This window comes from Macaca nemestrina, chromosome 6 (assembly GCF_043159975.1).
Source record: "Macaca nemestrina isolate mMacNem1 chromosome 6, mMacNem.hap1, whole genome shotgun sequence".
NCBI classification, from domain to species: Eukaryota; Metazoa; Chordata; class Mammalia; order Primates; family Cercopithecidae; genus Macaca; species Macaca nemestrina.
In genome coordinates, this window is record NC_092130.1 from 107,088,696 (window position 1) to 107,139,953 (window position 51,258).

Below are 51,258 nucleotides of genomic sequence, written 5' to 3' on the forward strand. Positions count from 1 at the left end.
TTTAAAAAATAATTAAGGGCCAAATATATATAAAGGGATTGTATTAGCCTGTTTTCACACTACTACAAAGATAATACCAGAGACTGGGTAATTTACAAAGGAAAGAGGTTTAATTGACTCACAGTTCCACATGGCTAGGGAGGCCTCACCTCAGGAAACTTACAATCATGGTAGAAGGTGAAGGAGAAGCAAGGCACATCTTTGAAAGGCAGCAGGAGAGAGAGAGAGAGCATAAATGAAGGGGAAGTGCCACACTTTTAAACCATCAGATCTAGTGAGAACTCTCTCATTATCATGAGAATAGCATAAGAGAAACTGCCTCCATGAACCCATCCCCTCCCACCAGGTCCCTTTCTCAACATTTGGGGATTACAATTTGAGATGAGATTTGGGTGGGGGACACAGAGCCAAACCACATTAGGGACATTGTTTTGTATTCTCTGGATACCCAATAAATACTTGCTGAATTAAAAAAGAAAACACAGTGAGATATGACCACATACCCATTAGAATGGCTAAAATTATGAAGGTTGGTAATACCAAGTGTTGGCAAGGATATGGAACAGGTGCAACTCTATAACTCTGGTGATGGCAATCAATGTAAAATGATATAATCAAGAAAACAGTTTGGCTGTTTATTTAAAAGTTAAACATATATCCACTGTAAGATCCAGTGATTCCACTTCTGTGTATTTGCCCAAGAAAAATAACAACATGTGTCCATACAAAATTTTGTGGATGAATATTCATGGGAATTTTATTTTTAGTAGCCCCAGATTGTAAATAACCCAAATGTCCATTAACAAGTGAAAGAATAAACAAATTATGGTACTCCCATACAATGAAATACTACTTGTCAAAAAAACAAAACAAAAGAAAACACCAAACTTTTCTTTTTTCTTTTTTTTTTTTTGCGGAGCTAGCAGAGGTTTTATTTTGGACAAAAAAAAAAAAAAAAAAGAATTAAATGGTTGTGTTGCTGGAGGCATGGGCAAGGGGGGTGCCCCAGGGAGTAAACTCCCCTAGTGGACTGAGGAATAGGGCTGAGCCTCAGGTGGGTCTCCTGTTCCCTGTGCTCCCCTGCACAGGGGCCTTTCTCATGGGCTCTGGGGCAGCAGCAGGATGGATAGGCTGGGAGGGGCTGCTGTGGCTGTTCACTTGAGCAGGACATCAGAGGACTTGGACACCAGCTTCCCATCACAGGTCTCGATCTTCTTCACAACCACAGCCCTGAAAACCCAAAACTATTGATACACACAACATGGATGAATATCAAAATTATGATGTTAATACCAAGAAACAAGACAAGAAAAACAGTATACATACAACTTGGTTTTCTTTTTTATAAAATTCTAGAAAATCCAAACTAATCTGCAGCAGAAAGCATGCCAGTGTTTTCTGCTGCTTTGCTGGGATGAGGCAGGAGTGAAAAGATGGTTGAGTTATAAAGGGCACACAGAGACCTTTGGGGGTGAAGGCTGTAGTTTCCTGAGTATAGGCATATGTCAAAACTCATTAAATTGTGCACTTCAAATATGTGTAGTTTATTGTGTATCAATTATATCTCAATGAAGTCATAAGAAAAATAGAAAAGTAAAAGGATTTTCTTCTTCGTGGTGTTCTAATTTCATCAAGTCAGAAAATTATTAGGAAATACTGATTTTGTTAAGTACAATGAGAATTTTCTAATATCTGCCAGAAAGTTGTCATAAGAAATACTTAAATCTACAAGGTTTGTCTTGTGACTGATGCTCCCTTTCATACGATGCTCTTGTCCAGTGCACAGCCTGTACCTCAGTGCATAGCAGCCTGAAATCATGTTCACAGAACCCCCTTCCCAATATTAGGAAAACCTGGAAGCAGAATTATTCATTGATAAGTTGTTTTTAATGAGCATAGATTCAGAGTAAATGATGGTGGAGAGTCTTGAGGGATATTTCATCTTGGCTTTGTAAAACCCTATTGAAGTGTCCCAGTCACCCCATTAAGTTCATCTTCCTAGTGAGCAGAATGTTTCATTCCCCCATCCCAGGAACCTTCTCCCCTGGACTGCCTGATAAACATGAACTAACTCTTACTATCTGGCTTCCTTTTGTGTAAGTTCTACACAGCCGTTCCATTAGATTACAACTATATTACAGCACTTACAGTACACTTAGCATCCAGCTTCTTCAGTTAACATCATATTCTAGTCCCACCTCTTAGAGACTAAAACTTAATCACTACATTCAGATTTGGGAGATAACCAGATTTTCTCCACCATTTAAAGAGTCTGTCAGACTGATTCATCATGTGTTCATTGTTGTATTGATTTCTTTCTTTTTCAGAAGGTCACTTTTTCCAAAGTTTTGGACCTACCTTTCTCCAACAAAAGCCCACTCTCTTAGATCCATAAGGAATGTGTTAATTGAACTAAAGATGCAATTCTGAAACATTCCACTATGCTTATCTGAAAATGAGCTTGCGTTTGAAAAGTGACAAGAAGCGTAAACATGATGAAGAGCAAGCTAATAAATTATATTTCTTGGAGATTCGACTAATAGAAAATTTAGCCTGTGGTTGATTATATTCCACACCCAAGCCTTGAGCACTGGCACACATTATCAGGGTGCTGTTACAGCTGTCTGGGTAAAAGGATTTGCCTGAGTGTGTTCATGTTGGCACTGCCGGCGTAAAAATTAAGGGCAAAGTCACACCGATAGATAATGAGCCCTTTATCAAGGAAACTGTGTTGGACAATCTCGCTGCTCAGAAAGAATTTTTCAAAAGAAACCTCAGCCTTTGTTCCCTCCACTGGAGGGGACCCAGAGCTGTCAGTGCTGCCGACAGAACCTGGCCCCTAGCATTCAGACAAGCTCACAGAATAAAGGAGACACATTCCCATTGGCCTCCCCAGTCTAGCTCCTATCGTATAGACTTTTCTCTGAATCCTGCTAAGCTCTGTGCAAAGAAAACACTTTAGATCAGGCAAGGCTGTATTCTGATAATACTGATTTTTTTTAAAAAGTGTTAGATTTTTTTCATTTAAACACTTAAACTTGTTGTTGGTAGATGCATCACAATGTTAACAAGGATTTCCTTTCTGTTATAAATAGAAAGCAACAACTTTCTATTTGGAAGAATGACTTTGGACAGAGTGACTATGGATAATTTAGGATGTTTTAGAAGTTATTAGATTATTTAACCACTAACGTGTTTGAAAAAGGTAGCTTATGTTTTCTGTTTTAAGAAGGGAACCATGTTTACGATGGTTTTTATATTAAATTTTAATGTTTAAAGGGGCTTTTACAGGTTGGTTGCAGTGGCTCATGCCTATAATCCCAGCACTTTGGGAGGCTGAGGTGGGCATATTGCTTAAGCTCAGGAGTTCGAGACCAGTCTGGAAACATGGTGAAACCCCATCTCTACCAAAACTACAAAAAATTAGCTGGGCATGGTGGCATGCGCCTGTGGTTCCAGCTACGTGGGAGGCTGAGGTGGGAGCATCGCTTGAGCGTAGGAGGCAGAGGTTGCATTAAGCCAAGATTTCACCTCTTCACTCCAGCCTGGATGACAGAGTGAAACCCCATCTCAAAAAAAAAAAAAAAAAAAAAAAGAAAGAAAGAAAGAAAGAGGGCTTTTACATAAATTGTTTTATTTGACGCACCAGCCCTGGGTGATAAGCAGAGCATGTATCATGATTTTCATTCTATAGATGAAGAAAAAGACTTGGGAAAACTCCATGATTTGGCCTAGGTCCCACAGGTGGGAAGCAACAGAGCCAAATCTCCCCTTGGGTCTTCTGACTCTTAGAGCAGCCTGTGCTGCCTCACTGTCTGATGATTCTTCCATTTGGGTTAATGTGCTCCTTATTCTAAATCCGTGTTGTGTCACTTCCAGGCAACTTTCAGTCCAACTTCTGTAATTATTAACTGATCTAACATTACCACAAACCTAGGAGAAATTTTGAAAGGGCCCAAAAAGGCTTTGGGATAATTAACACAGAGTTTCAGACCTCTGGGATCACCTAATCTGTCTACTTCAGGAATATTGAACTATAGAATTGGCAAGTGCTGCATACATCTAGTTTAACTGTTTTTCAGATAAGAAAACCAAGACCCAGGGAAGCTAGATAATTATCCCTATAATACAAAGTTAGTTAATGCTTCAAGTCACACAACTAGTTAGTGACAGAACGATGACAAGAACCTAAGTCTAAATCCAGGTCCATGGTATACACCTGTAGTCCCAGCTACTTGGGAGGCTGAGGCAGGAGGATGGCTTGAGGTAGGAGTTCAAGGCTGCAGTGAGCTATGATTGTATCACTGCACTCTAGCCTGACAGAGTGGGACCCTGTCTCTGAAAATATATATATACACATATATATATATAGTTAAATAAAAAATAAATCCAGGGCCTGGCGCAGTGGCTCATGCCTGTAATCCCAGCACTTTGGAAGGCCGAGGCAGGCAATCACAAGGTCAGGAGTTCGAGACCAGCCTGGCCAATATGGTGAAACTCCATCTCTACTAAAAATACAAGAAAATTAGCCAGGCATGGTGACACATGCCTATAATTGCAGCTACTCGGGAGGCTGAGGCAGGAGAATTGCTTGAACCCAGGAGGCAGAGGTTGCAGTGAGCTGAGATTGCGTCACTGCACTCCAGCCTGGGCGACAGAGCGAGACTCTGTCTTGAAAAAAATAATAATAAATAAATCCAGGCCTCATTGTTCTAGCCCATGGCCTCACTGTTATCACTCCAGTTTAGCTAATGCCTGGGAAATACTTGCCAAATATGACAGGCACCATTGACTTATTGAAGGAAAGATTTATGACTTGTATACATGATTACAGGACTGTCAACAATACCCTTGTAAAAGATTAATAATCTTGTACAAAATTTGGGCACCGCGCCACATGAAAAACAGGAGGAACCAGGCAGGTTAATGTTGCAATCTAAGGCAAAACTCACTTAAACCTGAAATGCTATAAAATACTCTATCACATAATTTTACCACACAACTGTGGCAGAGGAGTTGGCAATTACTGCTCTTTTTTCAGTCACTGAATTTGGAAGGAAAAGAGAATACACATCTGTTCCTAAGCCCTTTACCTGTCCTGGAATGTTTGCACACACCCTCATTTCTACCACTATCACCACCTCCTTTATCCAATCCACACTGAGTCCCATTAAAATGATATCTTAATATTTTTCTAATTCCCTTACCAATTTCCATGTAATACTATAAACCTAGTATTACTACATACTAAGTAGCCAAAACCAGCCGGTCACAGTGGCTCACACCTATAATCCTAGCACTTTGGGAGGCCGAGGTGGGTGGATCACCTGAGGTCAGGAGTTTGAGACCAGCCTGGCCAACCTGGCGAAACCCTGTCTCTACTAAAAATACAAAAATTAGCCAGGCATGGTGGTGGGTGCCTATAATCCCAGCTACTCGGGAGGCTGAGGCAGGAGAATCGCTTGAAACTGGTGGGTGCGGAGGTTGCAGTGAGCCGAGATCGCACCATTTCACTCCAGCCTGGGTGAAAGAGTGAAACTCCATCTCAAAAAATGATAATAACAATAATAATAATAAATAAGTAAATATCCAAAACGTAGTGTTCTCCCTAACACGAGGCTCAGTACTTTGGCAGAGGTGACTTCTCCAAGTTTTTCTTTTTCATACTTTCTTCAGAAACATCTTGGCTTGTCAACAAGTTACCTTGCAGAAGGCTGCAAGATCATTTGGCTTTAGAGTCAAAGTAACACCATGCATGTGGCCACTAGAGTCAATAGTTTGAGGCGGTCCAAGTTTGTGTGTTTTTGCTCTGGTAAAAAGGTTTGACAATATCTATGATCACAGGTAGAAAGTTCACGAATAGAGAAGTGCTTTAACATAGTAATTCATTTAGTCGCCCAAACAACCTGTGAAGTAGGTGTTTTACAGATGAGAAAATTGTGGCACAAAGAGATTAGTAAGCAGGCAGAACTAAGCTTTGAACTCAAGCAAATTGGCTCTAGATAGCATCCTCTAAACCTGGGGTCTGTAAACTACACCCTGCAGGCCACCTCTGGCCCTGTCTTTTAAATGACTTTTGAAGTTGTCTGTGGCTGCTTTCCTGCTACCATGGCAGAACTGAGTAATTGCAACAAAAGCTGTATGACCCACAAAGCCTAAAATATTTACTAACTGGTTCTTTACAGAAAAAGTTTGCTGACTCTTGCAGTAAATTATACTGGAGAATAATAGGGACTGTCCTTCTCCCACTTTAAAAAATACAAATGCAGAGCAGGTGTGGTGGCTCATGCCTGTAACCCCAGCACGTTGGGAGGCTGAGGCGGGTGGATCACCTGAGCTCAGGAGTTCAAGACCAGCCTGGACAACATGGCAAAACCCCATCTCTACTAAAAATACAAAAATTCGCTAGGTACAGTGATCGATTACAGTGAATGAGAGGAGCAGGCCAGGAATAGGACTCGATTCTCCAACCCACAGATCTGTTATGTTTCATTTTCAAGTTTCAATTAGTACCATGGCAGGGATTTGTTGAAAATGAGTTATGAGCAAAACTGGAAAAAATGATAGGTACCATCCAGCAGATGAAGAATGAAGTTAAAGTTAAGTACACAGGGGGCCAAAAGGAAGGAAACAGAGACTGTGCTGATAACTGGGGCACAACCTCCCCCAAGACAAACTATATCTGCTTCACAGCTTCGTCAAGGGCCAGCCCTGGCAGGGCCACTCAAACCTGCTTGGTCTCCTAGTCTCTGACTTCTGTTTACACTAATGTGCATTGCTTACTGGACACTTAAGAATGGATTATTTTATAAATGTCATTAGCCATATATATGTTCAGTCCTAACTAGATTATAAATGCCTTGAGGGAAAATCTGTAAGTCATGACCACCTGGGGTAGAGAGTCTGTCTCTCTTTCCTGCAGGAGAAGGCTGTACACTGGGAAGTCAGAAGGGAAGTGTTGGCCTGATTATTTCCTTACATTTTTCAATGCCCTTCCATAAGAAGGCTCATAAGAGATCTTTATTTGTGATCATTTTCATCACCAGTAATGTGCATAGCCCTCATTTCATCTTAGAGCTTCAAAAGAATACATGTTGAGACCAGCTTCTTTATGACTTGTCATCTCACATATTCTCCTTTATTTCTAAAGGAACAAAGTACATATTTTCCCAAACGCAATTGAAATTTCAACTCCTGCTATTTCTTTTAGAGCTTTGGAGAGTCTTAGTGTTAATCAAATGAAAATGAAAAGAACTAGAATTTGTTACATAATTTTCCATCTACAGAAATGCAAATGATATTTAAAATTAGGATAATTTCAGAACTAGTTCATTGCTTTGTTGAAAGAATCAGTTCAAACATCATAGTTCAAATCATAGACAAATGCAAATCTCTTGGCATACATCATTATGAAATATAAAATTTTCAAAATTTTGGAAATTTCAGGTGCCTTAATAATCATAAAAAAAAAAACACTAGTTCAGGGAGATGACATATTTTGCATAACTATCAGCCTTTTTAGGATTGTCTTCAGTTAGGTCTTGAGGATCACATATGTAAATTTATTTAGTTGGGATGTAATGGCAAACTTGCATGTTTTTGCTCAGCCCCTGCTTTTTTGGGGCTTGCAAATCAAATCCTAAAGGAATCCCCTCAGACTATCAAGAGGGGTATCCATTTTGGCCACAGTTCAGTAGCATATATGAATCAAAGTGAGATAGTCACAGCTTTTTCCCCAGCTCTGACTTCCTGCCTACAGTTGATGGTCTGGAGAAGGAAGGCTAGTCTACTTGAGTTTCTACCCCAGGATTTTAGATTTTGTACTGAAAGAGTTAAGATTGTTTCCCTCTGATGTCTGAGCTCTAGAGCTTAAACCTCAAGAGCTGTCACTTGTCATATTTTTGTTCATGTTAAGAAGAAAAGTGATAGGAGCTAGTTTCTGAGAACAGAGAAAGAAAAAGGAGATGCACAAGAGAAGAAGAGCTGGGGAGAGGGAACTGTGAAGTCATGAGTTCATGGATCTAGTTTTCCTGAACTCTAGCCACAGATTTATTCTTATATTCCATAAGATACCTTTATATTCTTATAATAATGTTCTTTTTATTTTAACTCATTGGAGTGCGGTTTCTGTTACTTGGCATTAAATATCTTAAGAAATACATAATAGACTGGGTGTGGTGGCTCATGCCTGTAATCCCAGCACTTTGTGAGGCTGAGATGGATGGATCACCTGAGGTCAGGCATTTAAGACCAGCCTGGCCAACAGGGTGAAACCCTGTCTCCACTAAAAATACAAAAAATTAGCCAGGGGTGGTGGTGAGTGCCTGTAATCCCAGCTACTCGGGAGGCTGAGGCAGGAGAATCGCTTGAACCGAGGAGATGGAGGTTGCATTGAGCTGAGATCACACCACTGCACTCCAGCCCAGGTGACAGAGTGAGTCGCTCTCTCAAAAAAAAAAAACAAAAAAACAAAAAACACAAACAAAAAAAAAACCCCATAGTATCAAAAATTTTAAAGAGAAGATGAAATAAATAGTTTTGCTAAGAAAGTAGTTATACTTTATGAGAAGTTTATTTTCTTATCAGTAAGCTTCTTCAAGTTACAACCAAGGGTTGATTAAGTAGGCCAATGACATGGACTTAACATGTTTAATAGTTCAAGATTGAGTGAGTTCAAAGGTATTTTTATTGCTGCTGTTGTGGTTACTGTTGCTGTTGTTTGTTTTAATGAATAATCAATAGCAAGGACTGGTAAATGAAGTATGGATGACCTACAGAAAAGAGAGGTAAAGAACATGCATGACAAAGTGAAAGCAAGCTTCACATGCCCAAATGAAAACCCACCCTCACTCTAAACATTTCTGGTTCTAGTCCTTGTCCCTGTCTCAACAAATTGCACAATTATCCATCTTATTGTGTGAGCAGAACCCTGGTAGTCATTCGCTCTCTTTTTTCCCTCTATAGAATCCATCATTTCATCATTCTGCCAGTCTCAGTGGTTTAACCAACTAGAAATCTTGTAAATATATGTATGTTTTTCATCTCCACTGATGCCACCCTAATCCACACCTGCACCATTTATCAATAGTAGTCACTGGCCAGGCACAGTGGCTCATGTCTACAATCCCAGCACTTTGGGAGGCTGAGGCAGGTGGATCAACTGAGGTCAGGAGTTCGAGACCAGCCTGGTCAACATGGCGAAACCCCATCTCTCCTAAAAGTGCGAAACTAGCTGGGCGTGGTGGCAGGTGCCTGTAATCCCAGCTACACGGGAGGCTGAGGCAGGAGAATCGCTTGGACTGAAGAGGCAGAGGTTGCAGTGAGCCGAGATCACGAGATTGCACTCCAAACTGGATGACAAGAGTGAGACTCCATCTCAAAAATAAATAAATAAATAAATAAATAGTTGTCACTGAAGTGGTCTCCTTTTTGAACTCTCAAGCATTGGTAACTCCATGGTTCTAGCCAGAGGATGATTTTGAAATGTAAATCTGGAGATGGCTTCCAACTCCCTCTAAACATTCATAGCATACATATTATCTTCAAACATTTTAGTGACTTACCATTGCTATAGGTCAATTATTCTCACCCTTGTTTTCACAATAAAATCACCTGGAACCTTTTTAAAAAAATACTTATGCCTGGTTCTCACTTTCAGAAATTTGGATTTGATGGTTCTGGAATGGGATTCTTTAATCAGTATTTTAAAATGCTTCCTAGGTGCTTTTGACATGTAGCCGCAGTTGAAAATAACTGCTTTAGGCATACAGGCCAGAATCCTGATCAGAGGCTTACACAATCTTGCCCCCCGCTTACTTCTCTTCGCTCGTCACATATCACACCCCCATCCTCTGTTCTCCAGCCATGCTGGTCTTCTTTCAGTTCCTCAAAATCACCACACTCCTTCCTGCTGCTGACTGGGCTTCTGAGCATGTTCTTCCTGTAGAGCACGTCCCTGCTTCTTCCGATCTCAGCTCTGCACCACTTCCTTAGGGAAGCCTTCCTTGACCTCCCTGACTCGGTCAATTCCTGGTCCTGGGGTCATCAAACTCTGCACCTTTCCCTTGTGGCATTTGTCACAGTATAGTTTTATATTTGTATGTAACTCTCTGAATAATGTTTGTCTTCCCCACTAGACTATAAACTTCGTGAGGGCAGGGACCATGTTGCCTTTGCTCTCCACTGTTATCTCTGCTCTCTAGTCTACATTAGGAATGAAGGAGACTCTATGTGTTGAGTGATCAAGTGAGTGGTTGGTGAGGGGGAGGGTAATAATTACTGAGTGTATTACCAAGGGTAGCCCAGCTGGTTGTGGAATTAAAATTCAGCACTGGCCAGGCATGGTAGCTCATGCCTGTAATCCCAGCACTTTGGGAAGCCAAGGCAGGTGGATCACCTGAGGTCAGGAGTTTGGGACCAGCCTGGTAAACATGGAGAAACCCTGTCTCTCCTAAAAATACAAGAATTAACCGAGCTTGGTGGCCTGCACCTGTAATCCCAGCTACTCAGGAGCCTGAGGCAGGAGAATCGTTTGAACGTGCAGGGAGCGGAGGTTGCAGTGAGCCGAGATTGCACCACTTTACTCCAGCCTGGACGAAAGAGTGAAATTTGGTTAAAAAAAAAAAAAAGAAAGAAAGAAATCAGCACCAAGATGTTTATTACAAAACTAACAAAAATGTTAAAGGGAAACCCAAGTCTTGAGTGGAACAGACAGTACAAAACTCTAAGGAACATGCGGTTGATGGTTAGGGGAAAGGGTAGAAAAAGACTCTGGAGAGCAGAAGATCTGAAGGAGAAGCCTCTGACCCAACTGGATCTGGTCTTCCATTTATCCCCCATAGTATTCTACCTGATGCTCAAGGGGTATGGCCTGAAAGCAGAAAAGAACCTTTGCCCAGTATTCCCATAGGACTTGGCAGTGGAAGGCAGCACCCCTGTGGAATCACTGAGCCAGGCTGTGTATTTGTTTGGGTGGCAGAGAGAGGACTCACCCAACAAAGAGACACCTAGTTTGGTGGTTAACCTTGGAACCACACTCCCTGCTTTCAAATCAAAGTGACCTTAGGACAAGTTACTTATGTTCTCTATGTTTCTGTTTTCAAATTCTAGCATGGAGATAATAACAGTACCTACCTCACTGCATATCTAAAGATTATATGGATATAGTCTTTGGTGTAGCAATTAAAAATTTAATGAATTCTATCTAAAACAAGCACAAAGATCCTTCTTCAACCATTGTTTTTATAGTTTTATTTCTACTCTAAGAACTCTGTTGTGTTTTCCCTTTTGCTTCTGTGTTGCTAGAGCTGCAGTTGGAGCCCGGGTAATTGCATGCTATTAACCTCAACAGCACACAGCCTCCACTGTGCAAGCCAAACTTGCTACCATCCATGAGTAAAGGCTACTGGTTTCTGAGTAAGACCAAAGCAAAGCACATTTATGATTCCTGAATTTCATATAAATCATAATTGTACAGATGATTTGCCTTCGAGCTGCAAATACCAAAATGTGATTGATGTCTGAGAATGTCTGTGAAGCTTTGCTGTAACTCCAAGCCCCGTAATACCTCTAATGACAAGTCTGTTAATTCGTAAGGTGAAGATGGAGAGTTCGCACCAGCATTCCTTCCTAGGATGGTCACAGAATCAATAATGTTACATAGAACATCCTCCCTTTGGTTTCATGTTATGAGTGTACATTGTATTCCCATACAGGGATAGGGATAAGGGAAAATGGGGCAGGGATAAGGGGGGCATCCCATTTATTTGCATGCCCCAAAATGAAATGGTCTGAGCAAAGAGTAAAACCTAAGGAGAACTGGATATACCATACATATTTGGTAAAACGGGGTTAACCAGAAAATCATTTCTATTACAAACACACAAATTGTATGAAATTTCAATTTGACTAGTGCTCAATGGAAAAGGAGTGTGATAGGTAACTTTATATGTTGACTTGACTGGTCCATGGGGTGCCCAGGTATTAGGCCAAAGATTATTCTGGGTATTTCTATGACGGTTCTTTTGGATGAGATTAACATTTGAATCAGTTGACTCAGTAAAGTAGATTGCCCTCCCTAATGTGGATGGGCCTCATCCAGTCGGTTGAGGGCTGAATACAGCAAAAAGGCTGGTGCTACCATGTGTAAGAGGGAATTTCCTTTTGGCTGACTACCTAGAGTTAGAACATTAGTTTTTTTTCCCCCACTGTATTCAGGCTCTAACAGAAACATTGACTCTTTCTGGGTCTTCAGACTGCCATCATTTAGAGTAGACACACCATCAGCTCTCCTGGTTCTCAGACTTTGGATTCAGACTGGAACTATACCATGAGGTATCCTGGATCTCCAGCTTGCTCACTGCAGCTCTTGTAATGTGCCAGCTTTCATAATCACGAGTCAATTCCTTAAAATAACTTTCTTGCCCCCTACACACACACACGCACACACACCACACACACACACCACACACACCACATACACACACACCACACACACACACCACACACACACCCCCCACACACACCACACACACACACACCCCACACACACCGCATACACACCACACACACCACACACACACACCCCACACACACCCCACACACACACACCCCCCACACACACCACACACACACCACACACACCACATACACACACACCACACACACCACACACACACACCACACACACCACACACACACACCACACACACACACCGCATACACACCACACACACCACACACACACCCCCCACACACACACCCCCCACACACACACCCCCCACACACACCACACACACACCACACACACCACATACACACACACCACACACACACACCACACACACACACACCACACACACCACACACACACACCACACACACACACACCACACACACACACCACACACACACACCACACACACACACCGCATACACACCACACACACCACACACACACACCCCACACACACCCCCCACACACACACCACACACACCACACACACACCACACACACCACACACACACACACACCACACACACCACACACATCACACACACACACACCCCACACACACCGCATACACACCACACACACACCCCCCACACACACACCCCACACACACACCACACACACACACACCACACACACCACACACACCACACACACACACACCACACACACACCACACACACACACACACACACACCACACACACACCACACACACACACACCACACCACACACACCACACACACACCACACACACACCACACACACACACCACACCACACACACACCACACACACCCACACACACCACACACACCACACACACACACACACACACCACACACACACCACACACACACACCACACCACACACACCCACACACACCACACACACACACCACACACCACACACACCACACACACACCACACACACCACACACCACACACACACCACACACACACACACACCACACCACACACACCACATACACACACAACCACACACACACACATCACACACACCACACACACACACCACACACACCACACACACCACACACACACACCACACACACCACACACACACCACACACACCCACACACACCACACACACCACACACACACACACACACACCACACACACACCACACACACACACACCACACCACACACACACCACACACACCCACACACACCACACACACACACCACACACACCACATACACACACAACCACACACACACACATCACACACACCACACACACACACCACACACACCACACACACCACACACACACACCACACACACCACACACACACCCCCCACACACACACACCACACACATCCTATTGGTTCTGTTTCTCTGGAGAATCCTAATACAAGGAGCTTAGAAAGTTTTTCTGCCTTAGTAAATACAGGAGGTTAAATGTTATTAAATTTTTTTTTTGTTTTTGTTTTTGGTAATGAAGACTCAGAGTCTTCTGGAGAAACACTGAACATCGTGAACCTGAGTCATTCCCCATACAATGGTGTTGGGAAAAGAAGTGGAATTAACATGTACTGAGGGCTCACTATAAGCCAGACATTCACACAAACATCAATTCAATGAATTGACTTAAAGAAATGTTGACTGACCTAAGAAATTAGTTTCATATACTGGCTGTATTATTCACCTTTCCTCATAAATATGAAATTTTCTAAATTGAAAAAGTCTTGAATATGGTCCTGATACGAGCTAAGGAAAGAGCCTTCTTTAGCTAGGGGAAGCCTGGCAAACTTCAAAGGAGAAGGTGTGATTTCTTTCCTTTTGTTAATCAACTGGGTGATCACTTTAAAAATACTATCCTTCCTGACAAAACTGCATCATTGTGGTGCAAAATAGATGACTTGGCATTTTGCATTCCTGACCCCAAAGGGTTGGACCGACGTCTCACATCACAGTATGATGGGCTGCCCCCTGGAAATACAATGGATCACTGTTACAGGTTGAGGCAGGCTCAGGGACATCTCCATTTCCTCATAGGCTTTTTGTAAATCACAGGAAGCCTTCTAGACTCAGCACTGCCCCAGACACAGAAACTACAAGATCTTATTGCAAGGCATGAAGAGGGTCAGGAAGTTAGTTTTTTTGACCTATATCTGAAGAGAGCAACTTGGAGTCCCATGGCCTCCTGGTGAGATCTTTCTGGGTCTTTTCTTTATCTGCCTGATGGAATAAATAGAAAGGTCAGGGAGGAAAAGAATTCTTGCTGAGATCAACAGGTTGGCAGAAGTATCACTTCCCTCACCCTCAATGTATAAAAATGACTTAACTCCCACAATGTCCCTGCAATTTTTGATAAAGTCATAACCCCAAATAGTGAGAAAACAGTATTTTGTTATGGACGAGAAACAATGCCTGGAATTGCTTTGGATAGCAAAAACTGCAAATACTTTGCACCAACATAATACAACTGGAGACCATACCTTTATCACTTGGTTAGGTCACTTAACTTCTCTGGGCTTCAGCTATGAAATGGGTGGGGTGAGTGGGGTTGGGAGGTACAAGGTAAAGGGTGGGACTACAGGATTACTGAGACTCCTTTACCTTGGAAAAACACCAAGGTTTTCTATTATCTCTCTCTCTCTCTCTCTCTCTCTCTCTCTCTCTCTCTCTCTATATATATATATATATATATATATATATAGTGGTATTATCAGCATGATAAGCCATCTAACTGATCAAAAGAAAAATTTGGCAGCCACAAAATCCCTCCTTCATGTGGATGGCAGGAGTTCATGGCTTATCAGCCTTTGGTTCAGTTTAACAAATATTTAGCCGCATTTGCTGTAACACATACCCTGTGCTAGGTTCTGGAAGCACAAAATGAACTCAGAAACTTCTGGGGTCTTTAGCTAAAGAGAATACATGCTGAGTTGTTTGCGAAGGAAAACACAAAAGCACATGTATGGCAGTTTAAAAATGTATCTGCAAATCATTTGATACTCCTCCCAGCTAGAGAATCTTAGTGATTCTATTGGAACCAATTGAACCTCATAGTGATGGCGTGTGATCTCTGAGGCCGGTTGGAAAAAGCCCTTGTCTGATTCTCTTGGGCCTTTCTGGGGATGTCTTCCACCATGTAGGGAGTCTGATTACCCCGAGACAGCCATGCTGGTGTAGACACCCTTGTTAGCCTCTGCCAAGCTCACAGCAGACATCTCAACTGCTGGACCTGTGGCAGATCTGGGCCTCAACTGCTGGACCTATGACAGTTGATCCTTATGTCACTGGAGCCCCAGTCAACATCTGACTGCAACTGCATGAGAGAAACTCAGCCTGGGCTGAGTACTTCCAGAATTCCCAGAAAACCATGAACAAAATAAAATGATGGTTTTAAGCTACTGGTGTGGGGGAGTAATTTATTACATAGTAATTGTTAACCAGTACAACATCTTCAGTGATATTATTCTTAAGAGAACTCATTCAGGCCCTGCACGGTGACTCATGCCTGTAATACCAGCACTTTGGGAGGCCGAGGAGGGTGGATCACTTGACGTCTGGAGTTCAAGACCAGCCTGGCAAACACGGTGAAATCCCATCTCCACTAAAAATACAAAAATTAGCCAGGTGTGGTGGCAGGCATCTTATAATCCCAGCTACTTGGGAGGCTGAGGCAGGAGAATTGCTTAAACCTGGGAGACAGAGGTTGCTGTGAGCTGAGATCACGCCACTGCACTTCAGCCTGGGCAACAGAGTGAGACATTGTCTCAAAAAAAAAGATAAGTCATCCAGAATCAAAGTTAACATAGAAACATTTATATTTAATTATTTTCCCCAATGGTTATAGACTATGCTCAAGAAGAGAAAGATAACAATGGTGTAATTGACCTAAGAACCTCATAAACAGGATCATGCAATGTTTAAAATGACTTTTTTTTTTTAAGTATAGCCTTGAAAAGTAGCTTAAGTTTCTTCAAACTAGAAATATATTCATGGAACATCAGTTTTCTGAAAAAAACAACATTCAATTTAAGGAAAATAAAACCAAGATGACTCTTTAAATAACAGCTACAGTTGTGTTATTTCACATTATCAGTGCTTTTCAGGACAACTGAATTTTTTGGTTTTGTTTGAAAAAAAAAAAGTTATCCTGAGTCTTTATTTACTCTAACCACAGTGAAACACATTCTGGTCTAGTGATCAGAGGAAAAATATAGGAAGATAAGAATAGACTCCTACCCCCTACCCCTCCGGCCAGATTATGTGGCACATGTTCCTCCCATGTTAAATTCATAGAGATTTTCAATACTGTAAGAATTCAAGTGCTCTATTCAATTAAAGGGTGGAGCATGATCCATTTCCCATTAAGAATAGCAGCTTCATGACTCTATGGACAGAGCACTTATCTGAAGATGCAGGCTCCAGTCACTGCAGAAAATGTACTCTAGCAGGTGACAATTTAAGGGCCCACCTGAGAAAGCAGCTAAAATTGCCTCTTTATTTTGGTTCCTTTCTTTGCTAACTTGTAATTTCAGCCCTGACCAATCTTAAGAGTCACTGTGACCCCCTCAGGGCAGAGTTTGCACGAAGTCCCCCTCCCATAGTACAAGAGGAGCCACTTAGGGGGCAGGAGGCAGGGAGGGGTCCATTCCCCATGGTAGGGCTTGGGGGGATGTAGTTGCCCCCTCCTTCTCCCTGTCTCTTGCTCTTTGAAAAAATGATCTTAAACTCCAAAAAAAAAAGAAAGAAAGAAAGAAAGAAAGAAAGAAAGAAAGAAAGAAAGAAAGAAAGAAAGAAAGAAAGAAAGAAAGAAAGAAAGAAAGAAAGAGAGAGAGAGAAAGGAAGGAAGGAAGGAGGGAAGGAAGGAAGGAAGGAAGGAAGGAAGGAAGGAAGGAAGGAAGGAAGGGAGGGAAGGAAAGAAAGAAAGAGAGAAAGAGAGAGAGAGAAAGAAAGAAAGAAAGGAAGGAAGAAAGAAAAAGAAAGAAGTAGTCAAAGTCACTGTGTAGGTTGGGGAGGCTGCAAACGGGTTAAGAAAAATCAGTGTGGGAATTAAAAACACTAAATTAGCTTTGCAAATATGATACTTTTCAAAATCACTTAAACCTGCTTTTATAAAAGAAGGTTAATCTTTAACATTTGCATTCACCATGGCCACATGTGCTTGTGCTGCTGCCTGCCTTTTGCCATCTTAATTGCAATATTCACACACAAGTAGGGTAAGTGACTGTGTGTGGGTGGGGGCTGGGGGATAGGCCTAAGCAAATAAACATAAAACTCACTCAGCGTCCTTTTGGGTTTGACATTAATGAATGGAACAAGTGGGGAGATACTATTTTCATGACTGCACTAACTACGTGTGGTATGTAGTCCATTTGAAAAAAAGACAAATAGGCCGGGCGCCATGGCTCACACCTGTAATGCCAGCACTTTGGGAGGTCAAGGCGGGTGGATCACCTGAGGTCAGCAGTTTGAGACCAGTTTGGCCAACATGGTGCAACCCCGTCTCTACTAAAAATACAAAAATTAGCTGGGCCTGGTGGCAGGCGCCTATAATCCCAGCTACTTGGGAGGCTGAGGCAGGAGAATCGCTTGAACCCAGGAGGCGGAGGTTGCAGTGAGCTGAGTTGGTGCCATTGCACTCTAGCCTGGGCAACAAGAGGGAAATTCCATCTCAGAAAAGAAAGAAAGAAAGAGAGAGAGAGAGAGAGAGAGAGAAAGAAAAGACAAATTAGGTGTTATCTAGACAACAAATTCACAGTTCAGTTTCTTTACATGGTGAGTCCTTTTTTTTGAAATATGCTTAAAATATCAAATTTTTTGAAATATGCTTAAAAAATCAAATATTTGCCATATACCAAACTTTTAAAGGAATATATCTTATTACAAAAACAACGGCAAGTCTGTATCCAATTACATTTGTTCCCAAGCCTATGAAAAACAGACATTTTAAAATACACTTGCCTTTTTAAAAAAAAATTAATGAGGCCGGGCGCGGTGGCTCACGCCTGTAATCCCAACACTTTGGGAGGCCGAGGCAGGTGGATCACAAGGTCAGGAGATCTAGACCATCCTGGCTAACACGGTGAAACCCCGTGTCTACTAAAACTACACAAAATTAGCCGGGCGTAGTGGCGGGCGCCTGTAGTCCCAGCTACTCCGGAGGCTGAGGCAGGAGAACAGCATGAACCTGGGAGGCGGAGCTTACAGTGAGCCTACTGCACTCCAGTCTGGGAGACACAGCGAGACTCCGTCTCAAAAAAAAAAAAAAAAAAAAATTAAACTGTTAAAATTTCTCCTATTATGTCTCGTTTTCCCCTATGTTTGTAAGGTCTTATTCTTCTTTACGTGGCTCCAAGTTCCCTTCCTCTCTGAGATCTTGGGATGTTCTTGTGAATCCTGGTCTCTCCACGACTGGGCCCTCACTGACTTCACTCACTTCCCTGCATGCAATTCCAAAACTGTGCTGAAACCACTTGCTTATATCCTGTCTTCCCCAATAGACTGTGAACTGCAAGGGACCAAGGCTTGTGACTTATTTATTCATCTCTATGTTTCTATGTCCATTGTATAGCCCTGTGTGCAACAGGTGCTCAAGCAATGCCGAGTGTCTTGCCATTGGACCTGTCTGCTGTCACATGGTTAGCTGTGCATTTCTAATATGCAATATGTCTCTTCACTTTAATCCTTGTGATTTTCCACTGGATTCTTTTGAGTGTTGATTCTGACGTTCTTTTTTTTTTTTTTTTTTTTTTTTGATACAGAGTCTCGCTCTGTCACCCAGGCTGGAGTACAGTGGCTCACTGCAACTTCCGCCTCCTGGCAATTCTCATGCCTCAGCCACCCAGCCACCTGAGTAGCTGGGATTACAGGCACGCACCACCATACCTGGTTAATTTTTGTTTTTGTAGTGGAGATGGGGTTTTGCCATGTTGGCCAGGCTGGTCTCCAACCCCTGGCCTCAAGTGATCCCCACCCCATCCCCTCCACACCGCCTCCGCCTCCCAAAGTGCTGGGATTACGGGGCATGAGCCATCACATCCGGCCTGATTCTGAGGTTCTTAATTAAGAAACAGAGATCACGTCAGCTGATGCGAGGCTTACAGAAATTGGTGTATTTGTGTGTGTGTGTGTGTGCATGTGTTTATGTGTGTTTATGTCTGTGTGTGGGTGGGTGGGCTGAGCATTGTCTCCCTTTCTCTTGCTTTGCTCCTAATGTCCACAGCCCACCCTCACACTCTATTTTCATTCCTTCTCATTCTCTTTTTGGAGCATATCTGAAGGTGAGAAAACTTCATTGTACTACTATGTTTGTACTTGCCAAATACTATGCTGAATCCAGCTGCAATTCTTAAATGATCCTGAAGAAAGGGGTATATATCTAGCGCAAAATACATTTCCTTGTAATCTCTATAAGCATCCTCTTCCAGTTTCTAAGCATGGAATGATGTAAACAAAACTGTCTGAACTTTTTCTGACATAAAGAAACATAGCCTAGACATATTCCAAAGTCAGTACAAATCGTCCTTTTAAGAATATCTAATGGCATGGGGAATGGTAACCAGAAGGGGTGGGGGGAAAAGGCATGGTATAAAGGTAAGTAGGATTGAATTCCATTTAGGTATGCTCATTTTTTTTCTCTTTCTTTGTGTGTGTGCACATGTGTATGTAAAGATTGAAAGGTAATACATAAGAATATAAGCAAGTGCGAATTGAAATCATGGGACTTATAATTACTTTCTTCATTATACTTCTTTTCTGCATCTTCTCAATTTACCAAATTATGATGTACGTTTTTAAACCAGAAAAAAAAAACACACAAAAAAACCCTGAAAAATCTGAAAACGAAATAGAGTGAGACATTTAAAAGCAAATCTATTTTATGTGTTGTAGCCTGGGAAAGAAAGAGAGCAAAGGGACTTTTTTAAGTGTAATTTTTTAAATGAAACATTGTTTTGAAATTTGCAAGAGTAGAACAGTGTATTGAGGTTCCATTGGCTTAACCGATCAACCACACTGCCATCATCATTTCGTTTATTTCCCCCTCCCCATTTTTTCTTCTAAGCAGTTTTGGGTTTTTTGTTTGTTTGTTTTTAAGGATGCCAGTTATGCCTTAATTCGGTCGGATATAGTTTATGTAACTCGCCTTTTTGTTTGTTTGTTTGTTTTCTTTCAGGATACTTTAGAAAGCCTCAAAGCTAACGTGACAGCATTTTGGTTCTGCAAGAACGTGTACTTCAACCCAACGCCCTCCCTCCCCCGCCCCGCAACCAAATATCCTATTGAAGTCTCCGTGAGCAAACATCTATCAATAGAAAAGCGATATGGTATTTGCTCAACTTTTCTTGTGTCCCTTGGGTCGGAGAACAGACTTCAGTGTCTAGGAGAAAGCCGGGCCTCGCCGGGCCTGGGCAGGCCAAGCTGCCCCATTGTGATTCAAGATTCGGGGTGTAAACAAATGCAGTGTTTAACAATCGCCAGTTTGCTTTTAATGTTTTATAGCCGTGACTGGGGCTCAGGAAGAACACAGTAGTGTCTTCTTCACTGGAGCTGAAGTCGAGGCTTTATGTCGGATTTGGGCAAGCGGCACTGGCAGCTGCAAGCCCTCAATGGGCGCTTTCTAGTCGCTGAGCGGGCCGCCGCCGCGTTGCTGGGAGCCGGGGCCGGAGCCGCTCGGGAGGGAGCGCGGCGGGGGCAGGAGGAAGCGGGTCTGCCCAGCCCGGGCCAGGCCCCCATCTCCCGTCTCCGTGACAGGTGCTGCGGAACAAGGAGAAAAGGGAGCCCTCCCCGCCCGCTCCCAAGCCCGGGCTCCGTGTCTGACACTAACTGTCGTGTTTTTTATTGCCTTTTTGTTTCAGGAATACAGGGCATTGGCAGGCAGAGATGTACCCTGTGGCTTGGGCTTTCTCTGCAAGGCCAGTGGGGATGAAACCAGTAACAAAGACCCTGACTTTGCTTAATGACCAAGACTCACTTAGATAGCAAACTGGCGCTGCTGTTGGCAGAGAGCCTTCTAGATGCTCGGTGCAGTGTGCCCTCTTAAAGTGGGAAGGAGGATTTGAAGGAAAGAGCTGTTTAAGTCATATTTTCTTACAGTCAAAGGAGATGATCTTCTCTTGGTTTGGACTGATCATTATTTGTTACTGTTTATTATTAATCGTGATTTACTGAGAAGTTTTATATTCCAGGTACCGAATCATATACTATTCACTCACTACAATCCTGCAAAGCTTTGTTGTTGATTTTCTTTTTTTAATAAAAGAGAAAATTGAGTTTCAGGGAGGTTAAGTAATGTGTCCAACGTTATTACACAGCTTATAAATGGTACACCCGAAATCCAATCTTGGTATGGCTATAAAATAACTTTTACTCTTTCCATGAGGAACATATACCTTATGCCTTATACATTTCAAATTGAAGGTGCCAGGTGGCTGTGGCTTAGAACAGGTGAGTTGGCCATAGGAAAACAGAGTAAATTAATAATTCACATACGCTAAAATATCTGCTCTAACTGAGCTTTTCACTGCAGAGAATTTTTAGGAAAAATTCAGTTAAGGTAAAATCATTAGCCAGAGTTGAAAAAGCCTCCCTTCCCAACATGTAAAGAATAAGAAAAAACCCTAGCCTGGGCTTCGCGAGCCTATGCAAAAATGTGTTATGCCGTTTCCCAACATGTAAAGGATAAGAAAAAAGCCTAGCCTGGGCTTCGTGAGCCTATGCAAAAATGTGTAATGACATCAGGCCATTGTCATTATTATTTTAAATAATTGCTTATTCATTAAAAAAATTGTTTTAGGCCAGGTGCTGTGGCTCACGCCTGTAATCCCAGTACTTTGAGGCCAAGGCAGGTGGATCACCTGAGATCAGGAGTTCAAGAGTAGACTGGCCAACATGGTGAAAACCCATCTCTATTAAAAATACAAAAATTAGCTGGGTGTGGTGGCGGGTGCCTGTAATCCCAGCTACTTGGGAGGCCGAGGAAGGAGAATTGCTTGAACACTGGTGGAGTGGAGTGGTGCGGCGTAGCTTGCAGTGAGCCGAGATCATGCCACTTCACTCCAGCCTTGACGAAAGTGTGAAACAGAACAGTTTGAGATTTAAAGAACAATTGAGAATACTATAGGGTTCCCATGAACTCTCCAGCCAGTTTTGCCTATTATTGACATCTTACATTAATAATGAAATTTTTATAATTATTGAAGCAATATTGACATGTTATTACTAGCTAAACATCATGATTATTCAGATTTTCTTAGTTCTTACCTAATTCCTTTTTCCACTCCAGGATCCCATCCAGGGTACCACATTATATTTGGTTGTCCTGTCACCCTAGGCTTTACTTGGCTGTGAGAGTTTTTCAGACTTTTGTTAGTCTTGATTACTTCGATAGTTTTGAGGACTACTGACTATTAATTTTGAAAGAGATAAGAGGATGCCCCCCTGTATTGAGATTTTTCTGCTGTTTTTCTCATGATTAGACTAGGGGTAATGGATTTTAGAAGACCACAGGGGTAAGATACCATTTTATCACATCATATCAAGGGTTTATACTATCTACATGATGTACGACTGTTGCTGTCGACCTTGATCACGTGACCGAGTAGTGTTTGTCAGGTTTCTCTACTGTAAAGTTACTCTTTTTTCCCCCCCTTCACATACTGTATTCTTTGGAATTCACTATGAAGTAGGGCTCCCATTAGCAAGAGTCTTGTTAATTTCTCCCAGTCTCTCAAAATAATCTATTCTTATTTAGCTTTATTTGATATTATTTATGCTTTTCAATTGCATCACCTCTACTTCTATTCTCCAAATTATAACTGACAAATCATAGACTTTCAGAGCTCAGAGACAACACATTGTACCTTGTTCTTTCGGAGTTTGATTGCCAAAGCCAGAAGCAGCAGAAATAAATATATTGAAAGAATTTTCTATATTTCCCCAAAGCAAGGAAACAGTCATCATGGGGCAATTCAAATTGTTGGGTATCCTGACATTTGTTTTAGGGTCCAGTTTTGCTTTTATTTTGAATTATATAAAAGGTGGGCAGCCAGGCACGGTGGCTGACACCTGTAATCCCAACACTTTGGGAGGCCGAGGTGTGTGGATCACGAGATCCGGAGTTCAAGAGCAGCCTGGCTAATGCAGTGAAACCCCGTCTCTACTAAAAATACAAAAAATTAGCCAGATGTGGTGGCATGCACCTGTAATCCCAGCTACTCATGAGGATGAGGCAGCAGAATTGCTTGAACCTTGGAGGCGGAGCTTGTAGTGAGCCGAGATGTTTGAGTGGTTATTCTAATTCCTGGAGACTGCACTCCAGCCTGGGTGACAGAGCGAGACTCCATCTAAAAAAAAAAAAAAGGTGGGCATAGTCATTTTAGTATCAAAGTCCTAAGGACCCCTCATATTTTGCATAGCAATTGGAGAGGGAAAGTGAGTTGTCCCAGGCCACAGAGTTTTATTCCAAGGAAACAAAATCCACTTGCTTTAAAGAGAAACAGGCACAGATTTCCCTACAAAACACAGAAAGTAGCTGATTCTTTGGTGATGATGAGGAGGAAGACAAAGATGATGAGTAGGGGTAGAAGTTTGAGATGGAGGTAGTATCCTTTCTTCAGTGTTGTATACAAATGCATTTGTTTGAATTTCTACAGTATTCATAGGAAAAAAGAAAAAAGAAACAAACAGAAAATAATTTCTTAGATGTAAGCACAATTGTTATCTTCCTAAACATTTCAAATTATAATCACTTCTGCCTATGGGCTAATGAGGGCATTTTTCTTTGTACACTTCTATTTTGCTTAAATGTTGTAAACTATATTTTTGTAAATTTAAACATTTTGTCACTTAATTAAAAACTGTGTTAGAAATATAACCAAAAATTGTCTGATGGTCAATTTATCTTAGTGCAAAGGAAACTGAACAAAGTTAGCAGTGTGCCTTTGACCTTGAATTGATATTTAACTAACAATCTGAGTGCCAATCCCAGACTACTTAGGTGTATCTTGCTTGTAGATCATATCTAGCTAAATTTTTTTGTGAGTGGGAAAATTCAGAAAGCGGAGTTAAGTTTTTCTTTTTTTTTTTTTTTCCAAAAGAATCTGCCCCCAAATCAACATATTGTAAAGGAGCTGGTAGGCAGGATGGTTAGGCTAAATTCTCCCCAGGGAAGAACATAAAAAATATTCCTCAATGGAAAATACACTGAGGCATTTTTAAAGGAAGTTTTAAATGGATATACTTATTTGATTATTTGTATCCAGTGTGCAGCAGAGGACAACAAATAGCTGTTTTCTGGTGGTGAAGGGGATTGGCAAATGTCTCACAATCATAAAGCTCTAATTGGCACACATGGCAGTGTTAAGGAGAGGAAAAGAAAAGGCAATGATGTAGCCTAATATGTCCAATCTTTTCAAGAGTGAGAATCCCCTTTGAAAGTCAAAATTGGGCCAGGCATGGTGGCTCACGCCTGTAATCCCAGCACTTTGGGAGGCCAAGGTGGGCGAATCACCTGAGGTCAGGAGTTCCAGCCTGGCCAACATGGTGAAACTCCATCTCTAGTAAAAATATAAGAGCAGTTGTCTTTTACTGTCCATTCATTGACTAAATAAGAATTACAAATTATAAATTAGGGATGATATTAATCACATTATCACACTATAGCCTTCTGTATACATTTGAAAAGCCAGTGGCATGTATGTGTGAAAACATGCATTTGGCAAGTCTGTATATAGATGCATAGATCCTTGCAGAAAGCCCTGGGACCACAGGGGCCCCTCACCAGGAAGGCATGTGCTGCTACTTCTGCCTCTCCTGCTCCCATGCGCAGCCCTGTGTTCCTGACCTAGGTCTTCTCTTCTAGTAGAGGAGCTGTTCTGCCTGGACTCCTACTTCCTCCTTGTGTCTTCAGAGAATGTGAGAAGGAAGTGCAGAGAGAACACCACGTGGGCTGATGGTTTCGACCTGGCTGGAGCTCTGGTGCTCTTTCAAAGTCCAAGAGACTCTTGGTAACATTGGCTATTGCCTCCTCTCCCCACCCCCCCACACCACCCCCTCAACTCTTTGGAAGGTGTGCCAACCCTGAGAGTAGAGGGTAGCAAGAGGGGCAATAACAGTAGGGAGTGCCCTCCATCTCAGAGCCTTGAATCTGTCGCTGCCCCACAGCACAGAGCCTGCTCAAGGGAAAGAAGGGTGTGAGCTCTGGGTTCAGACTTACTCCAGAGGTTGTTCACGGGTTACATTGTCCCCTTCTGGTTTCTTGGATATGACGCATGGAGTTTTGGTCCTCAGTACAGGCCTTGGTTCTTGGTGGATCTGTCGTCCACTCCCACCCCTAGGTTCCCTCAAAGGCAATTCTGATTGTCTACCAGGAAGTCGTGGGGAATATTCAGCACTTCACCTTTCCCACTTGCCTACCTGGTTAGCTCACTCCCAGCCTGGAGGGTGGAACCTGGATTTATAAAAAAATCTTCTGGGTTTCCTTCCTTTCATTCTCCCTGATCCAACACCAGCAAAACAAACCAAAATGCAAACCTGTCCCACTCTTGATTGATACCAAAACTCTAACATTGGATATCCTTTGGTTTAGACTTTGACCTTTGATGAAACTTGCAAATGCCCTTAAAAACCAAAGTGACTGGTTAAGGCTTATCAGTAAGTTACCACAGAATGAACTTATCAGATCCTTTCCTGGTGGCAGATTTCAATAGTGAAAGGATGGAAAGAGAAACAGGAAAACCTTACTCTTCCTACTTCCACCAACAGTCAGAAAAAGGAAAAAGGGAAACTAAAGGTTAGACAAATTAAGATTAAAATTAGGGCTCTCGCCCTATTGCCTCCCTGATTTCATGGTATAGTCATTGTAAGTTCTTTTCTAGAGCAGATACAGGCAGATTAGTGACAGACTGTAATTTAGATCACACTAGAGGTAACTAGAGTGTAAAAAGACACCTGAGAGATGCTGCAATTGGGGCTGGATGGGAAGAGAATCAGTGCCTTTGAGACAGTGAGCTGTGAGCCCATCAGTGAAAGTTAACACTTAGCACTCACTAGGTTCCCTGATGCTGTTTTATGTGATTTATAGCCAAGAGATAAGCACTGCTAAAATTCCATACAGCTGAGAAAATCAAAGCCTGGAATGATTAGATAACTTGCCCAAACCATTCAGTAAGTGGCAGCGTCAAGCAATGAAACCAGGTCTATGCTATGAACCAGAGGTGGTGCCAAAGCACAGCCTGGTTTTAGTTCAGCCTTTAGCTGTATGGCTTTAGGGCAGGTCAGTTTACCTCTCTGGCCTCACTCAGTTCTTCAACTATAAAAGGAGAAAGTCAGAGTAGATGACTCTGCTCTGACATTTGAAGAATCTGGCTTCAAATGGAACACATCTGGCTATGAGGCTTGACAGCCTGTGCAACTATTAGAGTTAGGCGGAGAGTAGGGCTTGTTGCTCCCCACACCCACACCTCCGCCTCCAAAGTTTTATGCCTTCCTTTCCTTATCCTCACTGTTAGTTACTGCGGATGTGATCACAAAGGAACTGATATGAGAGGGTGTTTCTGGTAGAAGTCTAAAGACTCCTAGGGGGAGGGAAGGAGCATTGGAGTCAGAAAGAACTCTTCAAGCAAGAGTTTGAAACTTGCCTGAAACTAAAAGCAGCATGACCTTGACCAAGTTAATTATCTTCTCCAAGCTTCAGCTTCCACATCTGCAGGAATTAGAATAACCACTCAAAGGGATTTTGTAGATATTTGGTAAGATAATGTATATGAAGGATCCAGGCCAGTGCCTGGCACACAGTAGGTGCACAGAAGGTTTTAGTTCCAGTTTCATCACCCATCATTCTCCCTTCCTAACAGGTGACAAGCAGAGTCCAGAGTCCTGGTGTCAGTAGGGATGTCATGGGATCTCTTTCCGTTCCCCTGCTTTTAAGATGACTCTTGATATAGGTGAAAAGGAGTTACAGCCTTTTTGTAGACACCTCTTGAGGTATTTGCAGAGCTCATAACAATTCTTTCTAAAAATGGCCCTGACACATACAAGCTTTCAGATGCAAATAACAAAACATACACCTTAAGTAGGATTAAGTAATAAAGGAAATTTGCTGAAAAGCCAGCAGAAAGTTAGCTTCAGGTGAGGCTTACTCCAGCAGCTCAATGGAAGGACTAAAGACATGGCTTATCTTTCTCTCTCTCTGTTCTTCCTTCTAGGCTGTTGGATTAATACTTAACTCCCCTCAAGGTCACCAGCTGGCTGCCAGCAGTTCCTGGAAGGAGCTGTGTGCTTTAAAACTGACATCCAGCAAGGCAGAAAGAGCATCATTGCCACCATTTTCAGCAAAAGCTCAGAAAGTCACTCTGATTGAACAGGTTTAGGTTATTTGTCCTTCTCTGAATCGATCACTACATCCAAGGAGATGCCGAATGGCTTAGCCAAGGTCATATGCTTCATTTTTGAGGGGAAGGAGATGGTATATTTCTTGGATTCCCAAACAGAAACCAGGTGTTCTTGAGAAAGGGGAAGGTAAGAAACGCATGTCTGATGGATACCTGAAGAACTTTGAACATGGTTCTGAGCTCACTGGAGCACAGTCACGTTAATGGTCTTGCTCCAAAGACTGGGACTCAAAATCTTGCTGCTGTTCCCAGAGCTGTTCCACCTTTAATCTGTACCCAAGGATTTGTGGTTCAAGTTCTTCTTTTAATCAATAGGTGTTTTGGTTTTCTATTCCTACCTGACAAACCACCTCAATCTTAGTGGCTTAAAACAACCACTATTTTGGCCAGGCGTGGTGTCTCACGCCTGTAATCCCAGCACTTTGGGAGGCCGAGGTGGGCGAATCACCTGAGGTCAGGAATTTGAGACCAGACTGGCCAATGTGGTGAAACCCCGTCTCTACTAAAAATATGAAAAAAAATTAGCCGAGCATGGTGGCGGGCGCCTGTAGTCCCAGCTATTAAGGAGACTGAGGCAGGAGAATCGCTTGAACCCAGGAGGCGGAGGTTGCAGTGAGCCGAGATGGTGCCACTGCACTCCAGCCTGGGCAATAAGAGCAAAAAAAAAAAAAAAAAAAAAAAAACCAAAAAAACTCTGTCTCAAAACAACTACCATTTTATTATTTCACAAAATTCAAAGTTGACTGGGTGCAGATGGTCACTGCTATCACTGCTACTCCACCTTTTGACTGAGGGTTCAGTCACCGGGGTGCTTGACTGGTCTAGAATGTCCAAGCCTGGCTGAAAGCGTCTGTTATGGCTAGTTCTGTATGTCAACCTGGCTAGGCTGAATTACCCAGTTATTCAGTCAAACAACATCAGGATGTTGCTGGGAGAATATTTTGTAGATGTGGTTAACATCCGTTAGCTGATTTTATGTAAAGGGGGTTACTTTTGATAATGGGAACAAGCTTTATACAAACCGTTGAAAATTCTTAAGGGCAAAAGTCAAGATTTTTCTGGAGATGAAATCTGCCTCAAGGCTGCAGCATTAACTCCTGCCTGAGTTTCCAGGCTGCCTGTGGGCTCTACACTTTCAGACTTCAGATTTGCTGATCTCCACAATTGCATGAGTCAGTTTCTTAAAATTATCTCTATCTATCCATCTGTCTGTCTCCTATTGGTTCTATTTCCCTGAAGAATCCTGACTGAGACAACATCTCACCAAGGATGACTCAGCTGGGGCAAGGTGAGCTAAGTGGGTAGGATGAGCAAAAGAAAACGATGGAAGAGGTTAATAGAAGCCAGTCACCAAAAATCAACTAGATATTTCCTCTATGTGTGCGCGCGTGTGTGAAAATGTTTTATAAAATTCACATTTTATTGTTGTAATTTTTTTCTCTGATGCAGAGAGAGTAAGAATAAGGTAGGTGAGAGGTTCATGATTACATGGCTATCACAAATTAATTAGATATTGGCTGGGCATGGTGGCTCACACTTATAATCCTAACACTTTGGGAGGCTGAGAGGGGGGTGGATTGCTTGAGCCCAGGAGTTCGAGACCAGCCTGACCAATATGGCAAAACCCTGTCTCTAAATAAATAAATAAATAAAAGTATAAAAACAAAATTAATTAGATACTGAATCTATACAAAATATTTCTTGAACACTACCTAGGAGTCCATGACTGTGGTTGGTATGTCGGGAGTTGGGGAAGGAAGTCTCCAGAAGTGGCCTGCTCCACCTACCCAAGGACCTCAGCTGTACTAGTGGATATAAAACAGACACATGGAATAAAGTAGAAGGGCCTGCCCTTTTCCTGCCTGTTCTCCTCCTACTCATTCTTCCCAATCAGCTCAAACTTTACCTCTTCTCTTACCCTAACTCTATCCTGCCACTAGACAGTTACATTTACCCTTCTCTGCATTCTCACAGCTCTTTGTAGCTGCCTTCACCATATCATTACTCTTTGTCATGTGCTGTAGGTTGTGGGCAGAATTCTAAAACGACCTCCAATGATTCCCTAAGTCTTCTCAAAATGAGTGTGAACAGGGCCAATGAGGTATTGCTCCCATGATTGTGTTCTATTATATGACAAAGGGATTTTGCAGATGTAATTAACATGCCAAATCTCACCTTAAGATAGTGAGATTACCCTTGGTGGGACTGACCTAATCAGGTCAGCTTTTAAAAGAGATGGGGCTCTTCAAAAAAGATTTGAAGTATGAGAGGGGTTTGATGCAAGGATGACAACCCATTGCTTACATGGAGACAGAACGGGCCACATGGCAAGGAATGCAGGCAGCATCTAGGATCTGAGAGCAACCTCTAGCTGACAACCAGCAAGGAACTTCAGTTCTATAGCCTCAGGGAACTGAGTTCTGTCACAAGCACATGAGCTTGGAATGGGATCCCAGCTCCAGACGAGAATGCAGCCTGCCTGACACCTCGATTTCAGTCCTGTGAGAACCTGAGCAGAGAGCCCATTTGTGTTGTACTCAGACTTTCTCATCCACAGAACTGTGAGCTAAAAACAGTTGTGGGTTTAAGCTGCTAAATTTGTGGTAATTTGCAATCACAGCAGTAGAAACAAAAACAGTCATGTGTGGCCGGGCGCGGTGGCTCAAGCCTGTAATCCCAGCACTTTGGGAGGCCGAGGTGGGCGGATCACAAGGTCAGGAGATCGAGACCACAGTGAAACCCCGTCTCTACTAAAAATACAAAAAATTAGCCGGGCGCGGTGGCGGGAGCCTGTAGTCCTAGCTACTCAGGAGGCTGAGGCAGGAGAATGGCGTGAACCCAGGAGGCGGAGCTTGCAGTGAGCCGAGATCGCGCCACTGCACTCCAGCCTGGGCAACAGCATGAGACTCCGTCTCAAAAACAAACAAACAAACAAAAAAAACAGTCATGTGTTGCTTAAGGAGGATACATTCTGGGAAATGTATCATTAGGTGATTTTGTCCTGTGGGCATCATAGAGTGTACTAACATAAACCTAGATAGTAGAGTGTACTACACACCTAGGCTATATGGTATAGCCCATTGCTCCTAGGCAACAAACCTCTACAGCATGTTACTGGACTGAACACTGTAGGCAACTATAACATAATGGTCAATATTTGTGTATCGAAACATTAAAAAGGTACAGTAGAAATATGGCATAAAAGACTTTAAAAATAGGCTAGGCACGGTGGGTCACACCTATAATCCCAGCACTTTGGGAGGCCGAGACGGGTGGATCACTTGAGGCCAGGAGTTGGAGACCAGTCTGGCCAACATGGTGAAAGCCCGTCTCTACTAAAAATACAAAAATTAGCCAGGCGTGGTGGCACGCACCTGTAGTCCCAGCTACTCAGGAGGCTGAGGCAGGAGAATCGCTTGAATCCGGGAGGCAGAGGTTGCAGTGAGCCGAGATTGCGCTACTGCACTCCCAGCCTGGGCAACAGAGCAAGAGTCTGTCTCAAAAAAAAAAAAAAAAAAAAAAAAAAAAGTACACCTTGTATAGGACACTTACCATGAATAGAGATTGCAGGACTGGAAGGTGCTCTGGGTGAGGCAATGAGTGAGTGGTGAGTGGATGTGATGGCCTAGGACATTACCGTAAACTACTGTAGACTTTATAGACAACTAGACTACATTAAGTTCATAATTTTTTTTTTCAAAAATAAACTAACTTTAGCTTACTATAACATTTTTATTTTCTGAACTTAAATATATTTTTTTAACACTTTGACTTAAGTCATGTAATGCACTGTACCTCAGTGTTACAGTGGGTATATCTTGCTAGGCAATAGGAATTTTTCAGCTCCATTATAATCTTATGGGACCACTGTCTTATATGCAGTCTGTCATTGACCAAAGCATTATTATGCAGAGCATTACTGTACATTATGTATTTGTTTCTCCACTCAATTATGATCTGGAAGGCAGGATCCATGTCTTTTTTTTTTTTTTTTTTTTTTTTTTTAATCTATATAAGCCCCTCTGAGCAAGGTGCCTGGCTTGGAGCAATGCTCTAATAAATGTCTGTTGAATAAATTAATAAATGAATAAGTCCTGCATTTGCAGTACTGTGTAGGCAACTGAGACAAGGTTCGAGTGTACTCAATGTATTTCAGAAAGTATTCTACCAGTGGCCAGCACCATGCCAACGTGGAGTCCCTCCAAGATAATGTCTCTGATTTTCTTGGACTCCCAGTGTTCCTTATCATATATAGGTATTGGGGTTTCAAATGTTACTGACTCAGACATAGTTAATCATAGTTATCATGGGATTAGAGATAAGAGCTGATGGAAAAATGAAAATAAGAGATAAGGAAAGTTTCAAAACTTACTGCTATGGTCTGAATGTTTGTGAGACCCCTGCCATCCTCCCCAATTCTTTTGTTTTCTTTTTTTTTTTTTTGGAAATGGAGTCTCATTCTGTCACCCAGTCTGGAGTACAGTGGTGCGATCTCGACACACTGCAACCTCTGCCTCCTGGGTTCAAGCAATTCTCCTGTCTCAGCTTCCCGAGTAGCTGGGATTACAGGTGTGCACCACCACACCCAGCTAGTTTTTGTATTTTTAGTAGAGATGTGGTTTCTCCCTGTTGGCCAGGCTAGTCTCGAACTCCTGACCTCAGGTGATCCACCCACTTTGGCCTCCCAAAGTGCTGGGATTACAGGCGTGAGCCACCATGCCTGGCCACCCACCTCAATTCGTATGTTGACATCTTTATCCCCAAGGTGTTGGTATTAGGAGGTGAAGCTTTTGGGAGGTGATTAGGTAATGAACTTGGATCTCTAATTAATAGGATTAGTGCCCTTATAAAAGAGGCCCAACTGGATGTGGTGGCTCACAGCTATAATCCCAGCACTTTGGGAGGCCAAGGTAGGAGGATCACTGAAGGCCACGAGTTCAAGACCAGCCTGGGCAACATAGCAAGACCCTCCAATTCCATCTCTACAAAAAGTATTTTTTTTAATTAACTGCATGTGGTGGTACAAGATTGTAGTCCCAACTACTTGGGAGGTTGAGGCAGGAGGATCATTTGAGGCCAGGAGTTCAAGTGAGCTATGATTGTACCACTGTACTCCAGCCTGGGTGACAGAGTGAGACCCTGCCTCTTCAAGAAAATAAATAAGGGGCCCAAAGGTTACTCTTTGCCCATCCACCACGTGAGGACATGGTGAGAAGGCACCCTCTATACACCAAAGAAACGTCGGCCTTAACCAGACACCAAATCTGCTGCCTTTATCTTGAACTTCCCAGTCGGCAGAACTTTGAGAAATAAATTTTCCTTGTTTTTAAGCCACCCAATCTATGGTATTTTGGTATAGCAGCCTGAATGAACTAAGACACTTATTTGGAAGAATAACTTGTTATGCTTCCCTTATAGAGCTTCTGATTGATGCTACTTGTGATTACAACTTTGAGCAATTAATTTTATCCTTTCGAGGGTCAGTTTCTTCACTAGTAAAGGGGAGAAGACATCGTGTCATCCCAGCCCTAATATTCTGTGTAATCTATGAGTTTTTTTGGCCCATGGGTGAAAATAATGCAGTTGACTCTTCGCTGCTGCTGCTGCTGCTGCTGCTGCTTCTTCTTCTTCTTCTTCTTCTTCTTCTTCTTCTTCTTCTTCTTCTTCTTCTTCTTCTTCTTCTTCTTCTTCTTCTACAGCGTCTTGCTTTGTCACCCAGGCTGGACTGCAGTGGTGCAATCTCAGCTCACTGCAACCTCTGCCTCCCGGGTTCAAACTATTCTCCTGCCTCAGCTTCCCAAGTAGCTGGGATTACAGGTGTGTGCCACTGCACCTGGCTAGTTTTGTACTTTTTTTTTTTAGTAGAGACAAGGTTTCACCATGTTGGCCAGGCTGGTCTCGAACTGCTGATCTCAAGTGATCCACCCACCTTGGCCTCCCAAAGTGCTGGGATTACAGGCATGAACCACCACACCCGGCCTCAGGGTCTTTTCATTTCTTAAGTCTGCAAGTCACAATGTGGCCATCTAAATGTACAGACAGTGAGGAGGAACAGAACCTACTGATGTGCTATCTGAATACTTAGATGGCCATATTGCGACTTGCAAGCTTAAGAAATGAAGAGACCCAAAATAATCTCACATTGACCAAATTAACTGCATTATTTTCTCCCCATAGGCCAAAAGAAGCATCTCAGAATCCTCAAGAAACAACAAAACGTGTTCATATTTTCAAAAATCTTCTTCTAATATCTCAAACTGGTATTTAAAAACAGGGTAAAGGGCTTTTCTACTTTAAAAATGTTCCAGCATTGTAATACAACTGGAAGAGTCCCAGCCAAAAAGGCTTGACATTTGACTATCTGGGCAGCGATAGAGCGTGCACTCAAAGTGAAAAGAGGATGACATGATGCTTAAACTATGTTTCAAAACCCACCCCCACAACAAAATGAAGGGGGGGAGCAGAGGCGCTTGGATGATGTAAGAACAAGTATCTCAAGGGTATGTGAAGAAATTAAAAGTTAGCAATAGCCAGTAGCTTCCAGTTGGCCAGCCTATTTTAACTCAGGAAAATAAAAGGCATTGCTAACTAATTTTGGTCCCCTTCACAAATGGAAAAATATTCAGAAGAAGATGAAGATACAGCAGTGACCCAAGCAGACACAATCCCTACCCCATGGAGCTTAAAATTCTGAGAATACTAAATAGGGGTCTTCTTGGCCAGATAATTCACCTCTATTTTCAGTTCCATGAATGTCCACCATATTATGAGCACTGAACAGAGAGGAGGCTATTCATAAAGTTAATGAGCTTTTAGTTTCACAGCTGCTTACTTTCACAGGCCCTTCCAAGGTTCTGTATGTCCTTCGCAAGGATTTAAGGTGTAGCTGGATGCATGGAGATCCACACCAACCAGAGGGTCAGTCTCTACATTCTGGGTCTGTGTGGAAGGCTGGTAGGTTGAATGTACTCTCTCAATTTTTGCTGGCCTCCAGTGACACCCTGCAACATGTGGAACCTCCCCAGGTATCTGAAATCCAACTTCGGCGCCAAGGAGAAAGTATGGAATGAGATGCTCCACCATTCTCTGCTCAGGGTTCTCCAGACAAAGGCCCCACCACCAGCTTCTCAAGCCCTATCTTTTCCACTCGGGACACCAAATGGGATGCTGAGACGATGGCCAAAGGGTCAGCTGGAGGCCTGCCCAGTAACATCAAAGGTCTGGAGTCTCTGACGGCTTTTCTTAGGGCATGAACACCTCTGGAACAAGAGATTTCTTCAGCTGTGGCATGACCTATAGTTCTCAAGCTGAAAGATTATTTTCTAAGCCATTAATAACAAAAAACGTATTTCTATCTGCCATGCCAGAAGAAAAACAAAATTATCTTTCTATTCTCTTTACACAAAATACTATTATAAAGTTCTGGCTATTTGAGGAGCGGTCAAAGAGGATGAAGTCAAAAAAGTAGGGAAAAGAAGTGTTATATAGGTGGGTCAAACAGTGAAGTTATAACAGTAACAATAATTCTTAATACTAATGGTAATGATGCTATTTTTCTGGATGCTTTTTAAAGTTTGTAATTTGTTATGGTTTCTTCTCTTATTGTAAGTAGATATTTAGTCTTGGGCTTAATTTCATATTCTTTTTCATAAAGAGGGCTCCATATTTTATAAGCTTTGCAATAACCTGGATCTACCCTTGACCAAGTTCCTTTTCTTGAAGAGTGGGGCAGGAATCACTAAAATCACAAGAAACCAATTCTTACAACTTTTCTTTCCTCCATTAAATCCTTACCCTCTCCTACTTGATCTTGAGTCTATTATAAAAGCTTAGAAGATTCAAATGCCAATAAGGAGTGTTCAAAATATCTAAATCCATCAGACTTGCCCGACCTGATCTCATTGAAAAAGCAAAGCAGTAACTCTGTCTTCCTAATTTGGAAGAAGACAGGTTTGCCTGGATCAGTTTTTGGAAGGGAATTACTTTAGAAATGCTGATCTCCAAAAAAAAAAAAAAAAGAAGAGCATATCATTTCGTTTGTATATTTCTTTTGAAATTAGTTATTAATATAGAGGCAGTCACTTTTGAATGTCTTGTACCGTATACCAACCTGTATTTTCCATCTTTTCAGGAGGGAATGGCAAGGCTGAGAGCCAGCAAAGGGCAAAGAAATGACTGCCCATTTTGTTGCAACACCAGAAAACTCTTGATTTATCAGTGCATTTGGCATACTCTTTTTTGGTGGGGTGGGGAGGTGGTGATGGGCTGGTGGAAATAAAGACTTGTAAATTTTATAAATGCAAGTCCTCTAAAGTAGGCCAATTGGTCAGCTGCAAACTTGGCAGCATCGTGAAGCATGTGTGCTGGGCAGCTTCGGAACACGATGTTCTGTTTCACTTCTGAGAGCAGGGGAAAATGGAATAAGGGCTCAACCCAGGACAGAGAGCGAGAGAGAGCTCAGCAGGGACATGCGAAAGGGCCCAAAGACAAAGGAAACACTAAAGAATAAAAGCCCAACATCATTAGACTGCTGACCACAACATTGAAAAAAGAGAGAGAGAAAGAATGTAAAAGCATCTGAGAGAGGTGCTGTGGTTCTGATGCTTGCTGAAGCTAAGTTCTGGAAAATTCAGAGCAGTTGTGTGATTGATGATTAAAAGTAATAAGTCAGTGTTTTATGTAAGAGTAATGATGAAATTTCGTAAAAGTTCTTGGAAATAATGCTAAATTTTATTGAGTCTATAAACCTTGAACCATTAAAAAAAGTGTGGCATAAAGGAAAAAAAAAGTTTCAAGCACAGACTCCTATAGCTCAAATTTAAAACGAACTTGCTAGGGCTTTTTTTTTTTTTTTTCCACCTAAATTTACATTTCATATTGTTTTAATAAATATTTGGCTACTAAATAATAATATATAATTTATAAAAATAACAAAGTATTTGGCATATTTGAGTAGTCACCCTTCTCAGATATTTTCAAATGATGAGTAAATAAACTAAAAAAGTGCAAAAAGTATGGACTTGCATTAACAGTTCAACAAAAGCAGGTGCTAATAGTAAATTATACTTTAATTCATAAAACATTTTGTTTAATGGTACCAACTGCTCATATCTTGAGATTTGTTTTTTCTTTTAATTAAGTGATTTTGAATTATGTCATGGTGACATTCTATTAGAATCATTTAAAACTGATAGCATGTAATGAATAACCTCACATATATTTGTCTTCAAATATCTGGTGTTATCATAAACTTGAAAGGACAGAGATCAAGCAAGTGATAATTGCTTAATTCCATATGTACACTGTTATTTAAACATATTAACTTAAAAATAATTCTTAAGGAATATCTCCATCTTGATTTATTGCACAGAAGTTCAAGTATAAATGCAAAAATGGTTATTACTTAGTGGCACCTCTTCTTCCTCCATGTATATGCCAAAAGAGAAAGACAAAAGAAAAAAAGAAGCCACCTATTTATTCATGTAAAAAAGAGACTATGGTGGCCAAAAGACTCAGCTGGTCTTTGTAAAGGAGTTTATAGCTTTCAGCTGAAATCTCTAAGTGAGAATTCTCATTCCCAGCTGCTGGCTCCCTGGGAGCTCTCGGTGGCCTCTGACCTCATTTCCATGGAGACAGAGGTGGGAAGGGTAAAAAATAAGTTAAGGGGGAAACTTTTCTTAAGGCAGTATTTTCAAATCCCCACTTGTCCAATACTGATGACTGTCCAAGTTAAAAGTGGCCACACATCACTATTTGAAATCACTTTCAGTTTTTCAAGGGTGAATGGCTAAAAATGAGGTATTTGATTGTAAATCTGCATTTGCAGAAATAAAAGAAAATACCTGCCCTATTTGATACTGTTTAATTGAAGCTCTAAATGAAGGCAAAATGGCTGCTAACATTCAACAATGGAGAGAGAATTCTAGCATGTTTCGGGGTCTGGTTTGTGGCCGAGTGCTGTGAATGGTGTATGTCAGAGTTCTGCAGACCTCTGTACCTGTGGGGGTTGATGCTCCCTTAAGCATCAGAAAAGTGGGATCTTTGTTAGGAGAACTTAAAAAGGGATGATTCTCCTCACATATCAATTATTCCATCCCCTTGCCTATCAGCCTTTGTTCCTGACCATTTAACTGAAGCTAATAAAAGTTATCACGACACTACAATTACCGCTACACTTGGCTACCAGCAGCCATTTTTTTTTTTTTTTTTTTAGTTATTACTGCATTCCCGCTACTGTATGATGTGTTTTCTCACTTTACTGTAGTCTCTTAAAAAAACCCTTTTTATCTGGGAACAATTCAAATATACACAAAAGCAGAGAAAATCAAGTGTTGAGCCCCATGTACCCATCACTTTCTCATGGCAATCATCAATTCCTGATCACTTCTGTTTTATTCATATCTCCACCCATTTATTACCTTTACTTTATTTTTTGAAGCAAATCTTATATATTTTTATCCACGAATATTTTAGTTTGTATTTATAGAATATAGGACTCATTAAAACTAAACACAATAGGCCGGGCACAGTGGCTGAAGCCTGTAATGTCAGCATTTTGGAAGGCCGAGGCGGGCGGATCCTTTGAGCCCAGGAGTTGGAGCAATGTGGCAGAACTCCATCTCTACCAAAAGAAAAAAAAAAAAAAAGCCACGGTGTGGTGGCACATGCCTGTAGTCCCAGTTACTCAGGAGGCTGAAGTGGGAGATTGCTTGAGCCCAGGAGGCAGAGGTTGCAGTGAGAGTAGAGATTATACCACTGCACCCTGGCCTGGGCAACAGAGTGAGACTCTGTCTCTAAAAAATAAAAATAAACTCAGTATGATTATCACACCTAAAAAATCAAGAATTTCCTAATATCAACAAATATCAAGTTAGTGAGTCTGCTTTCTGAATTATTATTGTTGTTGTTATATTACTATTATTCACATTTTACAAATACAAAAACCGAGGGAAAGATAAGTTTAAAATCCTGCACAATATCTCACAGAAGATATGTAGGCAAGCCTGGGTTAAAATCCAGACACAGGCCGGGCACGGTGGCTCATGCCTGTAATCCCAGCACTTTGGGAGGCCAAGACAGGAGGATCACAAGGTCAGGAGTTCAAGACCAGCCTGGCCAATATGGTGAAACCCCGTCTCTACTAAAAATACAAAAATGAGCCGAGCGTGGTGGTAGGCACCTGTAGTCCCAGCTACGCAGGAGGCTGAGGCAGGAGAATCACTTGAACCTGGGAGGCAGAGATTGCAGTCATCTGAGATCGTACCACTGTACTCCAGCCTGGGCTACAGAGCAAGACTTCGTGTAAAAAAAAAAAATCCAGATATAGCTGAATACAAAGCCTGTGTTTAGTTGGGTAAGTAAGCTCCCAAAGTCACAAGGGTAACAGTCATAAAATAATGATAGCTAACTTTTTTTGTACTGAGGATGACTAAACTTTGTTCTAACTCCTTGTTTTAACTCATTTGATTTTCACTATAACCCTTTGAGGTAGGTGCTATTATTCCCATTTTACAGATGAGGAAATGAAGGAACACAGGAATCAGGCAATAGCTAGCAAGCGGTGCCTCCAGTCAGGGGCACATTCAGTCACTTTATTCACTGGCTTTTCTTCTTATATATCTTCATAGCTATGAATCTATGCATGTAAATATCTACTTATTTGAATAGATAATATATTCTCATGGCTCAAAACTCAAGAGGTTCAAAATGGTACACATGGAAAAATCTGTGTTACCTCTGTCCCAGCCATCCAGTTTCTATCCCCAGAGGCATCAATATTTTCAGTTTCCTGGGTATCCTTTTGTAGATATCTTGTGCACATACAGGTAAATTCATATCCTTCTCCTCCTTTTTTTTTTTTTTTTTCCGATACAGAATCTTGCTTTGGCATCCTGGCTGGAGTGCAGTGGCACAATCTCAGCTCACTGCAACCTCTGCCTTCCAGGTTCAAGCGATTCTCCTGCCTCAGCCTTCCAAGTAGCTGAGATTACTGGCACTCACCATCACACCTGGCTAATTTTTGTATTTTTAGTAGAGACAGGGTTTCACCAGGGCAACAGAGCGAGACCCTGTAATGATTTTTAAAAAAAGGAGTCTTGAACTCCTGACCTCAAGCAATCCACCTGCCTTGGCCTCCCAAAGTGCTGGGATTGCAGGCGTGAGCCACCACTCCCAGCGTCCTCCTATTTTTACATGGAAGGCAGCATGCTAGACAAAGGTTCTGCATTTACGGTTTTTCACTTAGCATATTTTGGAACTTCATCACTCTCTTTTACACAGACACCACGCTACTCCAATGTGCCCATTCATGTTGGCAAGTAAACCCAGGTCTGAGTTTCTAAGTCTTTAAATTTTAACTGCCATGTAAATATTTAATGTTGAATTGGAACTTCCATCTTTTCCCAGCTCAGACTTTGAGCCTGCCTAAACCTCTTTAAAATCAATTCATTCTGCTATCGTTGCTTCAAACAATGGCCTGAAACTTACTCTAAAAGCAAAGCACATTGACTCATGTTCCCTGAGATCCTAGCAAAGTTTTATCTAAAAATAATCCAATGTTAGGCCGGGCGCAGTGGCTCACGCCTGTAATCCCAACACTTTGGGAGGCCGATGTGGGTGGATCACGAGGTCAGGAGATCAAGACCAATCCTGGCTAACACGGTGAAAACCCGTGTCTACTAAAAATACAAAAAATTAGCCGGGCATGGTGGTGGCGGGCGCTTGTAGTCCCAGCTACTCCGAAGGCTGAGGCAAGAGAATGGCGTGAACCCGGGAGGCGGAGCTTGCAGTGAGCCGAGATCGCACCACTGCACTCCAGCCTGGGCGACAGAGCAAGACTCCTCAAAACAACAACAACAAAACAAAACAAAAAAAGAAATCATGTGTCAGGAGAAATGCCATTTAACATTAAAACATCATAGGCTTCGTATACTCTGCAGATTAGAAGCATTAATTAAATTTAGACTTTTGAAAATTAAATATGCAGGTTAAAATTTTTAGGGTAACCACAAAAACTACAGTGGAAAAAATGGAATGAAGAAAAACTAAATCTGAAACAACCCAAATAAGTAAAAACAGGGAAAAGCAAAACAAAACAAAAAAATCGACCGGACGTGGTGACTGATGCCTATAATCCCAGCACTTTGGGAGGCTGAGGCGGGTGGATCACCCGAGGTCAGGAGTTCGAGAGCAGCCTGGCCAATATGAGGAAGGCTTGTCTCTATTAAAAATACAAAAATTAGCCGAGCATAGTGGCACATGCCTATAGTCCCAGCTACTCGGGAGGCTGAGGTAGGAGAATCACTTGAACCCGGGAGGCAGAGGTTGCAGTGAGCCAAGATCATGCCACTGCACTCCAGCCTGGGTGACAGAGCAAGACTCTGTCTCAAAAAAAAAAAAAAAGAAAAAAGAAAAAAAGAAAAAGAAAAAAGTAAAGAAAGAAAGAAAAAGAAAAATCGGAGTATATAGATGTGAAAGTGAGATGGTAGAAATGAATTAAAAGGTAGGTGGACTAAAATTTGCAATTATGATACTATCAGATTGAACTTTTTTAAAAGGTAATTTACTATTTTACAAACGCCACGTTCAGCCAAAACTTAAGTGCAGAGAAAGATTTAAAGTCAAAAGATGGAAAACTAGACAATAAGGAGATATCCAAAGAAAGTTAGCAAGACTATTTTAGTATCAAAGTAGACTTTAAGCCTGAAAGCATTTACCAAATATACTGAAAGTTTTAATTAATCAGGAAGATATGACCACTCTAATTCATACAGTGCAATAATATGGCTTCAGAATATATAAAATAAATATGAAAAGAGCTACAAGGAGAAACTGACATGACAAATCCATTGTCACACTAGATCTGCAGTTCTCAAACTTCAGGGAGCATTCGAATAACCTTGATGGCTTGTTAAAACACAGATTGCAGCCGGGTGCGGTGGCTTTGAGAAGCTGAGGTGGGCAGATCACTTGAGGTCAGGAGTTTGAGACCAGCTTGGCCAACATGGTTAAGCCCTGTCTCTACTAAAAATACAAAAAAATAGCTAGATGTGGTAGTTCATGCCTGTAATCCCAGCTATTCAGGAAGCTGAGGCAGGAGAATTGCTTGAACCTTTGGGGCAGAGGTTGCAGTGAGCCAAGATGGTGCCCTGCACTCCAGCCTGGGTAACAGAGCAAGACTCCATCTCAAAGAAGAGCAAAAACCAAAAGAAAAAAAAAACAAAAAACACAGATTGCTGGGTCCTACCCTGAGAGTTTTTGAGTTTTGGATTCCTTAGGTTGAGTGGGGCCTGAGAATTCACATTCCCAGAATGTTCCCCCCTTGAGAACCAGTACTGCACAGAAGTCCTGCACATATGCACCAAGAAAGTTTATAGTATAGTATAGGAAGTATATATAAGAAAGTTTATAGAAGCATCGACCATCAGAGAAAACCATTGACAACAACCCATAATGGCAATCAACAACAGAAACAGTAAATAACTCATAGTATATTAAGACAATTGGACATTATATAGTAATGACAAAGAATGAACTACAGCTTTATGCATCACTATAGCTAATTATCACAATGTTTGAGCAAAAGAAGAAAATTTGAGAAAAATAAAGTTCCAGGGAAAATAAATTAAGACATTTTTTAGGGAATATCTGGTTATGATAAAACCATAAAGAAAAGCAAGAAAAGGAGTAACCCAAAATAGGATAGCAATTTTCTCTGTAGGGTGGGGTGAGAAGATGCAGTCGTGAAGAGTAATGTTCTATTTCTTAAGCTAGGAGGTGAGTTCTTGGATGTTTGTTTTATTCTAAGTTGTAAGGATAAATGATGCATACTTTTTGTATCTAAGGTAGATCTCTCAAAAACGCTAAAAGGTAATGAAACCAGATCACATATAGGAAGCAGCAATCACTTCCAATTGAAAAGGACAAAAGTAAGTTCCACAGGGAATTGGGTTTTGAGCTATTATCAAAAATTTGATAGGCAAAGCTCTGGAGGGAGAAGGGGAGAAAGAAATTTTTTTAACTTTGGCCAAATGGCATAATCAAATCATAAGAAGTAGACCAGTCTGTCCAGAAAGAACTGTTCATATGGGATATGTCATTTTTTTTTTTTTTGAGACAGAGTTTGGCACTGTTGTCCGGGCTGGAGTGTAATGGCTCCATCTCGGCTCACTGCAACCTCCGCCTCCCGGATTCAAGCGATTCTCCTGTCTCAGCCTTCTGAGTAGCTGGGATTATAGGTGCCCGCCACCACACCTGGATAATTTTTATATTTTTAATAGAGATGGGGTTTCATTATATTGGCCAGGCTGGTCTTGAACTCCTGATTTCATAATCTGCCCTGTCTTGGCCTCCCCAAGTGCTGGGATTATAGGCATGAGCCACAGTCCCTGGCCCAAATTCTTAATTCAATTAAGCATATATGAATTTTGAGAAGATAGGACACATTGCAGATACATTCTTACAGGAGGAAGTCAAAGAAAGTCTGATGTGTGGCTGCTCTCTGTCCCTGCACAGAAAAAATTCAAATAGTATATACAGTTTACCACAAATTTTTAGGCAAAAACCTGGTTATGTAGTCAGATCCATCTATGCGAAAAGTAAAACATCTTTGACTTACTTATTTATAATTTTTATTAGGTAATTTGAGGTAATATATGTATGCATTTTTAACTTGATCACTCTATAAGGCTTACAAGGAAAAAGAATTAATCTTGTCCAAACTGCCCGTTCTTGAGTTCCACTACCTAGAGGAGCTACTTTCAACTTTCAGGCTCTTCTGATTTTAAATTCCATTTTTGAAGAAACATACCTATATTGCTACTTCTTGATTTAGACGTGATTAGATTAGAATTAGATTTAGAATTAGAGTTAGATTTAGAAAATATTAGAATGTATTAGATTAGGATTTAGTTCTTTCCTAACTACGATCCCTAGACTTTACTGCACACAATTACTTCTTCATCTTTATGTTCCCAACATAAATCTTTCACAATTTTTGGCCAAATCAGAGTACAGTATTTGCATTATTTTGATCATGTAAGTATTGTTCTCAGTTAAGCCATGTGGTACCCTGTGAACATATTTTTTTTCCTTGTATAACTTCTAAATTGTACAGGGGTTAATTGCTTCTTTTGTACTTATAATTTTCTGTTTACATAGCAATAAGTTATCCCCAAATTTTCCATTCAAGTGTCTAACATGCCCCTCAATATTGTCCAATTTAATCGGTAATTTCTATGTTCCAGTTTTCCCCACTTGAAGACATCCCTCTTGGGGTACTCCATCTTCTTATTACAATCTGGCTTACTGAAGACGTGTTATCCCCGGACTTCCTTGACTATCATCCTAGAAATTCTCATCACTTCTTTCTTCCGTGGGATACCATCTTCCTTGTTTCTCCTGTGTGCTTAGGGTGGGGCTTGTCATATGGTAGGCCTTTCTGTACACAAGGCCCATCTGGTTCTTTGTAGAATCCCAAAAGCCAGTTATCTTTAAGATTTATCTCTTGGGCTTATCAGCTTTCTCAGACAGAATCATTCCGTTGCCTGATGGTAGGGGTGTGCATAAAGACTGGCAGCCAACGTTTTGGAAAGGCCTTGGGGAAGGGGTGGGTTTACTCTTCAGTATGCAGATGTTTCCTTAATCACTCTGTTTTCAATAAAGAGCCTTACTTTCACCTTCAAATGTTCCAGGGTTCTAAAAAATTGCCCTCTCCAGTCTAAATGGATGAAGGTTGAAAGTCCTATCATCAGATCATAAAACTACCAAGATTGTAAAAGAGGTCAATCAGTTAGGTTTTATAGTCAACAAATATTTATTGAGTGCCTAATTTGAACAAGGCATTGTGTTAGAAATTGAGAGAACGCATACTTCCTTACCAAATGCCTTGGAACTGGGATCTACTCTTTGTGACAAAAAAAAAAAAAAAAAAGAATCAAGTTTCTACAAATCCCAGAAAGTAGTGCTCACACACAAGGTTTTGAAACTCATTACTCCGAGAGGGTCTAGGCCAAATGTGGAAACGGTTTCAAAAAATATATAGGAAAGTACTTAATTGTCAGCTCCATTAAGACAAACTAAAATGTTGTAGAAATATTTCTAACCTCTGAGACTCTTGAAAAAGAGAGCAAACAGCTCTTTCAACAATTTCTTTTTTTTTTTTTTTTTGAGACTGAGTCTTGCTCTGTCACCCAGGCTGAAGTGCAGTGGCGTGATCTCAGCTCACTGCCACCTCCGCCTCCTGAGTTCATGTGATTCTCCTGCCTCAGCCTCCCAAATAGCTGGGATTACAGGCACCCACCACCACACCTGGCTAATTTTTGTATTTTTACAAAAATTATGTTGGCCAGGCTGGTCTCGAACTCCTGACCTCAAGTGATCCACCTGCCTCAGCTTCCCAAGTGCTGGGATTACAGGCATGAGCCACAGTGCCCAGCAGTCTTTGGACAGTTTTGATTGGTAGTGAGAGGTATGTTCCTGGAATGCTACGTGCAGTTCCTAGAATATACTAAATTCTACTTTGAAGAAGTGTATCTACTGTTGTGCAAGTCTGTCAGCAGATATTTTCTATATTATTCAAGTTACGTGTGGAGCGGAATGATCTTCATACACCAGCGATTCTCAGAGTGTAGTCTTTGGGCCTCTGGGGATCCCCAAGGTCAAAACTAGTTCTTATAGTAATACTAAGACATCGTTTGCCTTAGTAGTATTAATAATAGCCTTTCTCATTGTGTTGATATTTACATCAATGGTGTTTGTGCTTTAGTGTAAACCATAACAGTAGCATAAAACTATGCCAGCAGATACTTCACCACAAGGCTCTTGCAGAAAAAAAAAAAAACAACAGTTTCACTGTTTCACTTAAGAATGTCTTTGAGTGCTGACTTCAGCAGCACATACACTGAAATTAAAATAATACAGAGAAAATTAGCACAGCCACTATGCAAGGATGACATACACATCTGTGAAGCCTTCTATATTTTTAAAAAAGAATGTCTTTGAAACAGCATTAAAAAAACTTCTTAAATCTCAACCATTATGTACACTTTAAAACTATTCTGTATGACAAAATGGGAACTGCACAGAAAACGCTGTGCGCTGTGGCTGCATGCTGAAGTATGACGGTCGGTGTGAAGAGAAGTGCATGTTTAATTGTACGAGATACAAGCTGAAGAGCCGTTTTTCACAATACACATGTTTTTTTTTTTTTTTTACTTGAAAGAACAACTGACAGACAAATTATAGTTATTCCTACTTGAGTACTTGTCAGACATTTTCTCAAAAATTAATGAAGTGAGTCTGTCACTTCAAGGAAAACAACCAGCGGTATTTGTTGCCAGTGATAACATTTAAGCTTTCAAGTGAAAATTAGAATATCAGAAAATTCATATTCACCACTGTGGGCTTGACAACATCCTAATACTTAAGGCTTTGCTGATGAGATTGGTGATGTTAACAATTGTGATTTGGAAAAAAAAAAAAAAATGTTTTTAGAGAAGGGGTCTCACTATGTTGCCCAGGCTGGACTAGAACCCCTGGGCTCAAGCAATTCTCCCACATAAGCATCCCAAGTAGCAGGGACTACAGGTGAACCTGACTGTGTCCAGCTGACAATTGTAATTTTTTAAAATATTAAAATAATAATAATAACATTGATAACAAAACATGTCAAATTTGGGAAGAACAAGGTAACTCAGTGAACCAGTATTTTCCAAATGATCAATGCATGGGTGAAAGATCCATTCGAAGTGAAAGATAGAAGAATTTTAATTTGACAAGTAACATTTAAGAAACTACTACTTGGTGATTTTGGGGTAATATTAAAGAAAAATATCCACAACTATTTGAAAAGGCTGTTAAAATACTCCTCCATTTTCTAACTATACATATATCAGCAGAATGAAAGAAGTGGTAGACATGAGAATCCAGCTGTCTTCTATTAAGCCAGACATTAAGGTTTTTATTTATTTATTTTTAAATTTTACTTTAAGTTCTGGGATACACGTGCTGAACGTGCAGGTTTGTTACATAGGTATGCACGTGCCATGGTGATTTGCTGCACCCATCAACCTGTTATCTAGGTTTTAAGCCCCACGTGCATTAGGTATTTGTCCTAATGCTCTCCCTGCCCTTTCCCCTGATCCCTGACAGACCTCAGTATATGATATTCCCCTCCCTGTGTCCATGCATTCTCATTGTTCAACTTCCACTTGTGAGTGAGAACATGCTGTGTTTGGTTTTCTGTTCCTGTGTTAGTTTGCTGAGGATGATGGTTTCCAGCTTCATCCATGTCCCTGCAAAGGACATGAACTCTTTCTTTTTCATGACGGCATAGTATTCCATGGTGTACATGTGCCACATTTCCTTTATCCAGTCTATCACTGATGGGCATTTGGATTGGTTCCAAGTCTTTACTATTGTGAATAGTGCTGCAATAAACAAACATACAGGTGCAGGCAGACATCAAGGTTTTTGCAATGATGTAACAATGCTACGTTTGTCACTATTAAAAAATATATAGTTAATTTTCATCAAATATGCAGTGATTCCTAATTTTGGATGATATTGCCCAACCTCCCCTCCAGGGACGCTGGGCAATATCCAAAGACATTTTTGGTTGTCACATTGGGTGGAGGTGGCAGGAAAGGTGCTGCTGGCATCTAATGTGTAGGGGCCAGGGATGCTACTGAACATCTTATAATGCACAGAACAGCTCCCACAACAAAGAGTTATCCAGCACAAAACATCAATAGTGCAGAGGTTGAGAAGTCCTAGACTAAATTATAGAAGAGAGATACGAAAGCTGTCTATCAAAACGAAACAATGAAGCAAATCATCTAAGTGTATGTATCCAAAATGCTACATTTTTAGATCAAGATGCATACAGATTAGAGTAAGATACTAGGTTTAAGTCATGAAAGCTGTTTTTTGATTCACCAGAGAGAATAGTCTGTAATTTTTTTTGGAGGGGGGGATGGGTACTGAGTCTTGCTCTGTCACCCAGGCTGGAATGCAGTGATGTGATCTGAGTTCACTGCAACCTCTGCCTCCTGGGTTCAAGCGATTCTCCTGCTTTAGCCTCCTGAGTAGCTGGGACTACAGGCACGTGTCAACACACCCTGCTGATTTTTGTATTTTTAGTAGAGACAAGGGTTCACCATGTTGGCCAGGCTGGTCTCAATCTCCTGACCTCAGGTGATCCACCTGCCTTGGCCTCTCAAAGTGCTGGGATTACAGGCGTGAGCCACTATGCCCGGCCTCACTCTGTAATTTTCTTTCTTTCTGTTTTTTTGAGATGGACTCTAGCACTGTCACCCAGGCTGGAGTGCAGTGGTTGCGATCTCGGCTCACTACAAGCTCTGCCTCCCAAGTTCACGCCATTCTCTTCCCTCAGCCTCCCAAGTAGCAAGGACTACAGGTGCCCGCCACCATGCCTGGCTAATTTTTTTATATTTTTAATAGAGACAGGGTTTCACTGTGTTAGCCAGGATGGTCTTGATCTTCTGACCTCATGATCTCTCCACCTCAGCCTCCCAAAGTGCTGGGATTACAGGCGTGAACCACTGTGCCCGGCCCTCAGTCTGTAATTTTCTACAGGAAAATATAGGGCTAATTTTTAAGCTCTGGTTTATCATTAAAACTAATAGTGTTTTAGAAATTCATTCTATCTCATGTTCAACATATAACTTATGCTTGGTATTGTAATCGGTATTTGTATTTCTGAATACATAGCAAATGTGAGGCCAGCGAATGTGAACATGAACTAAAAGACACAGTAATTATAGCACTCTGTACTCTGGGCTTTGACTTAAGGCATCTTCTAAGGTTCCCCAAGCATCCATAAAATACAAGACTTAAAGCATTAGTAAGATGTCATGTTTTTGAAAAATAGAATAGTACTGGAGAATGAAGCTAGTTAATGGTTGTTGGACAAATTAATGACATCATTTTGGTAAGAGAGGATTTATATAACTCCTAAAATCTCACCGTAGGTGGGATCATCATATCAGTCAACTAGTCATATCTACGTGTGGTTTAATTATATCTTTCCAACTATTTCTGCTCATCCTGCAATATGTTGAAGTCCTAACTCCAATACTTATGAATGTGACTTTATTTAATAATTGGGTCTTTGCAGGTGTAATCAAGTTAAAATGAAGTCATATTGGATTAAGATGGGCCCTAAACCAATCACGGGTGTATTTATGACTGACAGATTTGGAGACACACACACACAGAGGGAAGAAAGCCACATAAAGACAGAAGCAGAGATTGGAGTGAAATAGCTACCAGCCAAGAATGCCCAGCATTTCTAGGAGCCGCCAGCAACTAGGAAGTGGCAGGGAAGGATTCTTTCCTAGAACCTTCAGAGGGATCATGGCCTTGCCAATTTTGGACTAATAGAACTGTAATGCAATACATTTCTGTTGTTTTAAGCCACCGAGTTCATGGTATTTTGTTACAGCAGCCCTAGAAAATTAATAAGCCTACCAGTCTATACCAAAGCCTCTTCTTCAAACCTTTTGCAGCTGGTTTAATGGTCTTGGGCTGACAGAGTCCAGTGATGGGGCACTCACTACCTAACAGAACAGGCAGATTCATTGCTGGCTGGTTTTAAAAGTTATAGAGTTCTTCCTTATAATGAAGAGACAGACATGTCTGCTTGGTTGTTTACATTGTTTGTTATCTATTTATTTCGTTAGTTAGAGACGGAGTCTCCCTCGGTTGCCAGGCTGGAGTGCAGTGGCGCGATCTCGGTTCACTGCAACCTCCGCCTCCCTGGTTCAAGGGATTCTCCTGCCTCAGCCTCCTGAGTAGCTGGGATTACAGGCGCGCACCACCATGTCTGGCTAATTTTTGTATTTTTAGTAGAGATGGGGATTCACCATGTTGGCCAGAATGGTCTCGATCTCCTGACCTCATGATCCACCCACCTCGGCCTCCCAAAGTGCTGGGATTACAGGCATGAGCCACCACGCCTGGCCACATTTAAAAATTTTTATGAACAGTCTAGAATTCTGTCATCTATAATACATACCATGATATACTTTGGCAAATGACTCACTGAAAGTTCATCTTGTTCAAAGACAGGAACTGAAATCCCAAAAGGTCAAATCAAGGCTCTGGTTACTGACCATTTACAAAGCGAGCAGGTAGCTCAACTGGGTGAAGTCTCCCCTTGAGCTCAAAGGGAAAGTTGTGGCTACCACGAATGAGAATGGGTGGCATCACCTCAAATCATTCACATTCAGTTTTAAAGAAGTTTGCAGAGAGAATTAGGCCCACAGGTTGGGGGCCCAGTTTATAAAAAGGATGAGCAACTTTTAAGCTTTACAAATTTGGTAGCCAAAATAGGATTAGAATCGAGTTCCATATGGAAGAAAACCTCCAGTGGTTTTGTGACTCAATGCAGAGTGCCTTCCCTGAGCACAGCATTGGAATAACCATCATTTAATCCATTGTATACTGTCCCTTGTGACGGGAGCTCTTAATAAGGTGTTTAATAAAAGCTCACAAATTAGTTTACTCCCATGCCATTGTATCCTTCTTTCACGGCAATTGAATTTCTATTTATGATAAATTCACTCAGTATTCACGTGGGCGATGCATATATTTCAAAATGTTCAGCTGTAATTTGGATCTAATTAGTTGACACTTTGGGTACTGCCAAAAGTTTTTTTTTTTTTCAGGAGTGAATTGGCTGTTTCAACAACAAATTCTCAGAAACATCTGTAGAATAAAACCAACTAACAAAAGTATTTATGTTACAGTTTTTCACTGTGACATAGGGGACATTCCATTTTATGTGCTTTGCATTTATTGCAAGAGCTTGGGTCACAAGATCCTCTGTGGGATGGGCTTTCCTCATCATCATCTTGTCTTGTTTCTCTTTTCTTTGTTCCCTTAAATTTACAAGGTGCTTTAGATGGAAAATTCAATAGCCTGATGGGACACTTTGTTTTGCATCTCGACTTCTCATTATCTTTAGACTTGGCCCTCCATATCCACAAATTTTAAGGGTTTTGACCAACAGCGGGTTGAAACATTCAAGAAAAAAAAATACAACAGTAAAATTGCAAACAAAAAACCAATACAGTGTAACAGCTATGTAAATAGCTGTATTAGATATTATAAGTTATCTAGAGATGACTTAAAATATAAGAGAGGATGTGGATAGGTTTGATGCAAACACTATGCCAATTTGTATCATAGACTTCAGCATCCCAGATTTTGGGATCTGAGAGGATCCTGGAACCAATCCAGTCCCCTGGATACCGAGGGCCAACTTTAGTTAATAATGAAAAGCAAGGATGACAGCTACACAGGAAATCACTTTGAATGTGGAAGAATGCTGACAACAGAGCAGGATTTG

General features: G+C 41.4%; 2 long non-coding RNA genes and 1 other non-coding gene across 3 annotated transcripts; 1 reads left to right on the forward strand and 2 right to left on the reverse strand.

Annotated features, from left to right (window-relative positions):
- Positions 1 to 888: 888 nt before the first annotated feature.
- On the reverse strand, positions 889 to 20,937 carry LOC139363859 (uncharacterized). Its single transcript, XR_011624950.1, has 2 exons — positions 20,836 to 20,937; positions 889 to 1,244 (listed from the first exon to the last, which is right to left on the reverse strand). It is a non-coding gene; the product is annotated as an uncharacterized lncRNA (long non-coding RNA).
- Positions 8,360 to 15,139, reverse strand: LOC139363860 (uncharacterized). The gene is made up of 3 exons (XR_011624951.1): positions 14,649 to 15,139; positions 9,817 to 10,589; positions 8,360 to 8,771 (listed from the first exon to the last, which is right to left on the reverse strand). It is a non-coding gene; the product is annotated as an uncharacterized lncRNA (long non-coding RNA).
- A 24,825-nt stretch (positions 20,938 to 45,762) lies between the features above and the next one.
- Positions 45,763 to 45,869, forward strand: LOC112425462 (U6 spliceosomal RNA). The gene has a single exon (XR_003016522.2). It is a non-coding gene; the product is annotated as a U6 spliceosomal RNA (small nuclear RNA).
- The last annotated feature ends 5,389 nt before the right edge of the window (positions 45,870 to 51,258 follow it).